This window comes from Zeus faber, assembly GCF_960531495.2.
Source record: "Zeus faber genome assembly, chromosome: 21".
Taxonomy (NCBI): Eukaryota; Metazoa; Chordata; class Actinopteri; order Zeiformes; family Zeidae; genus Zeus; species Zeus faber.
The window spans coordinates 18728115-18800203 of record NC_137208.1 but is presented as its reverse complement, the minus strand read 5'-3'; the positions used below and the strand labels follow the sequence as shown (position 1 = coordinate 18800203).

Genomic DNA, 72089 nt, shown 5'->3' with positions numbered 1-72089 from the left:
GCCTCCCTCGGCAAATGATGTATCCTAGGAAGGAAACGGACGGAACATGAAAGACACATTTCTCGGCCTTGACGAACAGAAGGTTCTCCAGGAACCACTGCAGCTCCAGGCTTACGTGTCTCACGTGGTCAGAGAAGGATTTGGAAAATATCAGGATGTCGTCAAGGTACACAAAGACAAATGAATTGAGCATGTCCCGGAGGACATCGTTAATCAGGGCCTGGAAGACCGCTGGGGCATTTGACAGACCGAAAAGCATTACCAGATATTCAAAGTGTCGAGCGGGATGTTGAAGGCAGTCTTCCATTCGTCCCCGTCGCGGATGCAGACCAGGTGGTAGGCGTTGTGGAGGTCAAGAGGGTAGCCGGGAGCAGAGGACGGGAGAGAGGGTTGGAGCTGGAGCGGCTGGAACGTAACGTAATTATAATACAAATGCCTATTGTCATACTTTTTAGGGGGGATGATAGCTCAGGCGGTAGAGGTGGTCATCTAGTAATTTCTAGATTCAAGATTCAAGATTCAAGATTCAAGATTTTTATTTGTCACATACATATACATACTTCCATACATATATGCAGTGAAATGTAATAAATGTTTAAAGGTCATTTTTTAAAGGTTGCTGGTTTGATCCCAGGCTCCTCCTGCTAGCATGCTGTAGTGTCCTTGAGCAAGACACTTTACCCCTGATGGCTGCGTCCGTCGGTGTTTGAATAATTGTAAGTCGCTTTGGATAAAAGCATCTGCTAAATGTAATGTAAATTTTGAACAAGTTCGATATTTTGGCCAATAATATCCTTATTAGACAGGTACTAATACCATGACTATTGTCTCTTTGTAAAGACCAGTGTGGTGTGGGGATGGTGTGGTTTGAGCAGCAACACCTGTCCTGGGTCTAAGTAACTGAGGCCCAGGATGAGTGTGGCTGCATACCTGTTGCTTGTTGGTTGGTCTAACAGTTGGTTTAACAGGTTAAAGCCCCATTCCCACACACACTCTGCAGAGGAGCCCTTGTCATGACACATGTCAATCTGCTCCGGGGCCTATTCCATCTTGGGTGGAATGCAGTATCTTGGAGAAATAAATTACTTGACTTGCTTTCACTAAGGACTCGACTCGACTTAAAATAACCTTTTAGATTACTAGAAATATAAAATGTTTCCTCCCCATCATTTTTAAACAGTGAAATCCTGACAGCCAGACTAAACATCAAACTTTGTTACACTCCGTCCCTGTTCGTCATTTTTTAAATCGAAAGTGATGACTCCTGGCACAGTCACGGCTGTCATGATGATCTGATCTGATCACACTGTGTGTGTGTGTAACGAGCAGGAGGATAACGAGTGCTTCTCGTTGAAAAAACGTCAGGTAGCGAGGAGCTTGACTGGCAGGGTAGTAATGCAATCATGGCAATGCCCAGTGTGCACACGCATACCACGTAACATTACAATTGTACATGACACTTGTAATGTAAACATTGACAATGTGGAACATTTTGATATTTTATATTATTATTAGGGATGTGCGATATGACGATATATATCATGAGACGAAAACTTGTATCATCTATATATAGCCCGACCGATGCGGCATAGTCAGACTTCTTGTTTTGGTGAGTAACTCAAAAGTAGTGTAAAACAGTGGGTACAGGATACATAATCAATGTTTTGTTGTTTATTATACATCTTTATACTAAATTTGGACATATCGGCTGCATAACTGCCGATCCCGATGTGGTCAAAAAAGTCGAATAAATACAGATATCGGTCGGGCTTTTATACAGCTGCTGTATAAAAGCCAGTCACTATGTCAGCACAGAACTGCTTTACTGCAATATGTGACATAATTCGGAGCCACCGTGCTTTACGTAATTTGCACGTGGGAGCGAATGTAAACAAACGCGGGGGAGTGCAGCGCTTCGCAGACCAATCAGGGTGCACAATGCTTAATATGGAAGACAACTTACAACTTTCTACACACCGACTGGTATTTGATAAGGAAATGTCAAATTGCACATGGAGTACTACAACATTTGGCCGTCTGCTACTGAGCCATGACAACATGAGGTGAGGGGGATTCATTTATTTTCTGTCAAGTCAAGTTGCAGGTCATCGACTTTTGTCCAAGTCACAATGCCTACGGTCCCCATCTCTGGTTAACACACGTTTTATTTAGAAATTTGACAACTTTTCTAACAGTGACAAACACAGGGCTGTAGAGATGGGGACATCATAAAAGGGTTGCAACACTGAGGATGTGGGAACACTGTTATATATATTTTTGTTGGACATTTTTTTTATACATGCCCATAAGCAGCCATACTGGCAACAGCATTCATTGTCTTCAAAAGGGCAACAGGCGACTAATGAGCCGCTATGGCTATTTGGAGGCAAATCCTATTGTATTAAAACAAAACAGACAACAACTGGAATCACACTGGAACAAAAATTGTTCCAGTGTGATTATTATCATCATCATAATTATAAATTATTATAATTATTATTATTATTATTATTGATGATATATTTCATGATGAAGATCCACCATGCTAAGATCCACGCATAACCCCGCGGTTCACAAACCTAGTGAGCCCAGCCATCGCCCGTATACAGCCAGATATGCGGCCCCTTCACGACCGCCAGCGCCCACACTGCATCCCACATCCGTGATGAAAAGCAGCCATCAAGGGGCCGTGGAAAGCATCTGGCACTCTTCGTAGCCCACAGCAGGCCAGAAACCGCCCTCAGGTAGACTAAACCTTTCAAGATCACGAGTGGAACACAGTCTCTCACCTGGATCAAGATTCAACATGTTTATTTGTCACATACATATGCATACTTTCATACATATAACGTAATTTCTTCCTAGCTAACTAACTGAAACTAACTGATTCCTAAAACGTAATGCAGTTAGAGAATAAAATAATATCGTAGCGAGCTAAGGCTTCTTCGAGCGCGAAAGAGGCAGGAGATTTAATTTCACGACCAAGCGCAATGTTATTAATCGGAGCTCTACGTTCATTCACCACACTGCTATCACGGCAGGCAGGTCACTAATGGCACAAATGCTCTCACTCCTGGTGTAACAATCTTAACACATACAAGTAATAGCAATCTATCATAACACATGTAACATGGCTAACTAACACTAACAACAGCATAACAATTAACATTACATAAAACAATCCCCTTCCCCGACAACCCCAAAAAACACAAACAAAGCATGCTGGGAAATCTGAAATCTTCATGATGAAGACTCAAAAAGATAATACAGAGTAGGGGTACAAAATAAAAAGGAATAGAGTTATGTATATGGGGTAGGCAATTTGTAGTTACAGATATGTGCAGTAAAGTGCATGCGAAAAAAGTATGGAGTATGGAGATATACAGTACAGTATACAACAGTACAACACAGCAATACAGTAACACCGAGCAGAACAGCAATACAGCACAGTATGCAGTAACCCAGAACAGTGATACAGTATGCAGTACAGTATGCTACATACAGAACAGAAACATAGTGGGGCCTGTGTGAGAGTCTCAGTGCTTTTTGATCGGACCCCTGGTGAGTTCAGCGTTGACTGTTCTCATGGCTTGCAAAAGGAAAAATCTGTCTCAATCTCTGTTCTTGCTGTGTGACTGTGGAGGCGCTTGCCCGACAGCAGTAGCTGGAACAGTCCATTGTTTCGGTGATGAGGACCCTTCATGATCCTGCGGGCTCTGCTGCTACACCTCCTGGTGTATAAGTCCTGCAGGGAGGGGAGGGTAGTTCCAGTGGTACGTTCGGCTGAATACACCACACTCTGCGGGGCCCGCCTGTCTTGAGCAGTACAGTTCCCAAACCAGGCAGGGATGTTGCCTGTCAAGATGTTCGAGAGTTCTTCCAGACTAGAAGGACTTGAGGATCCTCACCGAGACCCTGAATTTCTCTAGCTGCCTGAGGTGGTAAAGATGCTGCCTCGCCTTTCTCACCAGAGTGTCTGAGTGTATAGTCCTCCCAGGGACTTGAAGCTGCTCACCCTGTTAGGCCCACGGCCTCCCAGCGCCACTAGAGGCCGCCCTTGCCCCATCTGCAGCTCCCTACTCAAGCCCAATTTCACACACCTGGGACCAATTACCTGCACAGTATTTAGCCCCAGCTTCCTAGTCATTCCTTGCCAGACCGTCAACTAGCTGTCCTCGAGTTGTAGTGCCTAGTGCCTAGTGCCTAGTGCCTAGTGCCTAGTTGTCTCGTCTTCCCCTTACCCGCTTGTCTCCTCTCGTCGACCCAGTCTGTCTCTCCAAGTCCAGCCAGCCCGGTTTACCTGCCTGTCTCCGCTCGTCGACCAAGGCTCTCCGTCCATCTCCATCCAGCCTGGTTCCCCGTCTCTCCACCTGGATCCTGCACCCCATCTCCTGGTCATCATCATCCCTGCCCTGCCCTGCTCCATCCCCACCCGACCGGGTCGCCCCGGCCAGCTCCACCGTCCCGGCTAATAAACATCCTTTGCCTGCCTCCCGTCTCCCTGTGTCGTGCGTTTGGGTCCCTCCCAGTTCAGGTCGTGACACACCCTGTCAACAGAAGTCCCATTAATCACCAACAGAGTGTGCGTCCTCGGTTGGAGTCCCATTCTAAAGTCCACAATCAGCTCCTTAGTTTTGCTGACGTTCAGGAGGAGGCTGTTGTCCCGGTCCCAGAGTAACAGGTCAGCCACCTCCTCACAGTAGGCCTTCTCATCGTCGTCGGTGATCAGGCCCACCACGACGGCGTCGTCAGCAAACTTGATGATGGTGTTGGAGCTGGACCTGGCCACACAGTCATGTGTGTACAGGGAGTACAGTAGGGGGCTGAGGACGCAGCCCTGGGGGGGATCCTGTGTTAAGGGCGGGGGTGCTGGACATGTGCCTCCCCACCCTTACCACTGAGAGGAAGTCCAGGATCCATGCACACAGTTAATCCTGGGAAATATATATTGTAAAATCAATCAACATCTGTTTTGACATATTTGGGGAGAATGGGATGTATGAGCTAGTATTGTTATTGTAACTTGGGAACAAAGTAAATTATAATTTTCTGTGAAGAAAGAAAATTTGCTGTTACTACTACATATTATAATGCAAAGCTGAAAAATCACATACTATTTTTTTGTGATCAAATGTTTAGAAACCATTCGCCTGGAATCCTCTCTCCTTCTCATGTATGTGTCCTGACAGAGCGTGTTTAATTTCGACCATTTATTCAATTGCAGTGTATCACCATGAGATGGCGCTAACGTCACAAAAACCCAATCACATTCCTGCGTTATTGTCCTTTGAACCCTGACTAGAGGTCATCTTTCAAAATGCAGTTGTTTTTTGTCATATCAATGAAAACAGGTCTTAATGATTTATTTGAATCTACATGTTGCACAGCTGTTTTATTTAAAAATGGGAGCTGTTTTTTTTTATTTACATTTTTAAAATTACAAAGTTAAATAGCTTTGTAATGAGAGCACTCAAACTAGGTCTATGTTAATGACTATTTATAGTTTCATGTTTATTGTCAAATACTTGATAACAATGCAAGCGTTACCAGTACTGAGATTCTTAGTCTCAGAGTTAACTCAACTTTACATAATACCTAAAATAAGGGCATAGTAGTGATTAAAATAAAACAGTTTTTAAAAACAGAATTTAAAGAGTATTTAAACAGTTAACTTTTAAACTAAATGTAGAAATCGAAAATGGAAAGAAATAGTGTAGGATGAATAATATCAAAGCCTTTACCTAAAAGAAAGACAAAATAAAATGCAGACAATAATGACAGTGATTAAACTTGATAGTGGACATCTTAAATAGTCTTGGGCCAACACAATGCAGTGTCATATGTGAGAGAAAAATGCATATGATCAAATATTTGAATTATGTTTAATATGCTATATATAGGACAAAAGCCTTTTGTATGTTACGTGCTTTGAAAAGATTGCCTCTGGGTTTTAAAGGAGCCCCCCAGAGTTTGTGAAAAGAGACTGTTCTTTCTCTACAATATCAATCGTAGTACTGAAGAACCAGATCACATTTAATCCTCATTCAACCCTGTATGGACATAAGGATAACCCCAGGGGGGCTTGAAAGAGCATTGTAAGGGATAGTAGGATTGTACCTGTGACCGGAGTTTGATTGTACCTGTGAAATCACTGTTTGAGGGTAACACCCGGGGAGACAATTGAGGGGCACAGTCTTGTAAATGACATCTGACCAATGGCACACAACCTCTCTTTGGTATAAAACTCTCTTGGTCTGTAGTTGGGGTAGAATGATCAGAACACTGCTTTGGGGCAGCTCTGAATCTTTCTCTTTATTCTGCAGAATAAATATCTTTAATACTGTCAGTTTTGTTTTCTTGTAGCGGGCAGATTAACCTCACCAACCACGCAGGAGAATTTCTACAACACATACTGAATGGCAAGATAGACACAGTGTTGTAAGACAAACACTGCAATGTACTACTAAGAGGTACGACAAAACAGGTATGCAATACTTGATCAATTAAAGTGAGTAGTTTTAAACTTTTACTAGCCTCTTTTTAAAGTGGCCAAGTGTGTGGATTTATAGCTTCCAGGCTTCGACCTTTTGATTTCAAAATGAGGGTTTTTGAGCTATCAGATTTTTAATTTACTTAAAATAATTGTGAAATACCACAACAAATTTCTGCATTTGAGCCCCTCTGTCGGAGAAACGGTCCCCCATTTGTACAAACCTTAAAGTGACTAAACAATTTGTGGATCTTTCTGAACACTCAAGATTGTTTAGCTGTTGATACAGTTTAAACTCCATGGTTTACTTAACTCAAATATATGAATGACCTTATCTTCTAAACCTTACACTGCTATTATGTACATTATCACCTCAATGCTAACCCTGCTATCTGCGGTTGTTTTAATGTCATTCATTCATTCATTCATTCATTCATTCATTGTCTCAAGCTCACACAGAGGAATGTTTTTCTGAAAGTTTTGTGTTTATTTTATACAAGCACAGTATGGAACCAAATGATAATGGCACACTACTTTATACGTGTGTCTGTGTGTGTGTGTGTGTGTGTGTGTGTGTGTGTGTGTGTGTGTGTGTGTGTGTGTGTGTGTGTGTGTGTGTGTGTGTGTGCATGCTGTATGGGGCTGCGTAGCCACAGACCGGTCGGAGTGCCCATGCGGACCACTGTCCACCCCCAAAAGCACCTACAATGGGCACCTGAACATCAGAACTGGACCATGGAGCAATGGAAGAAGGTGCCTGGTCTGATGAATCACGTTTTCTTCTACATCATGTGGATGTGGGTTAGGGTCCGATCCGATGGAGCATCCGTGGGATGCGCTGGAGCAACAAGTCTGATCCATGGAGGCTCCACCTCACAACCTCCAGGACCTAAATGATCTGCTGCTAACGTCTTGGTGCCAGATACCACAGGACACCTTCAGAGGTCTTGTGGAGGCCATGCCTCCACGCGTCAGAGCTGTTTTGAGTTTTGGAGATACACAATATGAGTGGTTATTAGTGGTGGTTTTTATGTTGTAGCTGATTGGTTTAAACTAATTTATGATGGTTTGCCAATATGTACGCTGTTTCGTAAATCACACATAAGAGCTGTAAATGTATAACAACCGCTGTTTCAAATGTATTTGTAGTCTTCTTGTGTCTCTCCACTGATAAAATATTTGTATTAATGTAAACAAGACTTACAGTTGTAAGGGAGAAGCTGTGATGGTATTCTTTAGTGGAGGTGAGTGGGAGCTGTTTCTTCTCATCAACCAGAGCTTTTCGTAGATTTCTGAGCAAAGTCAATCATGTTGTGCATGTTGTAAAGTTCACCTTGATCTATTTTGTATTTATCCATCGACCTTTATTTCTAATTATTGTACTTGATAACAATGTGGCTGCGTGGCATCCAATGTGAGAGGGCAGGGCCTGTTTGCTATGTGTTATCTTGGCTTGAATACACATGTAGTTGAAGCTCAACAATTATGCACTCAAAGTAACATTGGATTTAACCAGTATAAATCATCTCTCCATGTAACTGGCAAACTCCAATGTTATAACAATGTTCAAATTGTCCACTGATGGAGCTCTGGTATTACTACTCTAACTCTGCTATTAACCATATAGTCTAGAAATGAAATGTAAACAGGAATTAGAATGGGTCATATAATCTTGCTCAACACAACACAGATACATCCAATATTACCAATATGGCCACATGCTCTGACTATCAAAGTTGTATATAATAAAGGGTGGTGCTGTGGTGTGTTAGAAAGTCATTGTTTGCTCAGTTACAATAATGTTTCTGCTGGGCAGAGTGCTTTCAGAATTCACCAAACAGTCAAATTTACTAGTGATCGTTTGTTTGCTTGTTTGATTGACAAGTATATTAGGTTTGGACAAATATTGTTGCTTAGCGAGAGGCTAAATTGTGCCCCTGGTCTTCTAGAGAGCAGGACATCAAATATTTACCTCTACCCCTATTTGGATTGAATACTGACTTGAATAATTACTAGAATAAGTACCACTATTACATTTTTAAAACTAGTAACATTGCAATTGTTAGTAGTTACAATTGAAATAGTTACTAGTATCTAATAAATAAGTACTAGTACCTAATACATTTTTCACAATTTATATATATATATATATATATATATATATATATATATATATATATATATATATATGTTTTTTTTTAACTACAGCCTTTAACATTCATATAATATATAACAACATAAAATTGCTGTATTGACACAAAACAAAGAGAAGAAAAATATAAACAACAACAGACAACAACAAACAAAAACTCAAAACAAGAATGCTTCTGTTTAACAAATGGTAATCTATACAAAATGGAGTAAATTAATTGCAATTTGTGTAAAGTATAGCAAGTATTTACAAGAAAAATTTAAACTGTACAAGCTCGGAAACTGCATAGTCCACAGAAATTTGTGATTGACTTCATCGTCTGCTAAATCGAAATCCTCAACACAGTTAACGAAGGGCCTCAATATTTTCTCAAATACATGCTGTTTAGCCTTTAAAATGTAAGTTATCATTTCTAATGGAAGGCTCGATAACATCCATCTAATCCATTGAGTAGTGTTTGGTCTGTGAGTCTTTTCCATAACAGTGCTATACATGTTTTGCCATAAAGCCAGCTGAGGACTATAAATGTTCATTCATTGCCATATTGGACAATATTGCGATAAGAAATGTGGTTCTTTTAAATATTTTTTTACATCATACCCTATCGTATTCATGTGTTATACAATTGCAATTTTAGTTTGTTTCCATAGTTGTTGTTTTTTTTTTTTACTTTACTGTGTCTGAATATATGCATTGTGTTTGTATTGTGAATATAATATTGTTCAACTGGGAAGTTTGAAGGAACCCCCCCTTTTTTTTAGGTGGCAAGGTGCCAGGTATTAAGGCGATGCGTCCAGATACGCAGATAGCCTTGGCTGTTGAGCAGTCTGGCTTGGGAATGTCACTTGGACTTTATTGGGATGCGTCTGCCGAGGTGATGGAACGAGACTGGACGATAGTCGAACACTGTGACACCTCTGAGTGTATGACAGTTTATTTGCACAATGGATTTAATACCACAGTGTGTACATGATTACAGAACATACAGTATATGTTTGTAAACCATTCCGAGTCTGTTCAAATATTTACAGAAGCTAGCAAATAAAGTATGTTATATATTTGCTCTCTTTGGTTATTTAAGAGTGTTTTGTCAGTTGCCAAAGACCTCTCATGGTTAGGGTGGATGAGAGGCATTATTTTTTCCTGCTAAATGATATGTTGCACATGGTTAAAATATAGCAAAAAATATAGTAAACTTTCTCATTGTTGTCACACTCTTATAACATACTGATATACCTTTCAAGATTGCGAGTGGAACACTGTCTCTCACCTGGATCAGGTATAGTAACAGCGTTACTCACGGGAAATACGGGTTCGATCAACATCTGTTTTTACATGCTTGGCACCAGTTTGCGGTCCGGTGGTTGGGAACCCCTGGAGAAGGTGATCTGTGAGCTAGTATTCTCATTTCAAGTTGGGAACAAAGTAAATTGTAAATTTCTGTAAAGAAACCACATTTTCTGTTGCTTCTACTTATTGAAATGCAGTGCTGAAAAGTAAGATGCATTTTTAATTGTAAGTGAGGTAAAAGTATTTTATTTAAATACAATTTGGGTGTATGAGTACTTTAGGCCTATATTGCAGTTGAAGCCAAAAGTGCTCCTTTGCTGAAGTCTATAAAAACCTGGAAAGCTGATAATAGTGGGCTCACTGTTTAAAAAAGAAGACCTCAAATGTTTTAGCCTTAAAAAACACATTTGGAAATATTTGTAGAATAGAGGACTACCAGATTACTGTCTTTGGGGTTAAGTATTCTTCTGTTATAATGTTCAACTATTAAGCTCGTTTTGATCTCACTGTATCCAAAACACACTTTTAATCTATTTTATTATACATATTATACTGTACACTCCATAGATCACCATCAACTATGGCTGGGACCGTACATCCAATTCTGTCTGTTCTCCCATTACGGGGACTGGTGGATGAGAAATCCAAGGTGTTGGTGGAAAATCTCCCTCCTGGGCTTCCAGTAACTCTGCACTCTCTTCACTGTTCTGAGAGCAATAAATATTGGCAGTCATATGGCCACTATGTCAGTGACAACAGAGGCATAGTGAATGGTAGGTCGAATCGTTCAACTTCTTTGTTACTTTATTAACAACTACTACCAAAACTACTCCATGCACGTGAGGGAATGCTCTGATATCATTGTTACTGCTTGCAGATGGGATGACTGGAAGACATTTAAACTTAACACCGTACTGTAGTATTACTTTTATGTTATTATTTTATTAAATCATATGACTTTATCATAACTATGCCCAACAATAAAACATTTTTTACATACAGGCACAGATACAATGACTCGACACAGGTTCCTGAATTCATCTTGCCAAATCTGATTTTAATAGCATTTCTAACTTTTTTTTTATAAAGAAAATGCAGAGCTAAAGGTCCTATATCGCTTTACACCAAAATGGGTCTGACCATGTGAAGCTGAAGAGCTGCAGGGATTAACTACTCGGTCATCAATATTTTTCAATGAAAGCCATTGAATTTTTCCATACTTCCTTTAGTTTTGAGTGATTCAAGTTATGGAGGAACCTACACAGGAAAAGAACCCATGGGTTTGCTGTGGAGCATGCACAACGAAAGCAACCAAAAGTAATGTGAATTAATGTAATTTCCATTCATTGAGTGCGCTAATAGATGTCTACAGCATTTGCTGTGATGCAGTTTTTTGTGCCAAAGTAACTTACTATATGTATCTCCCTGTCCCTCTCTTCCCTGCATGTTCTTTAACATGACCAGGTTTAACAAGAAGAATGTCCAAACACCCTTGGTGATACACATCTCGGTGTACAGAGGACATGTTGTCAAGGGCTTCAGAGAAAATCCTCCAATGGCCTCTGTGGTTGTAGAGAGATGGTACATGGCACCAGGCGTAAAGAGGATAGAGGTCAAAGAGAGAGGAATCACCGGTACCCTCTTCATACCCCCAGGTACACTAATCTCACTAACTAAACTAACTAACTAAATACCTAAATAATAATAATAACTAAATACATTTCACAGTTTGGTTTGCAGTAAAAACATTTTTAAATAAGAAAACGCTATTAGTCCTTGAGGGGAATTCAGCAGAAGTTGACAGACCAGTGCTGACAGGTGATGAGTGTGGGCGTTTCTGCCCACCGGTACGGGATTGGGAAGGGGAGATAGAGTCTTCCTGGCAGTGGGGTGCCAACATGGTGAGAGTTTAGTAATAAAAGTAAAAACAAAAAGGCTCGCTACCCAAAATAAGAATATAAAATAAAAGATATAACCTGCGTCTGGGTTTCTCCTCGTCGCGGTGTTGTCTGCAGACGTTGTAGCATCCTGCATGACGCGATCCCCACTGAAAGACAAAACAACATATAAGAAAACTCTCCCAGCCGAGTCCAATCAGCACCAATCTGCCTGATCAGCCTAAAGAGGTGGTACAGGAGGCTGTAGCCGGTACAGGAGGCTGTAGCCGGTACAGCTGCGCTGCCACGGGAAGAAGCCAGCACATCCAGACCATGGCTTAACCATGCCCCCTCGTCTGCCACATACCCCCACCTCCTAACTTAGGCCGGGAGCCGCCAGCCCACTCTCCACCCAAATGTGGACTAACCCATCTGGCTTACCTACCAGCATGATGGGACTACACCAGTCACTTGTAGACTCCTCTATCACCCCCATGTCCAGCATGGCCTTCAATTCTGCCTGCACAACGTTGCCTTTATGTTCAGGCAGGCGATACGGCCCGGAGCGTACTTTCAGCCCCCGGGTCATTTCGACGTGGTGGTAAATTACGGATGCATGTCTGATGCATGTCTTATGCATGTCTGATGAAGACATCAGAAAACTGGCGTAACGTGGCCGCGTCCATGCTCTGTGGCCAGACATGTGGACGCTCCCACCTTCCACTGCTTCAGGAGGTTGTGGAGATAAATCGGAGTCGCCCCGCCCCTGTCTGACCGCACGACCTTATAATTAACCTCCCCAACCCGCAATGTAACCACGAAGGGCCCTTGCCGCTTAGCGACTAATTCAGAGCTGGACGTAGGGAGCAACACAACACAACTCAACGGCGTGATTGGTGTAGCCAGATGATTGACTATTTGGCACTCGGGACACACTAGAGCAGGGGTCAGGAACTGTATTTGCAGCCAAATATTTCTAAATGTATTTCCTTGTGAGCCATATAATATTTAATAAAATTGAATGCAACTTAATGCATGCATTTTTTAAGTAAGGCATACATTTTTAACGTATAACACATCTCTGAGTATTGTGGCCTGCATGCCGCATATTGAAATAAACAATTAAACCCTGCCATGTTGGCGCACCACGGCCAGAAAGTCTCCGTCTCCCTCCCTAAACCCTTACCTGTGGGCAGAGACTCCCACAAGTTGCGCCTGAGCAGAGACCCGGGAGGGGCAGGGCGCCGCGTAAAAGGCGCCCCGGAGTCTTTCTGTGGTCCGCAGCCAGTGCTTGACTACGCCCCTTTGTCCGCCACATTTATATTTAAAATTTTATTTTCAAAATTGTAATTTCTCTTACCTGTTTTACTTTCAAATGACACAGAAAAATTATTTATTACTTGTTTGTTGTGATGAAAAACTTGTCAAAATTGTCTGCGAGCCATATACCGTCATCGAAAGAGCCATAATTGGCTCGCGAGCCATAGGTTCCCGCACTAGAGTCTAGTTTTAGGTTATGTTATTGAGTTAAGTTTAGTTAAGTTAGCTCAACCAACTTAACTAAATCCATTTAAAACTAATTAAACAAAGAAAAGGAAAGTAGATACACTAAATAAAATATATAAAAATGTAAAAAGGAAGTAGAACAATTTTGTAAAAACAATACTTTTTCTCCATATCAGGGCCTGGTCCCTTCCCTGGATTACTGGACATATGGGGACTAGTAGAGAAACTGGTGGAGTACCGTGCTTCCCTGCTTGCGTCCCATGGCTTTGTTACCATGGCACTGAGATATTACTCACCGATTGAGATAAAGCCAGAAGATGTAGATGTAAACTTTTTTGAGGTATGACATTCTTTTCATTCCATTTTACATTGAAGTTAGGGTTGTGCCATATGCGATATGGCCAAAATCTTCTATGCGATATGGGTCATCTCATATATCGATAACGATATACAGATACTCCTCACTTAGCGGCCTAGCTGTTTAACGACTATTCAGACTTACGACCAGCTCTCTGACCAGTCTGTATTGTCCGCTGCATAAAATACTGTGGCGTCTGCGCCGTGTGCGCGACGTCTCAGCGTCAAGCATTGCATCGCGCATCACCATTCTGGGTCTCGCAGTCTGTCAGTATTCACGACACTGGCGTTCACATGGCCACGCCCCCTTACCCTGAAATAACACAAGTACTCGCTTATCGACCAATTTGTTTAACGACCTGGTCCTATGAACGGAACTCGGTCGTTAAGTGAGGAGTTCCTGTATATCACGATATAGCATGTTTTCTGTATATTTCATTTGTAAATACTTTTTATAAAAAAATGCATGGTATAGCCTATTTGTGACACGGCGCAGCATGGGAAGGTGCTTGTCAGGCCTCCCAAATTCACAGGAGAGCCGAAATAAGTGGAAAATATTTGACATATAAATCACAATCCAACTTTTTACATATTTGCAAAATTTAAGATGTGAACTTTAATTCAGTGAAACCTTGACTTAAAGGCGATCGGCAAACATAAAGGTACTTTGGTTCGGCTCGGTAGTCCCCCTCACATTTTGTTGTTGTGGCACAGTAGCAGACGGCCAAATTATGTAATAATCCCTGAATGGTGCCATCATGCAATTTAAGATATCCTTATTAAACGCAAGTCGATGTTTAGTGACAAAGGAAACAACCGTTTTCTACATCAACACCCGTTTTAAAAGATGTAAACAAAGGACAGTGTTTGTTTCTCTTCTGTGTTAAGCTCTGTGCACCATGATTGGTCCCCCACTAATTTCCCGAAGCACCATGTTCGTCCATGTTTGTTTCCATTCTCTCCCACACACAGATAACTTAAAGCATTTTTTTTATACCATTTATCTCGCTACTTTACGGCAATATTTTACATCATTTGGAGTCACACTAAATGATGTAAAATATTGCCGTAAAGCAGCGAGATAAATGGTATTAAAAAAATATATAATGTTTTTCTAACGCCTTACGTTATATGTCATCAAACAGAAGCAGCCCTTATTGAAGTTAATCCCAATGAGGAAAAGTGACCATAACCTCTGTTCTGTTTAATCCTTTTATATGCTACTGTCATCTTTGACAACACAGACAGCAATTGAGATAATCCAAGAGCACCCGCTAGTCATGGAGGACAGAGTTGGAGTGATCGGTATTTCCTTTGGTGGCTCAGTTGCCATAAGAATAGCCAGCTCTGCCAAGGGTGTCAATGTAAGTTAAATACAATTTTAACGTAAGGAATTTTTTCTTCTTTGGCTCGACCTGGAAATAATTCTGTTGTGTAACTTTCTAGCCTTGTTGCTGTGTCTCTGTCAGTGGCAACAATTTATATTCATCTACTTTCCCTCGGGCGCTTGAAGAATTTAGACAGTAGGTCTCATACCTTATGGTTTTTGTAATTACAAAGCACAGCATATAACAGTAATTATGTCAATTAATTTTCTCATGAGATAAACCCTTTCTCCCCTTTAGGAACAACTCCAAATACCGGCAAGGTAAGGAGTCTGTTACAACGTCTGCAGGCCCCGAGGGTAAAGTGGATGTAGGTATACACATTCTAACATGAAAACACAAACACACACACTCACTCACAATTTCATCATATGACTCATTACTGTGTTTCTTCGAAAGATGGGAAGGATTAAGTGTCCTCTATTGTATATCATCGGAGAAGATGATCAGCTCATGCCCAGTGCAGCAATTGCAGAAGATGTAAGTACAGAATTGAGCAAATGAACACAGACACATATTGAGACCAACACTAACCATTTATCCCTATTTTAGGATAATGATTTATGATTGATTAGTCGGACTGACCGGAAGCTTTCACCTTTGACCCTCAGATAGCCAAGATGATGCGTGAAGCTGGAAATGACCACCTGTTGACATCATTATCTTATCCTAACGCTGGTCATCTAATTGAGCCTTCATACATACCCCACACCAGAGAAAGCCATTTTACTTTTTCAAACCAGCCGAAAAGTAAGTATTGGCACTTTCTGGAATAATAATGTTATAATAATATCATTTTTTTTCATTTTGTCAACTAGTTTGATTGACGTCAAAAAGTGGACTTAATATATTGTGTGAATTAACATCTGGGTTCGACTTCACCCCAGTGAAAGGTTTGAGTAAACACAGGCATACTTACTTTAATATGCTTCATTCAAGTGTTTACCCAAAGGTGAGGTAAAAATCTGCATCCATATTTGTTTTTTTGGTTACATGTAGATTGGCCAATATTGATCTTGTTAAATTATTCTGGTCCGTGTGTGTATTACAGTGATATCAGTGTGGGGAGGACACCCTAAACCCCATGCAGATGCACAGGAAGACTCTTGGGAGAAGATCTTGGCTTTCCTGAAGCAGCACCTGTACCCCAGTCCTCACACTGTCCTCCAGGCCAAGATGTGAAAACAAAGAGACATACACATCCTCTGACTACTGCTGTATATACACAATGCTGTAGGTATCAGGAGTAGTCACAGCTGTTGGATCATTTTACTGGAGGGGCTGCACAAGCCCATCCATACGAAACAACATTACATTACATTCGATCTTCATCAAATAATGATTATCATAAGCAGTGATTAATGGTTCTTTCATTGTGGCCATTCCTGATCAAAACAAATAAACATTTACCTGTAATGTTCACATTTATTTTCTGTAGCTTGTTCTAAAACTATTAAGTAGGCCAAGGTCTACCTAAATAGTAACGAAAATTGGGCTCCCGTTACGCACGTAGAGACCCAGTTGAGTGTTCCATTATTTTTAAATACCCCTGTCAGGAATTTTTACATTTTCATTAAAAACAAAATCAAAATAGCTACTGTCTGACAATTATTTTAAGTTTTATATTTACAAGACTGATAATTCGTAAAACAGCAAGTGTAACACAGCGCGTAAATGTGTAATGACTTTTGAGAATTGGAGGCTATATAGCAGGGATAGCAGGCGCAATTCATGGTTCTACAAGCGGCCGCAATCAATTCTTTGTGAATTCGCCTCTCTGTGTGTTGATGGTGGAGCTGGTCCACTACTGGTCAAATAAGGAAATACCTTGACTGCTAGATAAGGATATGGTAGAGGGTGTGTTAGAGGTTGCAAAATCAGTGGCTTATATGTCCCGCTGGATGGTGGTGCTGCTGTGATCGTACTAGGTAGTTTCACGACATTAAGCCAGTTTACGGCTTTAATAGGAAGCCTGACTGACATGCGTTAATAGACACGCACATGGGTCACATGGAGTCGGCTGTGGGTCGAGTATTTCTTATCTCTTAGACTTTAAACTCTAAATCCCTGAGACACAGAGAATTGTATTCTCCACACAAGATACTTGATATCGGGGGTGCAGCTGGGCAAAAGGTACTTTATCTTACCCTTCTAGTACTGCTTGTTTCTGGAGAACGTCTCTGTGGCATACAGGTGGTTATATACTGAGACAAATGTAGTTATTGTAATTCGCCTTGTACGAGTGTCTGCTAAATGACGTAATATAATGTAGTTTAGGGTATACGGACGCCTCAGTGCAGTGCCCCAAGGAAGAATGTGGAGGCCAGGGATTCACCACCCTTGTACAAGTAGGCACCGATCAACCATATAATGAAAGGATCCCTCTTGTGGTTGGCACAAATGTCCTCTGGCTGTTGAAACATTCCTGTAATACGAAAGGAACAGCAAATGCTTTCATTGCTTATCTATTCAGGACGGGTGGGGAATGGTGTACTTTACATTTTGTGCAAGACAAAAACTCAAGCAGAGAATGTTAAAGCACGGCATGTACAGGAAAATATAATAAATAAAGCCTGGTGAGGAGTGCATGTTAAAAGGCATTTTGGCTTGTGTCACTCCATACTAACAGGAGGCAAATCTCAAGCACTAATTCAAGCGAGTCTCAAGTCTCACAATAAATTCAGAGTGATTGTGAAAATTGTATCTCAACATGATATTACGCTCCTGCCAAAAACTATAATTTCTCAATGTTTCCCCATCAAGTCCATAAAACTGGCTGCTTCTGATAGGCCACAAATCCAGGCACTGTTGTGTCAAACCGTTTTCACACAAAAATGAAACCCGGGTCAACCTGATAAAAACAGGCATTGATACCTTTCCTATTGCCAGGAAAAATGTTGATTTTTCTGGTGTGTCACATTCGATGTCATGGTCACGCCGGAAATGGCCGTGTCATGGTTCCAGTGTGATTGGTAACAAAACAGTAGGGGAGATAGCAACTTAAATAAACAGCAACATAAAAATGTAAAATATAGGGCCGTTCAAAAGAATCTGATTGTTCGTGAACGACCCAACACTACAGTAGAAGCAGCACACCAGATACTCTACGCTGCCGGTGCTTCAGTGGTGTAATCCCCACACACAACATTTCACCGTCTCCCTTGCGGAAAAAAGTCATTAACTTTTGATTTGGTTTCAAAATGGGATATGAAATAATGGAATTATACACGGATATTTCTATTTATGCACCAGCGTCTTGAATTTCAACACGTGTTGCATCGCGCAGGTAAAGGGGCCAAAATTAGCGGGTCGACCCGGGTGTCCTGTTCACAATAGAGATGATAGGAGGTGGAGCCGATTAAAACAGGGTCTATTGATGGGTCATTTGACTCGGGAATGAGACTCTGGTTTTTCCTTTCCCACTGGTGACAAATGACGATTGTTAGCAGGTGTTACCGGGTTTTTGATGGAGTGGGAAGGGGATATCAGAGTAAACAGCCTAGGGCTGCGCATGTAGAAGGACTTGAGCTAGACTTTAGAGACAGCCCCATCATACTAAACTAACTACTTAGGAATTTGTTTAAAGAGTACATGCTTAAAAGAATCAACACAGAAGTGCCACATGCTTTTGCCTCATGTTCCATGCTTCATCTGCCGAGTTTGAGGATTAATTGAAGAATCCGACAAACCGTAGTGGTAGAACTACACCAGGTGCATTGACGCCGCGTACGGGCATGGCGCAGATTGCCGCAAGTGCACGTTTCTTATTGAATCCATGTCCTTTGTTGGAGCTACACTGGCCACGTCAGTCGTGTGGGGTCCATATGGCATTTCTCGGCTTTTGCACGCAAGGTCTATTTTTGTTTTCAACTGCTCGTGGCTATGTAAGCCTTTTCCATTGAAACACAACATAAAACTACATACAAATGATTTTGGAAAGAGTACAATCAAATAAAATTGAAGTGTTTTATATGAGCCTACATTGTACCAGAGACCTACAGTAGCGCTGCTGTCGGATTTGCTCATTGATCAAAACTCGTTTTAAATACAAAGAACAAACATGTCCCACTGATCAATATCAACAATAACAGTTGTAGTTTAAATTAAAATTATATTAAAAGTTTTTTATGACAGACCACTATGAAAACATTTTTTATACCTATTAACTGGATAACTGCAGACCTGGTTTGACCTAAAGTTCTGCAGGGATCATTGTGAGGATATGTTGGGAGACACTCTAAACAAACTCGACATGCTTTAATGTAAATTTTAAACAAGTAAGAAGCAGAAATTGAAAAGATTGTTTATTTTTTATTTTTCACACAATAACTTTTAAAAGCGTTGGTTGCATTTTAGACAAAACATATCAAAATGTTTGTTAAAAAGATTTAAAAGCGCTGTTGTTTTCAATATTCCTTCTCTCTCTATAACAACATCGACGCAACTGGGACGCTTCACTGAAAAATCCATGCTCCGTACCCGTTCACTGCACCAATGTGCTTGGTGTAGTTCGGGCATAAATCTCCCCAAAAGTGCTTGTACACAAAATGAATGGTCAACTAACAATGATTGTCGATTAAGGTAGGCTGAGCAGCCTGACCAAAAAGGATGCGTATCCTTTACCTGTTTTGTATCTAATATCAGAAAAGTTGCTTTTCAAGTTTAAATTTGTGTCAAGTACTGTGTAACATGCATTGAGAAAAACCGAACATGTATGTAAAATACAATACAAATACTTGAACAATGCAGTGGAACAAACCATAACTGCAGCAGTTTCGCCTACCAGACGCCTCGCAAGTGGCGTTGTCAGGGACATCTAGCACAAAGACACAGACGACGGGGTTGAAGACATTCGTTTATTGTAGAGTGGGCTAGGTGGAATAAGCCCAGGAGCAGATGGAAATGTATCATGACAAGGTGTCCTCTCCCGAGTGAGTGTGGCGATGGACGTTTGTGTATGTGACCCTGGGCCCCCAATTACCTCGTGCCAGGTCAGGTGTGGCTGCTCAAACCACACCATCCCCACACCACACGCCAAACTGAGGTCAAGGAGAATACCTGGCCGAAGCCTACTCCCCCCACACCACCAGGCAGAGAAGAGAAAAGAAAAGAAAAAGCCTAAATTACAGACTCCGAAACAGGGTTGCTATACCTGAAAAGGACAGAGTCTGACACAGGCTTCCTATACCTTAAATAATGAAAAACAAAACCCATTTCGAACATTTTGTGTTGGGTGATATGTGCTCTGTGCAAATTCTTATATTGGAAGAGTTGCATGTTGGAATCGCTGGTCATGGAAAAGGTGCAAATAAGATTCCACCGGTTGATATCGGTGGAAACAGCAAGGTCTCCTTCCCATTCAGTGGTAGGTAAAGGAAAAGTGTCATCTGTTTTTGATAAAAGTTTGTATATTCTGGAAAAGGGATTTCTTTAATAACCTGTATGAGTAAGATGTTCGATCATCGGAGGTGGTTGTAGGATGCTGTTCGTAAATTTGATTTTAACTTTGAGAGACTGCTGTAGTTGAAGGAATTGCCGTAGACTGTGGCCACCAATATTATACCTGTAGGTTAAAGTTGGGAAGAATATAAGTAAATTGTTTTCAAAAAATGTGTTCCAGATGAGAAATCCCTTGTGTCTCCTAAGACCTGAAGATAAATGGTCTGTTTTTAACCAGAAAATCTGGGTTGTGCCAGATTGGAGTGAATTTATTTGGAGATAGAGTATGTCTACTGAGTTTGAGGAATCTCCACCAGGCTGTCAGAGTCGTTGCACTGAATGGGTTTTCAAAGCAATTATGTTTCCTCATTGATTGAGTAAGGAATGGGAGATCAGATATTGATCAACCCTGACATTCTGTTTGTCTAATTTCATCCATGGCCCAATTGTTGTTCTGGTTGTAACCATTTAATTATTAATTTAAGACGGTTTGCTAAATAGTAGCAAATTATGTTTGGGGCTGCTAGGCCTCCACGGTTTTTGTTTTTCTCTATTGTTTGTTTAATTTGTGGTTTCTTGAATTTCCAACATAATTTATTGATTAATGATTCTAGAGTACTAAATCCATTTACTGTTGGTTGGACTGGGGGCACTGGCGTCTTTTTAAAATATATAGTTTATTTTTGGTAGTATATTATTTTCACTGCTGCTATCCCACCAATTAGTGAGATGGGTAGGTTATTCCATCAAGTGAAGTCTTCTTCAATGGATTTGAGCAATGGAATAAAGTTAAGTGTAAACAAATCTGACAGATTGGTGGAGATATTGAGGTGTCTTGGAATGTGTGGCGTCCCAAGACAGCGCCATCGTCTAAGATAATTACTAAGAGACGGGGCCAAGGGTCCCGAGAGAGGGAGAGCACATCACCAGGGGTCCCGGTGATAAGGGAGGGGGAATGTGACCTGTGACCTATGTAGGGGAATCAAATGGTCAACGTTGTCTTTGGGCAAGAATAAAAGACTCGCCCGAGTTTCATTCGACAGAGAATCCCTCCGGCTCGGTTCTTTCCTAGACATCCATGGCAAGTCTAGTCTGATGCTGTTCTTTTGTAATAAACCTATTATTTTACTCAAGTCAGTGTCAGTGGTCACTCCTTCTTCATCAACACATCAAATTCAAAACTACAATATCAGTACAAAGGTATCTGATGTTGCCCTATGTGATGGTTAAGGGAAGTTTCTGGGTTACTGCATTCCAGTCTTCCCCATTGAGTGTTAAGACTGTGGTTTTAGTCCAGTTTATTGAATAGTCTGAGATAGTTGAAAATGTATATATAAGACTGAACACTCCTAGTAGGGATGATATTGGATTCTGTAAATACAAAAAAAATATCATCTGCATACAACTGATTTTGTGAACAGAATTCGGCACAGTGGCGCAGTGCATTGCACTGCTGCCTCACAGCAAGAAGGTCCTGGGGTCGATTCCCGCCTGGGGCGCTGTTGGCACCGTGCTCCGATGGGTTATCTCCCAAATAGGAGCCTTTCTGTGTGGAGTTTGCATGTTCTCCCCGGGCTCACATGGGGTTTCCTCCACCCCACGTCAGTAAGGAACCCCACCAAAAACATGCATCCATCATCGTCTGACCAGCGATGGTCCCCGGGCGCGTCCACGTATGCTGGCCACTGCTCCTGGCTGTGCCCCCAGAGGAAGGACAAGCCAGGATGGGTCAAATGCAGAGGAACCATTTCACCGGCCACCATCAAAGCGTGTGTGTGTGCAAGCATGTGTTGTAGTGTGGTGTGTTGCGTGACAAATAAAGACTCTTTCTTCTTCCTGTTTGTATGCCAATGATATTACTGTTTTGACGGATGGCCACCACGATGGGCTCAATAAAAACGGCGAATAGCAAAGGGGAGTCCGGACATCCTTGTCTTGTGCCACATTGTAGAGTGAAACGTTGGGAAGTGTGCTGATGACAGAAACAGATGGTGAGTTGTACAGAATTCTGATCCATTGAATGAGTGACTTTCCAAAGCCAAATTTGGTGAGGTTGGAAAAGAGATATGTCCAAATAACTCTGTCAAATTATTTTTCGGCATCAAAAGAAGCAATAACAGTTGATCCTTTGAGATATACCGATCAGACTGAGTAAGTGGGGCATTTTGACCCCTGGCAATGTGCTCTCTCTCTCAGGACCCCTGGCACTGTCTGTTAGTAATTATATTATACAATGGGGGCTGTCTTGGGACGCCACACATTCCAAGACACCTGTCTTTTGATGAATGATATTAGGAAGTTGTGATGTAATTGTTCGGATCTCATTTTGGATTTGCTCAGTGGGTGAGTGGGCTTTTTGGGAGTGCAATCGTTGTAGTTTATTTTGCCATTCTTATCTTATCCTATCTTTTTCGTGTGAATGGAGAATAAAATAATACTCTCTCTCAGAACTGCCTTTGCTATTTCGTAATTTCAGTGCCAGTCCAGTTCAGTAAGAATGGTGATATTTCTGGAGAGTTATTCAGTTCAATGAAGGAAGTCCATTCTCTGGAAAATAAATGGTTAAATTATTTATCTTTCAAAAGTGAGGTGTTAAAGTTTGTTTCATTTATGAGTTTGAAACTAATCGGCCCATGATCAGAGAGTATAATAGGGTGGATTTCAGGATTAGTGATTTTGGACTTTAGAGTTACTTGTCAAAAAAAAGTCAAATCTAGAGAAGCTTTCATGGGGTGGTGAATAATGTATATTCTCTATAATGTGGATTATTTGATGAACACCAGGACTTATCTCTGGTTTGTGAACTGTCTAAACTTGGATCAAGTACTGTTTGAGTCCCCAGTACAATAATTCGTAATGCAGATAATTCTAGTCAGATAATTCAGATAATTCTAAAAGTCAGATAATTCTAAAAGTTTGCGAAAATATATTGTGAAAGAAATTTGTGTCGTCCTCATTGGGGCCATAAATATTAGCTATGGGTAATTTGAATTTTCCTTAAATTCCGTTAATCATTATTTTTCACACTTCTGTCTGATATGGTTCTGCTTTTATTGATCAATATAGAAACACCACTGTGGCAGCCTCGCCTGCCACACGCCACCCACAGTGGCATTTTCAGGTTCCACTGGCACCGAGTCACAGACAATGGAGAAGAGAGGGGGCTAGGTGGAACAAGCCCAGGAGGTAAACAACTTGGCGTGTGTTTGTGTGGGGATGGGGGTTTAACCTGTTGCTCATTAGACCAATCAATGAGCAATAGGTTTACAACCACACTGATGCTGGGCCGTAGTTACCTAGACCCAGAACAGGTGTACCTGCTCAAACCACACCATCCCCACACCACAACCCATTTTTCTTTGCATTATATAATGGAGAAAACTTCTGATTCAATAGCTCAGATGCAGTGAGATTAGTTTCTTGCAGTAGAGAGAAGCAGGGGTTCATGCTAGTGAGGTGACTTAGGACTTAGCTATGCTGACCTGTGCCCCTCACATTTCAAATAACAAACTGAATGGATGTCATTGAGTGTAGTTAGGGCGTGATGCATGTGGATTTGTAGTTTTCCCATGCAGCAGCGCTGTGTATCCAAGGCAATAGCTATACTACCGTGCCCATGTTTTCCCATAGATAAGTCTGTGCTTTGCTCCTTAACATTTGGGTGGCACGGTGGCACAGTGCATCGACGCCTCACAGCAAGAAGGTCCCGGGTTTGATTCGAACACTGCCCACTGCTCCTGGCTGCCCCCCCGAGGAAGTACAAGCCAGGATGGGTGAAATGCAGAAGAACCATTTCACTGGCCACCACCCCAAAAAAAGCATGTGTTTGTGTATATATGCATGTGTCGTAGTGTGGCGTGTCATGTGACAAATAAAGATTATTCTTCTTTTTTTGCTGTCTTAGTATTGCAGGAAGTTTGTATGGATACGTATCTACACAAAAAAATGACATATAGAGATAAAAAGATAATCATCGAACATTGCAGAGTCAGACATACTGTACATATAGTCTGAGAGTGAATAGAGAGAGAGTGATGAGCGAAGTAGGGAGGGAGGGATTAGAAGGGTAAGATGATGAAAGATTCTGAGTTGATAGAGTTGTTCAACAAATAAAGGTGGAATTGGTATAGGAAGAAACTGATGGACAGAATACATATACGCATAGGCAGGGTGCAGGGGATAAATCCCCCTCAATATCTAGAACACATTTTGCACCCCCCCCCCCCCCTCAAAAAAAACATGAAAGATTTCTAATTTTTCACCATAAATTGATACTGAAATGGCACAAATTGGTGCATAAAAATTCACGAGAATACAGGAAATGAAGTGTGTCGTGAAACGACCTAGCCCGATCACAGCAGCACCACCATGTCTTATGTGACACTACATTATGAAATGGCATGTGGGTTACATGTTAATTAAATGGACAAAGACCCCTATTAAATGCTCTAATGTGATTGATGTGTAATCAAAACATGCACCGGACAGTGAGCAGAATTATTGTATACCATGAAGTACTGCGATTAAAATCAAGTGTCAACAAGATACTATGATACTGCTTTGCTAAACTGATAGGTCAGTAAAACATTGGAGCAAATGCTACTATGATTAAGCATATTGTCCCATGACTTAGATTGTTTCAGCTCCACGCCCATCCTTGAGTGGTTATGAGGTGATCTATATTTATTTAGACTTTAAACCAGTCATCTCCAGGGTAAAAAAACACAATTATAACCATTAATAAAGAGCCACAAATTAATCAGATGGCGGTGAATATCAGCCATTGGTTTTGCTCAGACACTACCTCTACCTAGTACTACCTCTAGAAACAGAAGAAGAAGAAACAGTCTTTATTCGCCACGCAACACACCACACTACAACACATGCTTGCACACACACACACACACGCACATGCTTTTGATGGTGGCCGGTGAAATGGATCCTCTGCATTTGACCCATCCTGGCTTGTCCTTCCTCCGGGGGCACAGCCAGGAGCAGTGGGCAGCATACGTGGACGCGCCCGGGGACCAGTGTCCATGGCGGGTCAGACGATGATGGGTGCATGTTTTTGGTGGGGGTCCTTACTCACGTGAGGTGGAGGAAACCCCATGTGAGCACGGCGAGAACATGCAAACTCCACACAGAAAGGCTTATCCACGAAACTGTAGTAAAATGTGTGAAAGTGTTGCCTTTTTTCATTTCCATCCAGCTTAATTCAAGAGTTAATCAATGCTGAGAAAAAATGTTTGTTAACCTGTTGCATATTAACTTTTCTAATTAACATTTTCTACATTCTTTAGTTGAGCCAAATCTTGAGTCCCTTTTTCATTACTATTTAGGTAGACCTACTGAATAGTTTTAGACAGGCCACAGAAAATAAATGTAAGTGCTACAGGAAAATGTTTATTTGTTTTGATCAGGAATGAGCAAAATGACGAAACCATGAATCACTGTTTATGATAATCTATATTTTATGACAATTGAATGTAATGTAGCAATTACAAAACAGGCTGATGAGGAACCAATACTGCAGGTTCTAATGATTGTGACAGCCCTTGTATGGGCTTCTTTCGTATAGATGGGCTTGTGCAGCCCTTCCAGCAAAAACACCAAACAGCTGTGACTACTCCTGATACCTACAGCATTGTGTATATACAGCAGTAGTCAGAGGATGTGTATGTCTCTTTGTTTTCACATCTTGGCCTGGAGGACAGTGTGAGGACTGGGGTACAGGTGCTGCTTCAGGAAAGCCAAGATCTTCTCCCAAGAGTCTTCCTGTGCATCTGCATGGGGTTTAGGGTGTCCTCCCCACACTACGTTCACTGTCACACACACACACACACACACACACACACACACACACACACACACACACACACACACACACACACACACACACACACACACACACACACACACACACACAGGACCAGTTACATTCTACATGTAATCATAAAACCTAATATGGATGTATTTACTTGACCTGTTGGTGCACATTTCAATTAAGTTAGCCTTCTGGATATTGGTACTGCCACTATGGGAGAAATTTACTATAACATTCAATGGTAATATGTAAGAATTATCTTGCCTACACACTATATGAATCAAATAAGTGTGGGGAAATATTGAGTAAAGATACCACTATCCCCCAGTGCTGGTACAATATGCCACCAATCGATGTTAAAGGGTGTATGAGTGCAGTGGCTCTGTGGAATGAGTAGAGTTAACATGTTCCATATGTTGTAACAGGCCAGGAGGAGAACAGGGCTCCAGTGGACACATTTCCATATAAGGAGTGAAACTATGCTATGGTATGATGACGTATGGATGATAGATGTGTAGAATGGACCATATAGGCCAGCCTAGGGAGACGCTCCAGCGTTCTTTGTAAACCAACTCAGGCTTATGTTTTACTTGTTCACAAGTGATAATAAAAGTCCTTATCTTTCAAACTTCGGCTTCCTCGATCTCTTATTTTGTTAAAGTGTTAGAGTAAAGTTTATCTACAACACCACAATCTTATTTAAGCAGCCAAACTTACCTTGCCCTACCTGCCTCGCACATTGCTGCTTGCAACACTAAAATCATCTCCCCTGCATCCATCTACCCTTTCGATCAGTGCAGCATTCAAACTCATCCATCCCATATTTCAAAGGTTCCTAATGCCAAGCTCAGAATATGTGATTCTAGCCTAATTTTCCACTCCCCAACAGGTTTTTGGAGATCGCCGAGCAAAGCTCCAGAACGGAGGAAAATCATAGCACACTCCAGTGAGTGACGAGCGTGTGGTGTGAACTGCTCATAATGCAATCCCACTGCTCGCCAATGGCTGGTAGACGTCAGCGAGGTATCAAGAAGGTTTAATATCTGGTCGTTCCGGGCTAGACTCGGGATTGATGCAATGAGCTACAGCCAATGAGAGCAGATACGGAGTGATGGGGGGAGGAGAGGTGGCGACAAGGAGTGATGGGAGTGCGCCAGAGCAGCAGCCAGACACCAACCAGCCAACATACCTATTTTAATTTTCTTCTCTAGGTTATTAATATATTTCTTATTTAAATTCCACTTTAATTATTTTTAATTTACAGTGATCAAGAACCCAATAAAAAATAAATGATCCTGTCCCACACATCGTATCGTGTCATTTCTGGTATCACTTCTCACATCTGTTTTATGACAAAACCTAGGTTGGAGACCTGATGGACTCCTCTGAGACTCCTCCTGGTAAAAGATCTTGTAGTGTGTGACTCCCTGTCACCAATCAGTCATGTTTGCAAACCACAAGTCTACAAGAGTCCAACACAAGACAGACACTTGTCCAGTGTGAACAGTACAGAGATCTGATGAAACAAAGTTTTGTAAGGTGTCCAGGGCATAAGCATGCTCTGTTTCCCCAAACCTTTCACAGAAATGTTGAGAAATAGAACCCTTAAGTTTTCTCTCCAACGTATACTTATTGGACAGGTGTCAATATTTACCTGTCTGTGATTTCTGACCACTCCCATCAGTGGGGTTGAAGCTGCTTACTCGGATGTGAGTGTGGTATGCAGAATCAATAATATGACCAGCATTGGGGTAAATTATTGTTGTCAACAGGTGATCATTCCCAGCTTTACGCATCATCTTGGCCATCTGAGGGTCAAAACAATTCCATCACTAGTCATCAAATGATAAAAATAATGTGTCAGTGTCTGAATGTTTATCTATCAGAGGTATAATGGTTCACAAAATACAGTTTGGTACAATAACATTTGGCGTGTCAGGTACAGTATATTTGGAATTAGGCAAGAAAAAAAATCCTCCTTAACCTCTTTAATTTTTTTATTCATCACCAAAGTCGGATGATAAATGTAGGATCTATTTAGATTTAGATCTAATTTAACTACAATAGAGACCTGGACCATCTTCTGGGGTGACTATAGCAGCACTAGGTTTGCCAACACTCCCAGATAGGCCGGGAATTTGCCTCAGTCCTCAAAATTCTCCAAATTCCCAGACATTTGACAGGCTGCATAATACGCAAAGATAGAAAACATTTATTTTCTCTGTTGTAGATTGGCATTGGGCATTTTGCAATGCATGATTATGTATGTTAATAATTGTACTCACATCCTCAGCAGACGCCACACTTTCAAAGGACTGATCATCATCTCCACAGATCAACAATAAAGGACACTTAATCCTTCCCACCTATCAAAGAATCTCAGTAATGAATGATAAAATGATGAACTATTGTTCATGTCTCTTTTTTCGTGCATGTGTGTCATGATACAGTTTGTATACCTACATCCACTTTATCTTTGGGGTCTGCAGAAATGGGTAGAAACATGTCACGATATTTTAAACCCTCGCCCACTTGCTGCAATTTTGACCTGTTCCTATTGGGCAGAAATAATTTCTCATTAGTGAAATAATTGACATAATTAGTGTTTTATGTTTTGCGTCATTACAAAACCATGACCTACCGTGTCATGTCTTCAAGCACCCCATCAAGGGTCTTGGTGAATGAATAGACATGGGTGCCATTGACAGAGACACAGCAACGAGGCTAGAAAGTTACACAACAGTTATTTCCAAGTCGGGCTGAAGAAGAAAGTCTTTCAATCGTAACTTACACTGACAATCTCGGAGTGGCTTGCAATTGTTAGGGCAAATGAGCCACCTAAGGAAGAACCAAACAATCCAACTCTGTCCTCTATAACCAGAGGGTGCTCCTGGATAATCTGAAATGCTGTCTGTATTGTCAAAGACAGTAAAATAAAAGCGGGAGAAACAGAAAGGCATCAGAGGTTAAAGTCATTTATCCTCAATGGTTAAACAGTTGTCACACTTAAAACTTGAAATGAAATAACGAATATATTACGGGCTAATGCAAAAAAAAGCGGTTAAAAGAGTCCGCTTTAAAGTGAAATGTAAAGAACAAAATGTCATACCTCCAAAAAGTTTACATCTACATCTTTGGGCTTAATAATTTTAGGTGCGTAATAATTTAGTGCCAGAGAAACAAAACCATGAGATGCGAACAAGGCAGCACGGGACTCCAACAGCATCTCTACACCGCCCCATAGGTCCAGCAATCCAGGGAAGGGACCAGGCCCTGAAATGGAGATAGTGTTTTTTTACAAAAATATTTCACAATTCAAACCAAACTCTTATTGTGTCAGTTTAGTGTACCTGGGGGTATGAAGAGGGTACCGGAGATCCCTCTCTCTCTGACCTCTACCCTTTTTACGCCTGGTGCCATGTACCATCTCTCTACAACCACAGAGGCCATTGGAGGACTGTCTCTGAAGCCCTTGTCAACATGTCCTCTGTACACCGAGATGTGTATCACCATGGGTGTTTGGACATTCTTCTTCGTTATACTTGTCATGTTAGTGAACATGCAGGCAGAAGAGAGACAGGGAGATATATTCAAGTTATTTTGGTAAGAAAACTCCAACATGGCATTTACTACAGAAATCTATGAGCACATTACAATATGATATCTTTCTCTTCTTGCTGCATGCTCCACAGCAAACCCATGGGTTCTTTTCCTGTGTATGTTCCTCCGTGACTTGAATCGCTCGAAACTGTAAAACCAACAGCAGTTATAAACATTGGCTATGGTAAAATTCGTAATGGTATAATTAACTATACCATAACTATTCCAATATGTGCATGGAGTAGTTCTGATAGAATGTGGTTGTTAATAAAGTAATAATGAATTTAATAAACTAAACTGACCATTTACTGTGCCTCTGTTGTCACTGACATAATGACCGTACGCCTGCCAATGTAGGTTGTTCTCAGTGCGGTGACGAGAGTGCAGAGTTACTGGAAGCCCAGGAGACAGATTTTCCACCAACACACTGAACTTCTCATCCATAAGTCCCCGTGCCGGGAGAACAGACAGAATTGGATGTACAGTCCCAGCCATAGTTGGTGATCTATGGACGCAACCAAATTGGACATTGGAAATGTGTACCATGTTCTGAGTTTAACCACTCATTCAAAAAAGATTCAGACCTGTTTTGCCGCAAGATATTTTAGAACCAAACCAATGCATCCCAGAGGGGAGAAAGAATCAGTTCCACATGAGGTCCAATATTTCTGGATCACCCAATTATTACAATTGCTCTTAAAATGTTGTTTTTCTAGCCTGTTAATGTGAGATTAAATGGAATATGTGCTTATTATTGGTGTGCCAACACCAGGAATGTTGTTTGTCTACGTCATCGTTTGTTGAAACCAGCAATTGGACTTGTGGATGACGTCTATGTATTGACTTGACTTGTTTTCTGGCTCTAGCTATAACTTACAACTGTGTGAATTTGAGATGGTTGGGCAAAGAGGCTGCATAACGTCAATTGAAAATATATCGTTTTACACCATAGCCTATAGCCTACATTGCTCTCTCCTCTGTTATAATGTATTGCCTCCTAGTTTCCAGTCACCACTGTTACACATTACTGTACAACAGTGGTGGTGGAAAAAGAAAAAAAAAAGACACTGATATGCAATCCATAAGCAGATACTCAAAGTGCTCAGGGACAGACTGTCATTCAGTCATTGGGCAGCGGTCTTATATTTTTGGGAAATAAACCCTTTATTTTAAAACTCTACCTACATCCCTTGTGCCTAACTTTTTGTCCCTGACCTGCATTTAAGGACAGCACTGAAAAGCTGCAGCAGACCCGTGATTTTCTCAAAATGAAAGCTTTGAGCGATGTTGTGCTTTGAACATTTCTAAATGTTTATCATAAGGCTTGGGTTGAAAAATAGTAAATCTTAACTCTAATGTGTAAACCTTCATTGATTTTGCCCAAAATGTTAATTGTGCTCTTTCGGTGAGCCTCATAGTTGCCTCTTGTCAACAGCCTCAGACTTTAAAAGATTAAAATAGTTTAACTTTAAGAAGAAGAAGAATCTTCAATCGTCACACAGCACACCACTATATTAACCTTTATTAATTTTGCAGTCCTGGAGTAAATGCATTGGTCTAACGTACTTATACACCCAAATTGTATTTAAGTAAAATACTTTCACAACTGGAAAAGTAAGTGACTTTTCAGCTCTCCATTAAAATACATAGTAACAACAAATTCTCTTTCTTCGCAAAATGACAATTTACTTTATTCGCAAATTGCAATGAGAATATTCTCAGACACCGCCTTCTCCCGAAATATGTCAAAGCAGATGGTGATTGACTTCACAACATGCATTTCCCGGTAGTAATGGTGTTACTATACCTGATCCAGACGAGACAGCGTTCCACTGCAATCTTTTAAAGGTTTGGTCTACACTTTGTAATTAATCCTTAAAGGTAATGTGCCATATAACAAGTGTGACTACCCTGACAAAGTTAACTTTTTGCTTTATTTGTACCATGTGCTACATAAAGACCTTTAAAATAAAGAATGATGTCGTCACTCGGAATTTAGCAGAAGAATGATGTCGTCACTCAGTAACCATCAGTGATCTTTGGAAACTTGACTGATGAAACACCCTTATAAACAAAAGGGATGTATAAGACATTCAAATATTTAAACACACTAGTAGCTGTTTGCAAATATGTACGTTAGGTAACCCCGCAAAATACACAGTCTGTTGTTTAACATATACACATAGGCCAACAAGTTCACACCTGTCCATACATAAGAGCTGGACATGCAAATTCACCACCACATTCAAGATTCATGTGTGTTGTGACAGTTACTACATATTATAAACATAAATATTTAATTGAATGAAAATAACAATTAAAAATAAAAGGGCTTCCTTTGCCAGTGGAAACTGGGTGATCATGTATTGATCAGTCTCAGTAAACAGACCATTGATCATTCTCAGAAAACAAATTCTGGCAACTCTAAGATGCACATCAGCAGCATTCATATGCGATTGTCATAAAGATAAATATGTGATTGCCATACCTGCCTGGAGAGGAATATGGAACCTTAATATCCTGCATGTGCAAAATTATGTTCAGGGGGATGGTCAAGATGAGGAACCCAAACGCGAGACACTTTCGGAAGTATGTACCGGGGTTTATTGCGAAGACACAGGGAATCGGGAACAGAAGGCGGGGTCAGGACCGGCAGGGACTCGCGACGGGGAAGGCAGGGACTCACGACCAACCCGGGAATCCAGAAGCGAGAAGCCGGTGGAGAATCAGGAGCGAAGAGTTCAGGGCATACACCTAGGTAACCGTGTAGGGCCATGGAACAGGTGAAAGGACATGCAGCAACATAAACGGCCCAATACTGACAGAGTAAATGGGACCGGGTTGAATACCAAAGGGGTGAGGAGGAAAGTGGAGACAGGTGGTGCGATTACCAACTAGGGACTGGTGTGCAGTGAGAGGGATGTGATGTGAACCCAGAGGAACTTAGAGGCAGACAGGAAGGATCAAGGCAGGGGAAGCATCATGACATTTTTACCAATTTTCAATTCAGCAATATCCTTTTCAGGGTCTGTTTTTATGATTCATGCATATGATTGGTTCGAGGCAGTTCAAAGTTGTAAGAAAAGTAAGAACAAAGTCAAATAAGAACATTGGTAGATCCCAAAGTTCATCAAGTGGCACCTTCATAAGTCTCCAAAAACCCAGATCTACAAACCCTGCGCCAAGGTACAAAAACCACCACCAGGCAGTGTGAGTATTTCATTGAGGTTATCAAATAGGCACCACCTTTCACCAATGTTTCTTTGAAAGCTACCTCAGCACATGAAATTTATAATTTTGAGACAAAAATAATTTATTACCCCATACAAATTATGATCACAGTAGGCCAGGAAAGATAATGTAATGTGTCTTCGTCTAACAAAGAACTGGACTGAATTTAAATTAACGGTTAATATTTTCTTCTCTGTGTAGACTACTGTACCTTCTGTAAATTTGGATCATTCATCATGGTATACTGTAAGTGCCTGGATTATTCTGCTAAAAACAAGTATTTATCAGTCTATACGCAAACATTATGAAAAACTCTCATCTTGTATTGCGCCCAATTTTGATGAAACATCACCTGACCTCCAAGTGAATAATATTAGATAAAATGTAGAACAATAAAAAACAAACTTTAAACATGAGCTTAACAATAGAAAGGGGTATAACAACAACATACTGTTAGACAATAAGTGTAAGTAAGTCTAAAGAATTAACAATGAACTGTTGAATAAGCCAAGAAATCAAGAAGTTAGAATAAATTGCAAAATACACAAACTGAGAATTAATTTGGAAATAAAGAAAGACCAATCGCTTACTACTCTGCAAGATAAGGTACAATAGCGAGAGCACCCAGGTAGCAGATGCATCCTTTATCATTTTGAGTAAGCAGTTAGTAAAGGAAGGGATTTTCTAACAGTATGAGGCAGGAGCTACTGTAGATGGGACAAGGGTTGCACAACAAACAAAGTTTAACTTTGCAGCTCTTTGTTTTATGAATGGTGTAAGGATGACAAGACAGACACCTGACTGTGATGGGAGTGAAACAAGCAACTTTTTAATTGCTTGCTTATGAGGACTAGATGTCCAATGCGCTCTCTCCATTAAGCTACAGAGACAGAGAAACTTTCTGAGTGCCTTTGACAGGTATAATAAAGACACACTGTAGGATTGAAAGCCATGACGCCCTCATAAATGTTTTATCACCAGGTACGATGAGGATGGGACTCGAACCCACGCGTGCAGAGCACAATGGATTAGCAGTCCATCGCCTTAACCACTCGGCCACCTCATCCGAAAAGGCTTGGCACGTCCTCAACAACAACCGTGCATACCATCCTTCATCATTTTGAGTAATTCCAGGGAAGGGCAATTTAAAGTACAGAGTTCTTTCTACACTCTGACTACCTTGCCAAGGACTTACACACTACATGTTTTGGTCTTGTACCGACTCAACTGATATATAATAAGGAACTGCTCCAGCCAGCCAGGACAGCACTGAAAAGCTGCAGCAGACCCGTGATTTTCTCAAAATGAAAGCTTTGAGCGATGTTGTGCTTTGAACATTTCTAAATGTTTATCATAAGGCTTGGGTTGAAAAATAGTAAATCTTAACTCTAATGTGTAAACCTTCATTGATTTTGCCCAAAATGTTAATTGTGCTCTTTCGGTGAGCCTCATAGTTGCCTCTTGTCAACAGCCTCAGACTTTAAAAGATTAAAATAGTTTAACTTTAAGAAGAAGAAGAATCTTCAATCGTCACACAGCACACCACTATATTAACCTTTATTAATTTTGCAGTCCTGGAGTAAATGCATTGGTAACGTACTTATACACCCAAATTGTATTAAAGGAAAATACTTTCACAACTGGAAAAGTAAGTGACTTTTCAGCTCTCCATTAAAATACATAGTAACAACAAATTCTCTTTCTTCGCAAAATGACAATTTACTTTATTCCCAAATTGCAATGAGAATATTCTCAGACACCGCCTTCTCCCGAAATATGTCAAAGCAGATGGTGATTGACTTCACAACATGCATTTCCCGGTAGTAATGGTGTTACTATACCTGATCCAGACGAGACAGCGTTCCACTCGCAATCTTTTAAAGGTTTGGTCTACACTTTGTAATTAATCCTTAAAGGTAATGTGCCATATAACAAGTGTGACTACCCTGACAAAGTTAACTTTTTGCTTTATTTGTACCATGTGCTACATAAAGACCTTTAAAATAAAGAATGATGTGGTCACTCGGAATTTAGCAGAAGAATGATGTCGTCACTCGGTAACCATCAGTGATCTTTGGAAACTTGACTGATGAAACACCCTTATAAACAAAAGGGATATATAAGACATTCAAATATTTAAACACACTAGTAGCTGTTTGCAAATATGTACGTTAGGTAATCCCGCAAAATACACAGTCTGTTGTTTAACATATACACATAGGCCAACAAGTTCACACCTGTCCATACATTAGAGCTGGACATGCAAATTCACCACCACATTCAAGATTCATGTGTGTTGTGACAGTTACTACATATTATAAACATAAATATTTAATTGAATGAAAATAACAATTAAAAATAAAAGGGCTTTGCCAGTGGAAACTGGGTGATCATGTATTGATCAGTCTCAGTAAACAGACCATTGATCATTCTCAGAAAACAAATTCTGGCAACTCTAAGATGCACATCAGCAGCATTCATATGCGATTGTCATAAAGATAAATATGTGATTGCCATACCTGCCTGGAGAGGAATATGGAACCTTAATATCCTGCATGTGCAAAATTATGTTCAGGGGGATGGTCAAGATGAGGAACCCAAACGCGAGACACTTTCGGAAGTATGTACCGGGGTTTATTGCGAAGACACAGGGAATCGGGAACAGAAGGCGGGGTCAGGACCGGCAGGGACTCGCGACGGGGAAGGCAGGGACTCACGACCAACCCGGGAATCCAGAAGCGAGAAGCCGGTGGAGAATCAGGAGCGAAGAGTTCAGGGCATACACCTAGGTAACCGTGTAGGGCCATGGAACAGGTGAAAGGACATGCAGCAACATAAACGGCCCAATACTGACAGAGTAAATGGGACCGGGTTGAATACCAAAGGGGTGAGGAGGAAAGTGGAGACAGGTGGTGCGATTACCAACTAGGGACTGGTGTGCAGTGAGAGGGATGTGATGTGAACCCAGAGGAACTTAGAGGCAGACAGGAAGGATCAAGGCAGGGGAAGCATCATGACATTTTTACCAATTTTCAATTCAGCAATATCCTTTTCAGGGTCTGTTTTTATGATTCATGCATATGATTGGTTCGAGGCAGTTCAAAGTTGTAAGAAAAGTAAGAACAAAGTCAAATAAGAACATTGGTAGATCCCAAAGTTCATCAAGTGGCACCTTCATAAGTCTCCAAAAACCCAGATCTACAAACCCTGCGCCAAGGTACAAAAACCACCACCAGGCAGTGTGAGTATTTCATTGAGGTTATCAAATAGGCACCACCTTTCACCAATGTTTCTTTGAAAGCTACCTCAGCACATGAAATTTATAATTTTGAGACAAAAATAATTTATTACCCCGTACAAATTATGATCACAGTAGGCCAGGAAAGATAATGTAATGTGTCTTCGTCTAACAAAGAACTGGACTGAATTTAAATTAACGGTTAATATTTTCTTCTCTGTGTAGACTACTGTACCTTCTGTAAATTTGGATCATTCATCATGGTATACTGTAAGTGCCTGGATTATTCTGCTAAAAACAAGTATTTATCAGTCTATACGCAAACATTATGAAAAACTCTCATCTTGTATTGCGCCCAATTTTGATGAAACATCACCTGACCTCCAAGTGAATAATATTAGATAAAATGTAGAACAATAAAAAACAAACTTTAAACATGAGCTTAACAATAGAAAGGGGTATAACAACAACATACTGTTAGACAATAAGTGTAAGTAAGTCTAAAGAATTAACAATGAACTGTTGAATAAGCCAAGAAATCAAGAAGTTAGAATAAATTGCAAAATACACAAACTGAGAATTAATTTGGAAATAAAGAAAGACCAATCGCTTACTACTCTGCAAGATAAGGTACAATAGCGAGAGCACTACCACCGTGCCTACAAGCTGCAGCCCTCGCGATCCAACAATCAGCACCAATAGTGTTAGACAGCCCCCGAAAATGAAAAGACACAGTGGAAAAACAAGGGAGGGAAACAAACAGATAATGACATTTGGAAATGACCAAATGGTAAACCTATCCTTCCTAAATCTCTTTTTAGCTTTGCAACTATTTTAAGCCATGGGTATACCCATGTTTCAACAGGAGGGAAGGTCAATATAGTTGAATGTCAGTTCACAACATACGGATTTCATAATTACTATAAAATATGTTGTGCATCATGTCTGATTTGCTCCAAACAAAACACACAGGGGAGATTAAGACCAAAGAGAGGCACATTTCCATCAGCTACCTCTCCATTTCAAACAATATGCATGGATTTTATAGAATTAAATAAAGTGTAAGGTAGGAAGAACTGTTGTTGTTTGGTCGAGGTCCATGAATGTAAAATAGGGTACGTGGAATAATTCTGTAATTTCCCCAACAGTTATGTTGAATAACCGACTACAGACTCCACACAAAAGTTTATGTATGCACCCTAGTGTATTATCACAATGTCTTATATGTAGGAGACAATGTCCATAGAATCTCGATTAGGCTACAAAACAACCGACAGTGTGTAAATTACGCTTATCAAATTAACGCTTTTCAAATTTTCCTAGAACGCATTTCTCGAATGTTGTCTGAACATAATCCCATTGACACAATCCATTAATAAAGTAAATCTAACAATGATAAATACTAAACTGGACAATGTGATCACTACTGGTTTACGTGATGTATTTCATATGTGGCTTTTGTCGACAGCAGACATACTTAACCGGTCTCCTGGTCAGAAATTCATGCGGGGATAGTCGTGTCGCACCATGTGATCGTCCTCGCATTCCCGTCATCACTAATGACAGGAATAAAAACTCAGTAGAGATTACCTTTACTGGGATTCCATTCTGAAAAACATGTCAATTATCACCAAAATATTTTAATCATGACAAAGCGTCAGCTTGATAAGTCCATCATGAGGTTCCTGCATTGTTCTAAGCGCAATCATTGTGTTTACTTAATTCTCTAACTATATCCCTCCTTTTTGACAAATGGTACCTACCATATGTCAAACAAGTAAAACAATGAAAAAAACTTGTGGGAAAGATACAGCTCAGTACATACTGTACCAAGCGGCTCTGCCACTCCAATAATTTAGTGCAGGATGCCTTTGAGTAAAGGAAAAAACCAAGTTAGTGAGCCTGTGTCCTCATCTGTGGAGGAGACAACCATCATTAGACAGAGCATAAATTGGGTACTGCGGCTTTGTTGGCTGCATTGGCTCCAACATTCCCTATAGAGATGGGGTCAAGTACATTTATGTTAACAACACAAATAGGAAGATCAAAATGGGGGGGTTATGACATCACAACATTAAACAGATGTTCTGTATGTCTCATCAAACAGGTACGCCGCACCATATCTCACTTGCCTGTACATATTCATGCAATCAAAAATAAAAACAAAAAAATAAAGTTCACCACAGAACTGAATTGGACTGAACGCGGTACAGCTTTTGGTTCCAAAGAGGTGAGCCTGTGTGAAGATGCATTCATGAGAATTAGTACAGGGTTCTTGTATTGTAACAGCAGATATAATAGCCAGGACTTCTACTCTGTGAGGTAAGTGCTGGAGGTGAGCAAGTACAGGTAGGTTTCATTATGAGGATTTAAATGTATATTTAATACAACACAGTCAATTAATTCTATTATATAATTATAGAACCCAGAATCACGATTGTGGCGCCTCCCCTTGCGGCTGCCTGCGCGAGCACCTTGTGTCGATTACGCACATTTTGGTATTTTTTAGTATTTTTAGAGCTTATAGAGCTTATTGTGCGTAATCACCGGGTGTCATGACATTTCACTGCATATATGTATGACCGTATGTATATGTACGTGACAAATAATCTCTTGAACTTGAACTAGAGTGTCTCCCCCAACAGAACCAGTGATACAAGTTGAGACCCCGGTGAGACCAGGCGATTGGGTGTTCATCAAGGTCCTGAAGAAGTGTTGGTCTACACCCCGGTGGGAAGGGCCATTCCAGGTCCTGCTGTCCAGCCCCACTGCAACCCGCATCGCTGAGGGAAAAACCAGGGTCCACATCACACACTACAAAAAGACCTGCATCACGCCAACGGATTCTGATAAGTAGACACCATGGCTGAAAGGCTGTGGCACCCCTTTAGAAGGATGGGATGTGGGCTTAGGGAAACCATTTGTATATTAACGCCCCTTAAATCCTTATAATGATCCACAAGGTTTTAAGTGCTTTTTGCAATTACATGCCTCTACCACCATCCCTGAAAATTGTGTTACAGTGGCTCACCTGTTTACCCCCGTGTCCCCTAAGGTTAGACCCCCATGGTTCACACCGTACGATGGTAACTTTACCTGTCTGCAGAGAGGCGGATCCGGACCGAGTTCTTACAATGACACCAAAGTTTAATTAGATAACAAGTTTTAGGCATTATGAAGAGTTTATAGAAAATGAACATGTATGAATGTCCATGTACATGTCCATGTTCATGTATGAACATGGACTGTTCATACAGACACTCTGGTGAGAAAGGCGAGGCAGCGTCTCTACCACCTCAGGCAGCTGAGGAAATTCCGGGTCTCGGTGAGGATCCTCAAGTCCTTCTACTCTGGAGCAGTGGAGAGCATCCTGACAGGCAACATCACTGCCTGGTTTGGGAACTGTACTGCTCAGGACAGGCGGGCCCTGCAGAGGGTGGTGCGTTCAGCTGAACGTACCACTGGAACTACCCTCCCCCCCTTGCAGGAGTTATACACCAGGAGGTGTAGTAGCAGAGCCCGTAGGATCATGAAGGATCCTCATCACCCCAACAACGGACTGTTTCAGCTGCTGCGGTCAGGCAAGCGCCTCCGCAGCGAGAACAGAGAGACTGAGACGGAGTTTCTTCCCTCAAGCTATAAGAACTGTCAACGCTGACCTCACCAGGGGTCCTCACTGAGCCACACACGTAGGCTCCACTACCTACTGTACTGTATGTAGCATACTGTACCGCATACTGTGTCACTGTTCAGGGTTGTTCGTGATGCCGTATTGCTGCGCCGTACTGTTGTATACTGTGCTGTATTATCCCAAACACTACCTCACACTATTCACATTCACATGCCACTTTAATTCACATGCCACTTTAAATGCACATATCTGTATATACATAGCCATATTCCTTCAACCTATTCCATTTTATTTCAATTTATTTTTTATTGTATTTTATTCTATATATTTTTTATCTTATTCTATAAGTATTCCACTTACTGTATTACGTTTTAGGAGTCAGTTAGTCGGTCTATTAGAAAGGAATTTTCTACTTTTTATTTTATTTTATTTTTTGTACTTTTCTAGGACTTATTGTGTGCTATCACCGGGCGCGTTGCATTACATTTCACTGCATATATGTATGGAAGTATGTATATGTATGTGACAAATAAAAATCTTGAATCTTGAAATCTCCAAACAAATTTACAAGTCTCTGATGGCATAATGTATGCAGCCAATTAAGATCATTTATCTCAACCATGAACATACAGTTATCGCGCTAGGAAAAGTCTTTGTCAAGACCAGAACTGGGAGGGACTCAAACGCACGACACAGGGAGACGGAAGGCAGGCAAAGGATGTTTATTAGCCAGGACGGTGGAGCTGGCCGGGGGGACCCGGTCGGGTGGGGATGGAGCAGGGCAGGGCAGGGATGATGATGACCAGGAGATGGGGTCCAGGATCCGGGTGGAGAGACGGGGAACCAGGCTGGATGGAGATGGACGGGCAGCCTTGGTCGACGAGCGGAGACAGGCAGGTAAACCGGGTTGGCTGGATTTGGAGAGACAGACTGGGTCGACGAGAGGAGACAAGCAGGTAAGGGGAAGACGAGACAATGAGACATAAACTAGGAACTTGGAAGGGAGCGACTAGCGCTACAACTCGGGGAAAGCTAGTTGACGGTCTGGCAAGGAGTGACTAGGAAGCTGAGGCTAAATACCGTGCAGGTAATTGATCCCAGGTGTGTGCAATCGGGCTTGAGTAGGGAGCTGCAGATGGGGCAAGGGCGGCCTCTAGTGGCGCTGGGAGGCCGTGGGCCTAACACACACAGGCGTGTCCAATATTTTCCTTTTGATTTTTTATTTTGTACCTTCTTCCCTCTTATTACACAGAGATTTAGAATTGTATCATCAATGTTCTAAAAGAGTTGTTTCAATTTTACACTGATGACTGCTTTTTGTATACCCCCATTAGGATATGGAGTACCGTCGGGTGGTCGCCTAGGCAGAGGGACTGTGAGAGCGTTTCCCTGTCTGAATGGATATTGGGTTCAGAATACTGTATCTGTACTGCCCGGCAGGGTTTTCGTCCTCACACTCCATATAAAAATATAAAATGTGATGCTTGGAATAAGCATAAACAGGAGGAATGTTATAAGAATGTTATATGTCTATGTTTTGCTGTACTTTTCACATGAACTTTTGTACAAGGTTTGTGTACTATGCTTTTCTTCTAAAGGCAAAATAGAGTTCATGTCTTAGAGAAGACATGAACTCGTCACTATCTGTGCCTTAATGTAAAGAGGAGAAAGGCAGCATGTCTCAACCATCAGATAAGGGAACCTCAACAGATGATCTGTCTCTAAGAAACTGCACCATCAGCGATGGTGTCTCATCAGCATGACCCTTGCGCAGGCGTCACGACATCTGCTGACCGACTCAACGACTCATCACTTTCAGCACTCCAAGAAGACTGTATAAAATCTCAGCTCTCCAGTGAGAAATGAGCACTTCCTCTGTGGCACTCTGTTGTGTTGTTACACTGAAACCGCTCCTCTTGTAGGAGATTAAATACTTTATTAACCTAAAGTATTTGTCTCCGATTTCCTCTGTAACGATTGGTCCGTTCACGAACAATGTTTATAACAATTTAACTTCAACAACCACACTGAATACTTTTATAAGCAGGTTAAAAACCTTGCTGTTCACTACAGATTATGAGTGACTTCTGTGTGTGTGTGTGTGTGTGGTCCAAGAGAGAGGGATCACTGGTACCCTCTTCATACCCTGGGTACACGTAACTGACACAATGAGAGCTTAGTATAAACTATGAAATGTTTTTATATTATATTATAGGTATTATTTATAATCACTATCCCTCCATTTCAGGGCCTGGTCACTTCCCTGGATTGCTGGACCGGGGGGGCGGCAGAGGGAATTGTAGAGAACCGAGCTTCCATGTTTGCATCCCATGGTTATGTTGCTTTGGCACTAAAGTATTACTCACTTAATGAGATAAAACCAGAACATGTAGATGTAAAGTTTTTTGAGGAATGACATTTTGTTCTTTACATTTCACTTTGAAGTGTACTCTTTAGACCAGTCAGTGTAAGTTGAATAAATAACACTGGAAAGTTTTTCTCTTCCTTGGCCTTGAGGTGTCTTGGAGGGTGGTTCTCTCCTGAACTTCCTAGGTAAAGTCTGGTCTGATGCTGTTCTTTTGTAATACATCTATTATTTTGCTCAAGTCAGCGTCAGCGGTCTCTGCTGCTTCATCAACAAATCAAATTTATCAAGAAACTACAGCCTGACCTGGAAATAACTGTTATTGAACTTTCTAGTCTTGTTGCTGCGTCTGTGTCAGTGGCACCCATGTCTTTTCATTCACAAAGTCCCCCTCTGGGGTGATTGAAGAGATAACATGGTAGGTAGCACAGCTCATGGTTTTGTAATGCCAGCAAAGCAAAGCATATAGCAGTTATGTCAATTCATTAACCCTTTCTGCCCTTTAGGAGGGACGGCAAATGTCGGCAAAAGGAGGAGGGTTTCCTTCTTATTTTTTATTTTTTTAACCTGTGTTGTCAACATGCTAGGCATATAACAAAGAGTATTTGTATGCCATTGCATCTAAGACAGAATTAATCTGCAAGTGGATTTCAAGTTCTCAACCTGCAAAGCAACTCTTTATGAATTCTGAAATTATCAAGAACTGCTGCAGTAACTCTGTCCTTAGGAGTTTTTGGTGATAGAGAACCACCACCGTGTGTGTGTGTGTGTGTGTGTGTGTGTGCGTGTATGTGTGTGTGTGTGTGTGTGTGTGTGTGTGTGTGTGTGTGTGTGTGTGTGTGTTCTGCAGACGCAAAGGATAAAGTGGATGTAAGTAATCATAATTTATATAGCACCTTTAAAAACACATTTTACAAAGTGCTTTGACAGATGAAATAAAAGCAGAGTGTTCAGTGATCATGAATTTAAAATGCAAAGGAACAATAATAAACAGGAATTAAATTAATTCATTAAATTGTAAAAGTGGATCGAGACAAAAATTTTATAAATAGATACAATATGATGATATGAAAGAGAAATAAAAGGAAAAAATTAAAATAAACAAGTATAAAAAATAAAATTGATAAAGAAAGGGGGTGACTGCATAAAAGTACATCTTTAAAAAGAGGTTTTGAGAAGTGATTTAAAAGAAGGCACTGACTCTGCTAGCCGTATCTCCTCAGGCAGGTCGTTCCAAAGTCGAGTGGCCCTGACAGAAAAGGCAACGTCACCGTTAGTTTTAAGTCTGGACTTCGGATCAGCCAGGAGGGCCCCACCTGAAGATCTAATGCTGCGCACTGGCTCATATGGGGTCAACATATCTGTTATGTAGCTTCGAGTCAGACCAAGACATGCTTTAAGAGGGATCGGTACAAACTGTAACATCAATCCTGAACCGAACAGGGAGCCAATGGAGAGAAGCCAGGATTGGGGTGATGTGACTTTTGGGAGCGGTAAGAAGCCTTGCTGCTGCGTTCTGAACTAGTTGGAGGTGAGAGAGTGACATTTGGTTGATACTAGAAAGGAGGGAGTTGTCCAGTAGTCCAGTCATGAGAAAATTAGGGTGTGGATTATTTTTTTCAAGGTCACTTTGTGATAGTATTGTTTTGAGTCTTCAAATGGTTCTGAGTTGAAGGAAGCAGAACTGGACGTTTTTTTATTTATTTGTTGTTCAAAGTTTAGGTCAGAGTCAAACAGTACTCCCAAGTTTCTGGAAATAGACTTCACATTTGTAGACAGAGTGCCAAGGCCACTCTCAATGTAACTGGTAGAATTTAAAGGAGTGAAGTGAAGTTTATGGTCCACCGCAAGCAGACACTGACACACCACCATACGACCTGTATGATGTATTGTGCAGACTTAAAACAAACATCCCAACATGGCTGTGGTGGTGGCACGGGAATTTAACAGGGTGAACCCCTCAAAAAGTTCTGCCTAATTTCCATCGCCACATCACGTGTGCCACCAGGGGAGATAGAACTTTGTACCACTGCTACACACTGTAGAAGACCGGATACAAGACCATCTCGCTCCCTGCTTTCTGGAAATTGGACCACGCCGCCATCTGGTTACTTCCTGTTTACAAGTCGTGCATCCTGCATGGAACGGTAGTGGGTAGTGACGAGGGACATAAAGCACTGGTCGGACAAATCAGAGGCCACGCTTCAGGATGCTCTGACTAACGTCAACTGGGACATGTTCCAATCAAGTTCCAGTGACGTCAGCAAGTTTATGGAAGTAGCTACAAGCTTCATAGCTACATTAGCGGACATTATCGTTCCCACCGTGAAAATTTGGATCGTGCCGAACCAGAAACCGCGGGTCGATAAATCCATCCATGGCGCTCTGAATGCTTGCATAGCCGCATTTAACGATGGTCTTGCATCCGGCAACATAGACAACTACAAAGTGGTGTCATACAAACTGCGGAGGGCGGTGAAGTACGCTAAACAGAGGTACTGTGTCTGAGTATGACGTCAGGTGGGCTCTGATGCATGTGAACACCAGGAAAGCTTGGGCCCAGAAGGCATATGGGACCCAACACCCAAAGAAAGCTGACGTCACTTCCGTAAACAGATAGTTAAAGCGCAGCATGAGGATTCTTCGGTTTCCCTTGTCTGTGAAAACTTTCATCTCCATGTTGTTATGGATTACGAGAAGTGGCTGGCGGAAGCTCTAAATCATATCTCTGACCTTGATGTACCAGAACGATAGATCCATGTCAGTGTAAGCAGCTTGTTCTAGACTAGATCTTCCATGATGATAGTCAGTTCTCCGACAACAACGTGGAGAACGACAGCGATGCTGAATCGGCGTTATCCTGGACTTGGAGAACATTTCAAACAGCGGAGTTCAACCTGAATGTGATGATGAAACTGAATATTTTCAAGAGTCACCGGAGGACGCCGACGATACGCCCGTTGTTGTTACAATGGAAGAAGTTTATGACGTGAAGAAGTCCGTTGAGGTTGGTGATGCAGATTATGACCGTATTGTTAGTAGAAAGTTACAAGTAGTGTTACAGAAATTAAAGGGTCTCTTTAATCTGCAGTTTGTCAGTTGGTGGTTTTAAAAAGCAGTGCATCAAGTTATAGCCATGCTGATTTGATTGTGAACAAAACAGAAACACATAATCTCAAATAAAAAATTATTCTCCTATACCATTGCACTCAGCTAGTAGCTAAGACAACCAGGCATGTTTAAATGAAATGCTATATTAAAACATGAAAAACAATTAAATAAAAAAATGTAATTAATAACTGCAATTTCCCGAAGGACCCCTCAGAACTGTGGACCTCAGATTGGAAACCCCTTGAAAATAGAACAGGGTCAACATGAAGTCTTTCATATTCAATCAAAGAGTTAATGCACTTTGAAAATGGCACGCCTGTGCACCATTAGCTCTCATTACTGCGAGAGGGTCCTCACTGCAGAACATGGAATGGGGCGGGGTCAGATAAAAGTTGTAAAAAGGTGATGAAAGGGGATGGATGCCCGAGGGAAGGATCGTGCTACTGGCAAGCTATCAATGTCAGTTACTCATGCATTTTCATAGTACCACAGGTTAGAAGGTTTGATTTGTTTTTCATTCTCTTCATAGCCTATGTATGTAAAAGCAAATAGTTGCAACTACGCTTGCAGTTTGGTAACCCATTTACATTTTGTGCAACCATGATGACTTAATAGTTGTCCCCATTAGAATCAGATAGATAGCCGCAGGAAGTAAATCCTCTGCTGGGCTTTCTTGATGAAGGAGCTGATGTTCAGCTCCCACTGGAGGTCCTGGGAGATGATGGTTCCTGGTAAGTGGCAGGACTCCACAGAGTCAACTGAGAAGTCACACAGGGTGATGGGGGCGAGTGGGGCTGTGTCCTTCCTGAATTCCACAACCATCTCCACTGTCTTCACAGCGTTGAGTTCCAGGTTGTTCTGGCTGCTCACCAGGTGGTCAAGTGCCCACCTGTAGGCGGACTGGCTGTAATTATATCCCCCACGATGACATAATCTTTGCGGCTGCGCCTGGGAACGCCCCCAGGCTGCATTTGTGGAAAAGTAGTTACAATGCTTTACCTGTCTGTTGGGGAGCAGTGGTTCAAAACAAAAAGCAACTCCCATATACGGGATATTCCTGCATTCATTTAATTAAAAATATACATGTTTTGGAACAGAACATATGTTCTGTACATCTAATACAATTTCTGATTTTAAAGAACGAATGGTTTGAAAGAATGAATGAATCCGTGTGTTTCTTTTTGTTTTGTAGATGTTTTTAATTCAATAAAACAAATGAAAACACTGTGCGTAACCGTGTGTAACAGGTGTTACAATTTACCTAGAATAAATGTGAAATATTGCAAAAAATTTGATCGCAATACTTCATGTATCGCAAAACGTGCAATATCATGCACTCCTGAAGGAACGATCGTAGTTCTTAGAACTCCGTTTTGAGCAACTCATTCAGGTCCTGCTCCAGGACAGAGACTGAACCTTCAGTGATGGATCCACCGGTGATGGGACATATAACAAGATAAAAATAGTATTTTTATTGTTGATGAATTGATTTAATTTCACAAAGTGAATTGAATGAAACAGAAAATCGCAGAGCAAGCGCGTGCTTTGCGAAAGTTGAAATGATATCTTGTAAATCAGATATGAGTGAAGATTCAGCAACTACAGTGATTATTTCTCGCCTCAAATTTGTTCAGAAACAAATTTTAGTGTACTGGGAAGATGAAATAAGTGAAAGTTACGGTGAAAACGTAACAAGGAACTCGCACAGAAACCCTGCTTGATGCCGTATCATCCACGTCACTAGTGCCAGGTTCTCGGGGAGCTCCCCCAGGCCCTAGTGCCCCTCGGGGAGTACGCTCGTGCGAAAACACATCGAGTCATATGGTGATTTATATATATCCAGTATACACAAACACACAGACACACACACACACACACAAAGTAGTGTGCCATTCTCATCTTGATCCATACTGTGCTTTTGTAAAATAACCACAAAACTTTCAGAATAATTTTTCCTCTGCTTTCTCTGTGATGATTGAATTAGCTTGAGAATGAATGACAAAACAACAACAAATAGCAGGGTTAACATTGAGAGGTAATGTATATAATAGCAGTGTCTGATTTAGAAGATAAGGTAATTCATATGTCTATAAAATATATGAATTTTATATATATTTCCTCAAATATAAACAGTTACTCAAATAAAATCCGGAACTCTAATAAATGCGAGGGGTGTGGTCAACACAAACAAATAAAGGCCTAAGCCCTCCCTGAGATTAAGACCAGGGTTAGGGGAAAATCGAAGGATGAACTTTCCATTGGTTTACTGTAAATTGATAAATTCATGAATGCAATCATGCTATCTCAAACACGTTGTCTTCTACTCATTGTGTGAGAGGTATTCCTAACTCTGAGAATAGGAGCGGATATTTTTTTGTCCTACAGTGTGTCGTGTGCGCACCTTATAAGTTAATACTTATTGCTACTTCTCTATGGAAACACTAATTTGAAGTATATTAATAGCATCTATCGATCCCTGTAATGACACCTAATGCACACACACAAGTGTAATTGACCATCCGTGCATTATGACTATTGTTGTATGAGATAATATTTATCTGTATTGCTGCATCAGTCTTTATCACGTTTCTGGCGTTTTACATAATGCTTATTCCTTTATTTATTTTATAATCATTTGTATCAGCCTTCCAGTCTACAACTTTTACACAAGGATACAGTACTTGTCTCTAATTACTGCAGCACACACTTTTGGGTGACTACGAAGCAGACCACAGACAAGGCCTTGGCCATCTCTTTGATTATACTTAATGGCTGATCATTGTGTCACCCAACAGGTCCGTAAGGCCTCACACCTAATCCTTAATCTCCACACTCCAATGGCACCATCCACCCCTTTCTCATTGAGAGGTGAAAATTAATCTCTGTAGAGCTGGTATCAAATATTCAGTTTACTATCATATGGTGATTACACAGTATATACCATTTCTCTTACAGAGGCTCAAATGCAGAAATTTGTTGTGATATTTCACAATTATTTTAAGTAAAATATCAATAAGATAGGACAAAAACCCTTATTTTGAAATCAAAAGGCCGAAGACTCAAAACTAAAATTCCCCACACTTGGCCACTTTTAAAATAGGCTAGTAAAATTTAAAAATGAGTCACTTTAATTTATCAAGTATTGCATACCTGTTTTGTCTTACCTCTTAGTAGTATACTGTAGTGTTTGTCTTACAACACTGTGTCTATCTTACCATTCAGTATGACACTGCATTTTTGTGGCCCACAGCCATTTAACCTGTTGCATATTAACTTTTGAAATAAAAAGATTTAGTTGAACCAAATTGTGAGCCCCTTTTTCATTACTATTTAGGTAGACCTTGGCCTACTGAATAGTTTTAGAACAATACACAGAAGTTAATGTGAGTGTTACAGGTAAATGTTTATTTGTTTTGATCAGGCATGAGCAAAATGACGAAACCATCAATCACTGTTTATGATAATCGATATTTTATGACAATAAAATGTAATCTAAAATGTCATGATTGTGACAGCCATTTTATGGGCTTCATTTGTATGGATGGGCTTGTGCAGCCCCTCCAGTAAATTCACCCAACAGCTGTGACTACTCCTGATATTTAAAGCAGTAGTCAAAGGATGTGTATGTCTGTTTTCACATCTTGGCCTGGAGGACAGTGTGAGGACTGGGGTACAGGTGCTGCTTCAGGAAAGCCAAGATTTTCTCCCAAGAGTCTTCCTGTGCATCTGCATGGGGTTTAGTGTGTCCTCCCCACACCATGTCCGCTGCAACACACACAGACACACACAATGGATGTATTTACCTGACCTATTGGTGCACACTTTCAAATGAGTTAGTGAGGTGTCTTGGAATGTGTGGCGTCCCAAGACAGCCCCATTGTATAAGATAATTACTAAGAGACGGTGCCAGGGGTCCCGAGAAAGAGCACATCACCAGGGGTCCCGGTGATAAGGGAAGTGAAATGTTACCTGTGACCTATGTAAGGGAACCAAATGGTCAACATCGTCTTTGTAGGGGAACTAAATGGGTTTTGGGCAAGCATAAAAGGCTTGCCTGAGTTTCATTCGACAGAAACTCCATCTGGCCCGGTTCTCTCCCGGACGTCCGAGGCAAGTCTGGTCTGATGTTGTTCTTTTGTAATAAATCTATTATTTTACTCAAGCCAGCGTCCACTCCTTCATCAACACATCAAATTCATCAAGAAACTACAAAGTGGCATCACAAACTAGGATCTGCTGGGCCTCACCTGCCAATGCTGCCTGCTCCAGCAAATTACCACTCTCAGGGTGAGTGTTACCTCACAAAATTGAGCTGTGTGTGGTTCTTGAAGCGGTAGTATTTTGTGCAAATAGGCTGCACTGACAAGAGCATATTGTGGGGAGATGATGTGTTCAGTGAGTTTCCATCTGAATTGGGGTTTAAGTTGTAAAAGATGTAAATGAGGGGAATAAGAGAATAATAAACTTAGAAAAAGAGAATTAAGTTGAAGGAGAATAGAGAAGAGAGAAATAAAAGATGAAGTTAAAAGTAAAAGATAAAGTCTTAAAAGATGTGGAGAAAGAAGTAAAAAGCAATTAGAATGCAGTAGTAGCAGTAGAATGGCAGAACTAGTAGCCAAAAGTTATTTAAATAACCATGCAAGATTAATGGAGACAGGGCCCGTATCTCCTTAAAAGGTAAGACATGTGTACATTAAATGCTGCGTGAAAGTTGGCTGAATGAAAATATAATAGTCAAATATAGATAGGAAAAGCAAAGAGGAAATAACCCTGGCCAGGGGAATTGACTCAAAATAAAATTATATGAAGATGAAAAAGATGAAGTGAAAAAGAGATAAGTTAAAAGCCTAAAGTCAGATGAAAAGTGAAGCAAAAAGAGTTACAAGTTAAAGGCTTAAAAGATGAAAAATAAAGTTTGAGAAAAAAACGGGAAAAGCAGGGCTGAACCCTGCCTAAGAATGAGTGCACATCGAACATGCATGCTAAAGGAATCTGATAAGGATAATTTGTTCAAAGTTCAGCCAAAGTGAAAATTTAAAAGTCTGGCCAAAGTGAAAATCTTGATGAAATTAGAAAAGTATACATGAGTTTACGTTAAAGTATAAAGTTAAGCGCTGTTGAAGTTTTTGGAGAATCAAATGTGCTGTGGACAGACATGTCTTCTTCCTTTTGGTGTGTGAGTGTGCTGCAGCTAAAGAGGTGTGAATAGATTTGTGTATTGTTTGTGTATGTGTAAATGATATAGAATACATGCGTTATTAAATAGGTATACATATGTGGTGAGCAGTAAATACATAAAAGAAACATTTCTTGCCCCTTTAGTGATAATATATGAGCCTGTTTATGGACTTTGTAAAGCTGATAAGGATTGAGCCTTTCTTAAAGGACGTTTGATAAATATATATGAGCCTTTTTCTTCAAAGGACGCTTAACATATGAGCCTTTAAGGACGTTTTTATAAATATATGAGCCTTTCTTCAAAGTACGTTTTTATAAATATATGAGCCTTTCTTTAAAGGATGTTTTGATAAAAATATGAGCCTTTATTCAAAGGACGTTTTAATAAATATATATGAGCCTTTCTTTCAAGGACGTTTTATACAGTTGATAAAGAATGTGAACCTTCACAGAACTTTATATATTTTATAACAAAATGAGCCTTCTTGAGAGAAGGACTAGAATCACCAGAAACAGTCTGCCAACACACGCATGTACACATGAAATAGAAGGAAAAGCTGGGTTTTTGATGCAGAAGAGGTTTGTGTTTCGGCTGCTGCGTGAAAGGAACCAGCTTTGATTTACACTGACACTGCGTGGCTGAATTAGGTTGCGCTGTTCCGGCGGGGAGCTAAAACAGGATGTTCGCTCGCTGACGACCAGAGCAAACTGGAAGCTGTGCCATAATTTAAGAGGCGGCGCAAGGGGTGGTGCTTCATACAGAGTGGAACTTAGTCGACTCCCCCTGACAAGAGTGCGGAGAATAAGTATGATAGAAGAAAATAAATAAATATTAAAAGAATACATTTACTTAGATGATTGGCTAATATGCCTTTTAGATTCAAATGTGTCGTACAAATAAAAATTGCTTTATTTTAAATGCCCGAGAAATAAAGCTGATAATGTACAGTGGGGCAAAAAAGTATTTAGTCAGCCACCAATTGTACAAGTTCTCCCACTTAAAAAGATGAGAGAGGCCTGTAATTGTCATCATAGGTACACTTCGACTATGAGAGATAGAATGGGGGGAAAGAATCCAGGAAATCACATTGTAGGATTTTTAATGAATTAATTGGTAAATTCCTCGGTAAAATAAGTATTTGGTCACCTACAAACAAGCAAGATTTCTGGCTTTCACAGACCTGTAACTTTTTCTTTAAGAGGCTCCTCTGTCCTAAACTCGTTACCTGTATTAATGACACCTGTTTGAACTCGTTATCAGTATAAAAGACACCTGTCCACAACCTCAAACAGTCACACTCCAAACTCCACTATGGCCAAGACCAAAGAGCTGTCAAAGGACACCAGAAACAAAATTGTAGACCTGCACCAGGCTGGGAAGACTGAATCTGCAACAGGTAAGCAGCTTGTTGTGAAGAAATCAACTGTGGGAGCAATTATTAGAAAATGGAAGACAAACAAGACCACTGATAATCTCCCTCGATCTGGGGCTCCAAGCAAGATCTCACCGCGTGGGGTCAAAATGATCACAAGAAGGGTGAGCAAACATCCCAGAACCACACGGGGCGACCTAGTGAATGACCTGCAGAGAGCTGGGACCAAAGTAACAAAGGCTACCATCAGTAACACACTACGCCGCCAGGGACTCAAATCCTGCAGTGCCAGACGTGTCCCCCTGCTTAAGCCAGTACATGTCCAGGCCCATCTGAAGTTTGCTAGAGAGCATTTGGATGATCCAGAAGAGGATTGGGAGAATGTCATATGGTCAGATGAAACCAAAATAGAACTTTTTGGTAAAAACTCAACTGGTCGTGTTTGGAGGAGAAAGAAAACTGAATGGCATCCAAAGGACACCATACCTACTGTGAAGCATTGGGGTGGAAACATCATGCTTTGGGGCTGTTTTTCTGCAAAGGGACCAGGACGACTGATCCGTGTAAAGGAAAGAATGAATGGGGCCATGTATCGTGAGATTTTGAGTGAAAACCTCCTTCCATCAGCAAGGGCATTGAAGATGAAATGTGGCTGGGTCTTTCAGCATGACAATGATCCCAAACACACCGCCCGGGCAACGAAGGAGTGGCTTCGTAAGAAGCATTTCAAGGTCCTGGAGTGGCCTAGCCAGTCTCCAGATCTCAACCCCATAGAAAATCTTTGGAGGGAGTTGAAAGTCCGTGTTGCCCAGTGACAGCCCCAAAACATCACTGCTCTAGAGGAGATCTGCATGGAGGAATGGGCCAAAATACCAGCAACAGTGTGTGAAAACCTTGTGAAGACTTACAGAAAACGTTTGACCTCTGTCATTGCAAACAAAGGGTATATAACAAAGTATTGAGATGAACTTTTGTTATTGACCAAATACTTATTTTCCACCATCATTGGCAAATAAATTATTTAAAAATCAGACAATGTGATTTTCTGGATTTTTTTTCCCATTTTGTCTCTCATAGTTGACGTATACCTATGATGAAAATTACAGGCCTCTCTCATCTTTTTAAGTGGGAGAACTTGCACAATTGGTGGCTGACTAAATACTTTTTTGCCCCACTGTATGTCTCATTGAATTGTAATATGTATAAGAATTTAGAATGGTCTTAAGACACTGAACTCTTGTGTTCTTTTTGTTTTTTCCTCTCTTTTACTTTGCTGAGTGAAAGCTGGGAGAAAGATAGAAGATGGAATGTGTCTGAATTGGATCATCCAAGGGGAAGATGACAAGACATCTGGCAGTTCTTCACAGACACCAGGAGCTTGCAGATGACAACGCATAAAAATTCTGAATCTCGTGGATCAGGCCAGTACGGATTATCCACAAACTGTTTTCAATAGACACCTGCATTTAACTATATGTGTGTACATCAAGTTATAACCTACATGATTGCTTGTTCTCACATATAGGATTGCATATGTTGCGTTAGTAAGAGACTTGACAACAGACTGACTAAACAAGGCATTTGCCTAATTAATGGAGCATTATTGATTTGATTGATCACATGCGGAAAAACTGATTTGATTTAAAAACGGTTGAGTGCTGTAAATATTGGTTTCATTATCTGAGTATGGTTTACCTTGACTGAGGCTGTTTTGAGAGTGAACATTGATGGACATTTTGATAATTTAAGATAAATGAGATCAGATGTATCAGATCATGAACAAATTAAGTTGCTTTCATAAGTGGGAATCTATTGGTCTCCTTTGGAGGTTGGTAAATTCAGTTGTTTTTGGTCGAGTGTGATTACACGGTGCTTTATAAATAATTTTTAAATACATTTGATTTACAATCAAAGAAATGGATACCAAATTTACAAAAGTAATCACTCCTATTGATGTTGTGCAAAAGAATAATCCTCTTAAAGATATTGCAAAAATATCAGGAAAATGGAGCAAGCAGTAGCCTGACATTTAACAACCATGGCCAGCTGAAGGAACTCTTATCCGGGATGTGATTAAAAACAATGCAGGTGCATGTGTCCACATATATAGTAAATCAAAAGAAAGGAAAAAGAGTAAAGAGACGCACGGAGAAAAGACAGACAGAACTTGGCATTCTGCAGCTGTTCGTAAAGGAGGGACAGACATGGTTTGAAGCTGCAAAAGAAAAAAAGAGAACAAAGTAGACAAGAAATTAAGAAAAATGAAAATGAAGCAGAAAAATTGATGAAGATTACCGCACCCTTCTCACATACAGCATCTGTAAAGAAGCCCCCCACCTTATGAGAACCAGGTGAAGTTCACTGATGTTTATCCCCAGCTCCCAGGGATGACAGAGGGCAACTATCTCTTTAAAGATGACAAATAATAGAGATGGGCAGGGCTAAAACAACCATCAAGATGTATCCGAGCTCCAACAGTACCAAGAGAAGGAACCGTCTGGGAGGCAGACAACGAGTCAGAAGTCTGGAAAAGAGAGTGAGTGACTCGGACGAAGCTATTGGAGGATACGACCCAGCAGTCAGACGGATGTTGGCTAAAGGGGAGAAAAAAGTGAGATCGACCAGTGAGCAAAATGGCTCCGGGAACAGACGACACGGATGAGTAAACAGGCTGAAAGTGATGAAGAATCGGAGAAAGAAGGTCCTTCCTGTTTTCAACTGTTAGCAGCCAGTAGAGGGGTAGGAGATGACATGACATACGACCAGTAGGAGGTAAAAGATACATATTTGTCGACGTGGATAGATTTTCCACGGGGGACTGAAGCATGTCTAACAAAGCGTAAATATGCTCAGTCATTTGCCAAGCCAAGTTCTTGTGTCGTGAGGTCATAAGCAGGTGGGGACTTCCAGATCACATATCTTCAGATAATGGGAAACAGTAACATTAATTCTGCAAAAAATGGGAAATAAACAATGTCCAGGAGCTGTTCATCATCCGCAAAACCAAGGTGTTTGTGAAAAATTGAATGGTGTGCTGAAAAATTGCATTGTTAAAATCTGTCAGCATACAGGTCTGAATTGGGTAGAGGTGTGTAGTTAGTAGCACTAGTAGAGAAATATCCATTCTAAATAGTTGATTCGTCATAGACTCAATACTATTTTTAACTAAGAGAATGCATGGACAAAGGGGGAAAAGGAAAATGTTAATCATATTGGAATAATGTTATAGTGTAATGCAAAAGCAAAATTATTATACTGTATTTGATGTGTGTGCAAGATACTGGCTGATGAATTTTTCCCTTTCAGGACCAGTCTGAGGTTGGCTGTGTCCAGGGATCCTAATAGCCTAATGGAATTGAACACTCAAACATGGACATTAAAAAATGGACGACACCCTGAATCAGGACATCATGATCAGGAGTGTCGAGTGAAATATCATTAAAAGTTGATGGTGTTAAAAAAGCAACAGTTCAATACATACGTGTCCTGAACGCTTTTATAATATTGGAGTTTGTTTATTACAATGTAACCTGTATTATGGATGAAAAGTCTGTACTCTACAGTACAAATTTTTAGCAGGACATATTTCTTTTATTTAGTATTGTTTTCTTTGAAGTTTTTCTGTAACAGGGTGAAAGGGATATGTTGGGACCTCAGGTGTTTTATTGTTTTGTGGGGTTTTAAGGACATTGATAGGCAGGGACAGGTTCATTGGAGGGTCCGATGGGTCGACCAGCCTGACTTTGGACAACATTTTTGATTTATTTCTGAGGTTCTGAATGTATGCATTTACATGTAACATCCTGTACAGTTTTCTAAACCCTTCTTTGAGGTTAATTGATTTGGAGTGCAATAGGTGGTTGCCTGGGACAGAGGAACCGTGAGAGAATTTTCCTGTCTTGATTGTTGTTGAAAGAACTAAGAAAGGAAGCTGCCAGATGGGTTTTTCCACTCACACAGCCCCATCGTATAAGATAATTACTAAGAGACTGTGCCAGGGGTCCCGAGAATGAGCACATCACCAGGGGTCCCGGTGATAAGGGAAGTGAAATGTGACCTATGTAGGGGAACCAAATGGTCTTTTGGCAAGCATAAAAGGCTCGCTTGAGTTTCATTTGACAGAGAATCCATCCGGCTTGGTTCTCTCCCGGACGTCCTAGGCAAGGCTGGTCTGATGCTGTTCTTTTGTAATAAATCTATTATTTTACTCAAGTCAGCGGTTACTCATTCATAAATATCAAACTCATCAAAAAACTACATTAGCCTTCTGGATACTGGTGCTGCCACAAGCTTATTTAAGCAGCTAAACTTACCTTGCCCCACCTGCCTCACACATTGTTGCTTGCTACACTCCCATCATCTCCCCTGCATCCATCTACCCTTCGTTCATTGCATCATTCAAACTTATCACTCCCATATTTCAAAGGTCCCTAATGCCAAGTTCAGAATATGTGATTCTAGACTGATTTTCTAATCGCCGACAGGTTTTTGGAGACTGCCGAGCAAAGCTCCAGAACAGAGGAAAATCATAGCACGCTCCTGTGAGTGACGAAGGTCTGGTGTGAACAGTTCACAACGCAATCCGACTGCTCGCAGATGTCAGCGAGGTATCAAGAAGGTTTAATATCCGGTCGTGCCTGGCTAGACTTGGGAGTGATGCAACGAGCTGATGTCACTCCTCGTGTGTTCTCATGACAAAATGTAGGTTTGAGACCGTACAGACTCTGCAGGGATACCTCGTGGTAAAAGATATTTTGGTCTGCAAGCGTCCCGATCACAAGCAGAAAGTTGTGCAGTGTGAACAGTACAGCGATCTGTTCACACTGAAAGTCGTGACTGTGTCCATGGCATAAGCATGCGCCGTTTGCTTAAACCCTTCACAGAAATGAGAAATGGAATCTAAATATCTTAAGTTTTCCTTAACGTAAACCTTTTGGACAGGTGTCAATATTTACCTTTCCATCCTCTCTGACCTCTCTCATCAGTGGGTATGAAGCTGCTAACTCTGATGTGAGTGATGTATGCAGAATCAATCCCATGACCAGCATTGGGATAAATTATTGTTGTCAACAGGTGATCATTCCCAGCTTCACACATCATTTTGGCCATCTGAGGGGCAAAGATAATCCATCACAAGTCATCAAATTACAGTAATATGTTGTCAGTATTTGTCTATCTGAGACAATGTAATGGTTCACAAAATAGTTGGTACAATAACAGACAGACTTATCAGGTATATTTGAAATACTGCAAAAAAAAACAAAAAACAAAAAACACTTTTATGGAGCTCTTATTTTTGGCTTTATAGCAGCACTAGGGTTGCCAACCCTCCCAGATTGCCCGGGAATTTGACTCGGTCCTCAAAATTCTCCAAATCCCAGACATTTGACTGCATAATAGGCTGCATAATACGCAAAGATAGAAAACATTTATTTTCTTTGTTGTAGGTTGGCATTGGGCAATGCATGATTATGTATGTTAATATTTGGACTCACATCCTCAGCAGACGCCACGCTTCCAATGTTCTGATCATCATCTCCACAGATCAACAATAAAGGACACTTAATCCTTCCCACCTATTGAAGAATCTCAATGAGTGATATGACCTATTGTGCATGTTGCTTTGTGCATGTATGTGTGTCATGGTACTATATATATATACATACATACATCCACTTTATCTTTGGGGTCTGCAGGGATCGGTAGTAAACTGTCACGTAGTATTACACCCTCCTCCACTAGCTTCCCTTTTGAGCTGTTCCTATTCGTCAGAAATCATTTCTCCCATTAGTGAATTACGTTAGTTAATGTTTTGCTTTGTCATCACAAAACCATGATGTGTAAGACCTACCGTATCATGTCTTCAAGCACCCCATTGAGGGTCTTGGTGAATGAATAGACATGGGTGCCACTGACAGAGACACAGCAACGAGGCTAGAAAGTTACACAACAGTTATTTGCAAGTCGGGCCAAAAAAGAAAAGTCTTTCCATCGTAATTTATTCAACTTACACTGATATTCTTGGCATGGCTTGCAATTGTTAGGGCAACTGAGCCACCTAAGGAAGAACCAAACACTCCAACTCTGTCTTCTATTACCAGAGGGTGCTCCTGGATAATCTGAAATGCTGTCTGTATTGTCAAAGAGAGTAAAAAAAGGGGAAGAAACAGAAAGGCATCAGAGGTTATTGTTATTTATCCTCATTGGGTTTAATGGTTGTCACTTAAAACTTGAAATGGAATAACCAATAAATTTTGGGCTAATGCAAAAAAAGAGCAGTGTAAGGAGTTTGCTTTAAAGTGAAATATGAAGATCAAAATGTCATACCTCCAAAAAGTTTACATCTACTTCTTCTGGCTTAATAATATTAGGTGCGTAATAATTTAGTGCCAGAGAAACAAAACCATGAGAAGCCATCAAGGCAGCACGGGACTCGACCAGCATCTGTACCCCGCCCCATAGGTCCAGCAATCCAGGGAAGGGACCAGGCCCTGAAATGGACATAGTGTTTAACAAAAATATTTCATAATTCAAACCAAACTCTTATTGTGTCAGTTTCGTGTACCTGGGGGTATGAAGAGGGTACCGGGGACCCCTCTCTCTTGGACCTCTATTCTCTTTACGCCTGGTGCCATGTACCACCTCTCTACAACCACAGAGGCCATTGGAGGATTGTCTCTGAAGCCCTTGACAACATGTCCTCTGTACACCGAGATGTGTATCACCATGGGTGTTCGGACATTCTTCTTTGTTATACTTGTCATGTTAATGAACATGCAGGCAGAAGAGACAGGGAGATGTATTCAAGTTATTTAGGTAAGAAAACTCCAAAATGGCATATACTACAGAAATCTATGAGCACATTACTATATGATATCTTTCTCTTCTTGCTGCATGCTCCACAGCAAACCCATGGGTTCTTTTCCTGTGTATGTTCCTCCGTGACTTGAATCGCTCAAAACTGTAAAACCAGCAGCAGTTATAAACATTAGCTATGGTAAAACTAGTAAAGGTATAATTAACTATACCATAACTATTCCAATATGTGCATTGAGTAGTTCTGATAGAATGTGGTTGTTAAAGAAATAATGAATTTAATAAACTAAACTGACCATTTACTGTGCCTCTGTTGTCACTGACATAATGGCCATACGCCTGCCAATGTAGGTTTTTCTCAGTGCGGTGACGAGAGTGCAGAGTTACTGGAAGCCCAGGAGACAGATTCTCCACCAACACACTGAACTTCTCATCCACAAGTCCCCGTGCGGGGAGAACAGACAGAATTGGATGTACGGTCCCAGCCATAGTTGGTGATCTATGGAGGCAACCCAATTGGACATTGTAAATGTGTACCAAGTTCTGCTTTTAACCGCTCATTCAAAAAAGATCCAGACCTGTTTTGCCTCAAGATATTTTAGAACCAAGCTATTGCATCCCAGACGGGAGGAAGAATCAGTTCCAAGTCAGGTCAGATATTTCTCAATCACCCAATTATTACAATCGCTCTTAAAATATTTTTCTAGCCTGTTAATGTGAGATGAAATTAAATTTGCTTACATATAACCAGCAATGTTGTTTGTCTGCATCATGGTGTGTTGACACCAATTTGACTTGTGGATGCCGTCTATGCATTGACGTGACTCGTTTGCTGGCTCTAACTATAACCGACCACTTTTGTAAATTTGGGATGGTTGGACAAAGATGCTGAATAACATCTATTGATAATATATAGTTTTACACCCTAGCCTACAGCCTACGTTGCTCGCTCCTCTGTTATAACGTATTGCTTCCTGGTTTCCAGTCACTGTTACACATTACTGTACAACAGTGGTGGAAAAAAACCCACTGATATCCAATCCATAAGAATTTACTGAAAGTGCTTAGGGACAGAGTGTTCATAAACCTTCTCCCTAAATATGTCAAAACAGATGGTGATTGTCACTACATGCATTTCCCGGGAGTAATGGAGTTACTATACCTGATCCAGATGAGACAGCGTTTCACTCGCAATCTTGTAAAGGTTTGGTCTACACTTTATAATTAATCCTTAAAGTTGATGTGCCATATAACAAGGGTGAATACCTTGACAAAGTTAACTTATTTCTATATTTGTACCATGTGCTACATATCATTTAGCAGAAGAATGATGTCATCACTCGGTAACCATCAGTGATCTTTGGCAACATGACTGACGAAAAACACTTTTATAAACAGGGAAACATAAGAAGACATTCAAATATTTAAACACACTAGTTTGCAAATATGTACTGTCTTTGGTAACCAGGCAAAATACACAGAGTCTGTTGTTTAACACATACACAAGCCAACAAGCTCACACCTGTCCCTACAGTAGAGCTGGATATGCAAATTCACCACCACAGCCAACATTCATGTGTGTCGTGACAGTTAGTTACTAATATATATATATATATATATATATATATATATATATATATATATATATATATATATATATATATATATATATATAATAGAATGAAAATACCAATAATTAAAAATAAAAGGGCTTCCTTTACCAGTGGAAACTGGGTGATCAGGTATTGATTAGTCTTAGTAAACAAACCATTGATCATTCTCAGAAAACAAATTCTGGCAACTCTAAAGATGCACATCAGCAATATTCATTTGCAATTGTCATAAAGATAAATGTGACTCCCATACCTGCCTGGAGATGAATATGGATCCTTAATATCCTGTCTGTGCAAAATTATGTGAAGGGGGATGGTCAAGATAAGGAACCCAAAAACAAGACATAGTTTCAGGAGTATGTACAGGGGTTTATTGTGAAGACACAGGGAATCGGGAACAGGGAACAGTAGGGGGGTCAGGACCGGCAGGGACTCACGACCATCCAGGGAATACAGAAGCAGATGAGCCGGCGGAGAATCAGGAGCCAAGAGTTCAGGGCATACACCTAGCGAACCGTGTAAGGCCATGGAGCGGGTGAAACGACATGCAGCAACATAGACGGCCCAATACTGACAGAGTAAATGGGACCGGTTTGAATACCAAAGGTGTAACGAGGCAACTAGGGACTGGTGTGCAGTGAGAGGGATGTGACGTGAACCAAGACACAGACAGAGGGAGCCAGAAAGGGACAGAGGAACCTCGAGGCAGACAGGAAGAATCAAGACAGGGGAAGGATCATGACAAATGAACTATCTGCACATACAACAGTGTTCATTTAAAGATCCTAGAACTATAAATACACATGAAAACAGATTTTAAAAATTGCAAAAAATAAAAATAATAGATGCTGGATTATCAGTAGTTAATATTTTAGATTTAGATACACATGAAAACAGATTTTAAAAATTGCAAAAAATAAAAATAATAGATGCTGGATTATCAGTAGTTAATATTTTAGATTTGATATTGTATAATAGTGAATATTTATATATTTATATATACATTTTTTTTTACCAATTTTCAATTCAGAAATATCCTTTTCCAGGACTCTGATGGTTTTGTGATTCATGCATATTACTGGTTTGAGGCAGTTTAAAGTTGTAAGAAAAGTAAGAACATTGGTAGATCCTAAAGTTCATCAAGTGGCACCTTCATAAGTCTCCAAAAACCCAGCTCAACAAACCCTGCGCCAAGGTGCAAAAACCACCACCAGGCAGTGTGAGTATTTCATTGAGGTTATCAGATAGGCACCACCTTTCACCAATGTTTCGTTGAAAGCTACCTCAGCACATGAAATTTACAATTTTGAGACAAAAAGAAAATCTATTACCCCGTACAAATTATGATCACAGTAGGCCAGGAAAGATAATGTAACGTGGCTAAGTCTAACAAAGAACTGCACTGAATTTAAATTAACGGTTAATATTTTCTTCTCTGTGTAGACTACTGTACCTTCTGTAATTACCTGCCTGGATTATTCTGCTAAAAACAAGTATTTATGAGTCTATACGCAAACATTATGAAAAACTCTCATCTTGTATTGCGCTCAATTTGGTGAAACATCACCTGACCTCCAAGTGAATATAATATAGTAGATCAAATGTAGAATAACAATAAAATAAAAAAAATTTAAATATGAGATATCAATAAAAAAGGGGTATAACAACAACATACTGTTAGACAATAAGTGTAGGTCTAAAGAATTAACAATCAACTGTTGAATAAGCCAAGAAAGCATCAAGAAGTTAGAATAAATTGCAAAGTACACTAACTGAGAATTAATTTGGAAATAAAGAAAGACCCATCGCTAACTACTCGGCAAGATAAAATACAATAGCGAGAGCACTACCACCGTGCCGACAAGCTGTGCAAGCAGCAGCCCTCGTGATCCAACAATCAGCACCAATAGTGTTAGCGCCGCACACACCAACAGAACAAAATCCCGTTTCCCAAGGCAATCGCTTCGCTGACGAGGGTGCGAACCTCACGGCCATCCGAACACAAACGAACACAGAAACATACACAGCTGAAGCTGCAGTGACGCATATACTGTATGTGGTATCTTGGTATTTTGCCGTCAGGTAACAGAGACCAACTCCTGGTTTGTTCACCTTTTATTAACAGTCTTCAGCAACATGTGGCGCGGCCATAACATGCCAGGCTGGCTACCAGTACAACAACTGACAGAGAGAGCGAAGGAGCATTTACTTAAGATAGAGTCCCTCTACTGGCGAAGTCATGTAACTGCACTCTATCACATCCCTCCCTTCTTAGCTCTTGCTTTTCTGTCCTTTAGTTAACCAACAGAAATAATAATACACCACAGCATTTTCTTTCCCGTCTAGCCAGTAACATATAAACAGCCACAAGTGTGAGTGGGTTATGCAGATATGTGAACGGTTAAAGGAATAATCCCTCCTTGCAAGGTGTTACCTGCATCTGTATTATTCTTCATGCTTGTATATCTTTCTTAAACACATACAATAGAAACTGGTCATGTCAGCATTCTCCCAGGTTAATGTATATACCTTTAAACAGGTGGAGGGAAAGAGAGCAGAGGAGATAAAATAGGTGGTGTTTGGGGTCTGTTTGAGGGGAAACGGAGCGAGGGAGACAGATGTACTAGGTGGAGGGACACCACAGGCCGGTGCCATTTGTTCAGACCGGAGGTAAGCGTGATTAACCACCCAGGAGGCTGTTGATACGATTCATAATTTTCCCTTTGTAGTTTACAACCTTTTTTTTGAACGGCAATGCATTGCCTTTTTGTTATAGTTTTGCATTTTGAAAGGGGGATTCACAAGTCATACCTCTGCATTTATTCTGGATTCCTATAAAAGGACACTGACAGAACACTTCATTTTCAGATGGACATTGATGGCAGCAATATGAACTCAGAATTTTTCCAGTTGATTTGTTAAATAAAAAGAGTCATTCATCGTAAGTTTGCGCTCAGTTTTGTTCCTTTAGCATCCAACTAAGTAATTTACTGAGAAGTAATTCTGCCGTCTTGGGATGGACTGTTCCTCTATGTCTGTACTGCATTCTGTCTTTTATGAGTGACCATATACTTACAGGCTCCAATGCACTAAGAGATATTAAACAAACTCTGCTTAACATTAATATGAGCTGATGAAACTCACTGACCTTATATTATTAATTTGCCAGATAACTGACATGTAACCACGAGTAGAAACAAGTGCCAATAGTTACACATCTGTTCTTGATGGAGCAATACAAAATTCCTTGCTTTGATGTGGGGTGAGTATGGGAGCTCAAAAAGATGTCCAGCATTAGGATAAGTGAGTGTCATCAACAGGTGGTCATTGCCAGCCGCATGCATCAGATTGTCTATCTGATGGTCAAAGGTGAATGCTTCAGGTCAGTCACAGTCAACACCTTTTTTGGAGTTTCCAAATCTTTCTTTGTAAGCATCCCCACCCAAAAACAATACATTTCGTAGTGCTGTCATATCATGTACATCATCATTTGAAAACTCACATCTTGAGGTGACTTCACACATGCTGTAATCATAGGGTAGCCCAAGGCAAATGCCCTCTTGAGTTAATTGGAAATCAAACTCACAGCACACTGGGGGCACCTCAGTAGCTCACCAGGTAGCACACACAACATACCATGCTCAGTCCTTACCACAGCAGCCTAGGTTCACTTTGAATACATGGCAATTTGCTGCATGTCAATCCTTTCTCTTGCTGTCCCCTTTCTTCCCACACTATCACTGTCAAATAAAGCATGAAATTGGCAAAAAATATCTTGGAAAAAAACTCACACCACACTCAAAAGACTTACAGGCATATTGTACATTTACTCAAATGATTTCCTTAAATTAGGAGGAGAGTAAAAGAGTTTACTTCACATAATTCTCAATTTGAATCTATTCATCACCCTAGACACTAGCATGGTACAGTACCTTACAACATATTATACAGCCAAATCACTTTCGTAACCACAGAGACACTTGAGGACATCTTTTTTGCATGTAGGAATCCTAAATGAAAAGGGAGGGCCCCCATTAGGGAAGGGGTATGATGATTTCTCAACTCAAAGGGGAGCTCAAAAGGGCACCACATCATGTTTTTTTTTCCCACTGAAAGGGCACTCTATAGGGCACCACATGACATTTTGTCCACTGGAAGGGCACTCTATAGGGCTCCACATCATGCACTTTCAACTGGAAGGGCACTACATAGGGCACCACATTGTTTGTTTTCCACTGGAAGGTCACTCTATAGGGCACCACATCATGTTTTTCCCGATGGAAAGGGCACTCTATAGGGCACTTCACCGCCTTTTTTCCACTGGAAGGGCACTTTATAGGACACATCATGTTTTTTCCCATGTAGGGGCACCATAGAGGGCACTTTTGCAACCACAGAGACACACTTGAGGACAAACCTTTTTTGTATGTAGGGATCCTACATGAAAATGGAGGGCACCCGTTAGGGCACCAGATTATGTTTTTGCCAACTGAAGGGAACTCCATAGGGCACAACATCAAGTGTTTCCCACTGGAAGGGCACTTTATAGGGCACCACATCACCGTTGTTCCACTGGAAAGGCACTCTGTAGGGCTTTACATCACATTTTATCTTTTTTAAGATTCAGTGACTCTAAGAAGATTTGTTCAATTTTCCGCACTCATTGTTTGATCCAGTTAGTGTAAATTGCTCATGTGTGACTAACGACTCAAGGATCGTCTTTCGTGATCTGGTTCAGAAGCTCCCAACTCTAAACAAGAGGCGGAAGTTGTCACTCCCGACTCTTTCTCGACCCCGTTCAGGAGTCATTGTCTCTACTTGAGGCGCATGCGTGATTTGTGACTCACGGCTCTCGTTCGCGTGTCATTACCTCTGCTTGGGGTGCATGCATGACTCAGGGCTCTAGGGTCTTTTCGTTTAAGATTCAAGTCTCAGTTCACTGTTCTGCCGGAGCGATACGTGACTCCAGAGTCTTTCAAAAGATGTTAGCTACCAACGAATCGTACGTGAGTCTTGCATCACTAGTACCTACAAAACATTTCAGACCAATAAAATAACAAATATTCTATGGGCAACAACTCACAGTTACATCACTCTTTAGCTGGTCCATGAAGTCCAGCCTACTTCCCCTCGTGACAGAGCCCTGCTTGAGCTCCCACAGTACAGTCAGGCAGGCAGCAAGCTCTGGGTGTCGGACACATTGGCCAGCAAGCTTCAGACAATGGTCCTTGATCTTCTCAGTCACTCTCGGCATGCCGTTGTAGAGGTTGATGCGTAGCCTGCACATAGAACAGCAGTCCAGTGACTTCTCGGCCTTGGTTGCGAGCGTCCATGTCTCCAAGCCGTAGAGTAGAGAGTAGAGTAGACTCAATCGTGGAGAGGAACTGTGACCTTTTGAGTCTTGTGCTGAGGGTCGACGTCCATACTTTCTTCATGTTGTGGAGCGCCAACCACGCCAATCCTTATCTGGTCCTGAGGTCCTTCTCACTAGAGTCTACGTAGGCACCAAGATATTTAAAGTTGGTCATGGTTTTCAGCAGCTTGCCATCTATGGTGTGGACAGTAGCATTGGTGGTGTTATGTGCAAGCACCTTGGTTTTCCCAGTGTTGAGATGCAGTCCTATCCTCAGACACTCCTCCACTTACAATAGGAGGGTGTGGGCCTTTTCCACTGTATTGAGACGAGAGCTATGTCATCAGCGAAGTCCAGATCAATGATATTCACTGGAGTCACTCGCTGACTCTTGCGTGGAACCAGGGTGAAACCTAGCGCCTCCTCTCTCCCACCAATGGCGCTCCTCAGCACATAATCGAGCACAATGATAAAGATGATAGATGTGGGGCGATAGTATCCCCCTGCAGTACTCCTGGCAGGATGTCGAACAGCTTGGTGGTACCATCGGGAATGGTGACCCTGGCCCGGGTGCGTGCATAGGACACTGACACTGTTTTTACAAGCTTCCCCAGTATCCCATAGGCCCTCAGTATGTCCAGCATCTTTCCCCTGTGTATAAAGTTGAATCCCTTGTGGAAGTCATTGAAGGTTATTATGGCAGGAAGGTCCTTGTTTTGACTGCCTCTTTGATTCTACATAATGTGATGGTTTGCCTGCAGCAGTCCTCTTCTAACGAAACCCATTCTGCATTTTTCTCAGGAGGGGTTCAAGAACTGGACGTATCTGGTTTAGCACCGTTTTGGGGTTTGGGAACTGGGACAATATTAAGGGTGTTCCATTTTTCCTGAAGTTCCCCCTTCTCGTACACATTGTTTATGAGGTCAAGCACAAGGTCATCAATGGGGATGTATTTCAGGATCTCTGGAACAACACGGTCTTCTCCACAGCTCTTTCCACCCTTCAGTTAGCTCATCTCCTTGTCATACTCATCCTGTGTGAAGCGCCCATCCTCAACGTCCTCGACCTCGAACACTCTCTCCTCCTTCGACTGCTTGTCCAATACCACCGGCTCGGCACAAGAAGGTTCTTGAAGTGGTTGTACTGTGCCCCGACTCACTCCTCATCAGTCTCTCCTTTGATTCAATAGTGTTTTGAGGAACCTCTACCAGCGATCTCATTAATCAGCTTCCATGCTCACAGCTCATGCTGTGCTTCTGGTTCAGATGGTCTTCCTCCACTTCTCTGATCTTGCTGGCAGGCTCCATTGATGACATATTAGGTCTAGTCCAGGATCTTCTTGTTGTTGTACTTGTACTCCTTGTACTTAAGTATCAAATACCTCAATTGTCATTTCCACATACTGTATTAATCCTGTGCTAACTCAACAAACCATACAAACCGAGGTAGAAACTATTAAAGAGGGTTGATTTACTCCCTGCCTTGTAGGCTACACTATTTACTGATAGAAAACTAAAAGCTGTGCAATTCATGAACAATTTCAACAAACCAAACTTATGAACTGAAGTGACTGACATTATTACAGTAAATCACACACTGTTCATTTTCTTTACATTTCCACAGAAGACAATCATTTTCACAGAACTATATCAGGGTGCAGTATCTCATGCAGCATTTTAAGCGGGGTTACCCATTATTTCATTCCTGAAACCTGGCATCTTTTAGCTTTCACAAGTGCATCAATATCAGGCGTCACATCCTGAATGGTAGCCAATTTCAGGATGTTATTCAAGTGCTTGTTTGTGAGCCTTGAGCGCAGCCTTGTTTTATTGATGCTCATTACAGAGAAAACCTTCTCACAAAGATATGTCTTCCAAACATGCACAACACTTTTGCAGCAAGGGCTGTCAAGTTGGGGTAACGTGGCAAGAGATACTGATAAAATGTGTCCAAGCCAGCTGCGGCAAACTTGCCCTTCAAATCTGAGTCACACTGCAAGTCTATTATTTCAAGTTGGATGTTGACGGACAGATCAGAAGCATTTGCGGTAAATGGCGAGCAAAAAACTTTGAAGTCTTTCTCCAGTTCACCAAAAATCTGAAACCGTGTCTCAAACTCCCGCAATAGCCTCGTTATTTTATCTTTGAACCGCTTCATGTCTGTGGCATGTTGGGTCGCGCACACATCTTTCAGACAAGGAAAGTGAGCTGCATCACCACCGGCGAGTTGCATCTCCCACAATGACAGCTTTAACGTGAACTCACATATGCTCATGTCATATGTGCTATGTCATAATACTGTGTGACAACTTTGTTGCGCCCTTGCAGCATTTTGTTCAAGTTATTCAAATGCTCTGTAACATTCACCATAAATGCAAGGTGTATTTCTTGTCAGGCTGATATTTGCAAAAGCCTGGCGCTTTTCAGGGCACACAATCTCCGCAGCCTTCAGCATGTATGTTTTTACAAATTCCCCCTCAATAAATGGCTTTGAAGCCACTGCAATTTCATTAGCTATAATGTAGCTGGCTTTCACTTCAGTATCACTGATTTCTCGGCTATGAGTAAACACAGACTGCTGTTTCTTCAGAACCGCCAATAACTCATTCACCTTCTCTCTTCTCTGTTGTCCTTGAAAGTTGTTGTATTTGTCGGCATGAAGAGTCTCATAGTGGTTAGTGGCATAGTGGTGGCTCATAGTGGAAGGTTATATTCTTTCAGCACTGAAACATGCTGTGAACACACCAAACACACAGCTTTCCCATCCACTTCCGTGAATAAATAGGAGGGTGACCATTTTTCTTGGAAAACTCTGCACTCTGCGTCCACTTTTCTCTTTTTTGACAGACATTTTGGGGCAATGAGGGTGCCAAAGCACGTAATGTTCAAATTGGTCAGGCAGAATGACAAGCTAGCTCTGGACTGGCTGTAGCCTACTTCTTCAGCCCCAGTATAAACAGTTTGCTTGCTTAACAGAATTGCTATTGCGACACCCACTGGACACATTTAGAACAGCAGTTTCATTCATTGAAAAATTGCAGCTCAATTTTATGCTTTGCAAAATCATCTCACATTAAACCTGTTCGCGGGCCGGATCAGGCCCGCGGGCCGTATGTTTGACACCCCTGCAATGTAGAGATCTAAGAACCGGTGTGATATGTTCAAACTTTTTTGTCCCAGTGAGAATGCTTGCAGCCGCATTTTGGATTGACTGTAGCAGCTGCACAGCTGATTTCAGGAGGCCGGTGAATAGGCCATTACAGTAGTCCAATCTACTCGCTACGAATGCATGGATTAAGTTTTCGGAGTCTGCTTTTGACAGGAAGCCTCTTAATTTTGAAATGTTTTTTAGATGGTAGAAGGCTGATTTTGTGATTTGATTTATATGGCTCTTAAAATTTAGATCGACGTCTTTGATTACACACAGATTTTTGGCTTCATTCTTTCTCTCCAGGGACAGAGAACTAAGATGAGGTGCAATTTTCTGTCTTTGAGACTTTGCACCAAAAATGAGTATTTCTGTTTTGTCTTTGTTCAGTTGTAAAAAGTTATTTGACATCCGTGCATTAATATCATTAATACACTGAGTGAGGGAGTGTATGGGGAGTAGGTCATCAGGAGATAGGGATATGTACAGTTGTGAATCATCTGCATAATTATGGTAATTTATTTTGTGTTTCTTACAATATGTGCCAGTGGAAGCATATAGAGGTTAAACAATAATGGTCCCAGAATCGAACCTTGGGGCACAGTATCCACTTTGTTTGACACAAAATCTCCAATGGACACGAAGAACTGCTTGTCCTGTAGGTAGGTTTTGAACCAATTTAGAACCGGGCCGGATAGGCCAAGCCATTTTTGTAATCTTGCTAATAAAATCTGATGGTCAGCAGTGTCGAAGGCAGCACTGAGATCCAGGAGCAGAAGAACAGATTGTTTTTTTGCATCATTGTTGATGTGTAAATCGTTCAGAGCTTTAATAAGTGCTGTTTCTGTGCTATGGTGAGGATGACAACCCGATTGATAGGTGTCTAAAAGGCTGTTTGAGGTTAGATGGTTGTTAAGCTGAAGGTAAACTGTTTTTTCAAGTATTTTGCTGAGGAATGGCAGGTTGGAAATGGGCCTGTAGTTGGCAATAATTGTTGCATCGAGATTGCGCTTCTTCGGGAGTGGTTTAATGACAGCTGTTTTAAATTCTGCAGGGAATATACCTGATTGAAGAGAGCCGTTTAAAATTTGTAATACCTAATTTGCTAGGCAGTTAAAAACTGTTTTGAAAAATGTGGTAGGGAGGGGGTCCAGGCCGCAGGTGGAGGACCTGAGCTGACCAACAATATCGTCCAGTCTTTTTATGTCTAAGGGGACAAAATGAGCAGCAGTGATATTACTGGGGAACTGAAGGGTAGGTTCATTTCTGGATGTTGAGACACTAATATTCTGTCTGATAGCTATAATTTTGTTACTGAAGAATGTGGCAAACTCCTCATATTTTTCAGTGGAAAGCACCTCTGACGGGGTTGAAGATAGTGGATTAATAAGTCGATCAACAGTGAAAAAGAGCACTTTACTATTGTTGAGGCTTTCATTAATGATTTTAGAGAAGAAAGACTGTCTGGCCTGTTTAATTTCTATATTGTATCGATTGAGTCTACCCTTGTAAATTTCATGATGAACCTGAAGATTTGTCTCCATTTTCGTTCTGCCTGGCGACACTCTCTCTTAAGCTACCTAATGACTGCTCCATTTCTCCAGGGGCTTTTTGTTTTTCTATGTTTTTAGTTTTAACAGGTGCAATCTTTTCAATGATATTTTGTATTTTGGAGTTGAAGTTGTTCACAGGATCCTCAGTTGATGATGCCTTGAACAGCGGTAACTCATTTGCAATTCTCTTAAAGGTTTCAATGGTATTATTGTTAATGATACGTTTTTTAATTGTTCAGGTACCCCTCTGTTGTACAGGAAGAGCAGACATGTCAAAGAAAATGCAACAATGATCTGAAATAGCAAGTCCAGAGTATGCCCCTTATTGTGGGTTGGTCCAGAAACATGCAGAGTGAGGTCAAATGCCTCTAATAGGCTAATGAAGTGTTGAGCATCTGGGTCTGTTTGATTGTCAACATGAATATTAAAATCACTATTAAAACGCTAGCCAAGCGCTAGCAAAGCCAGAGTCCACGTTCCAAAATCCGAAAAGACAGTTCAGGCGAGGTTCAAAGCCAGGAAAGAGTAGGGATATCACAGTGCAAATAATCCTAAATCCGTAATCCAAAATCAGGTAGTTTGGGACAAAACCATACAAATGGTCTTTTTTTCAAGATCTGGGTACAAAAAGGATCAAATGCAGGTATTGTTTGACTGGAGAAGTTTTGATACTACTTGTTATTGCGTTATTTAAATTGATACCTTAAAGGTATTGAGTCCCAATACCCAGCCCTAGTTGTGACTGACCTGAAACTTTAACCCTCAGATAGCCAAGATGATGTGTGCAGCTGGCAAATCATCTGTTGATGACACTCACTTATTGTAATGCTGGACATCTTATTGAGCCTTCATACACACCCCACATCAAAGCAAGCAATTTTATGTGCAGATGTAAGTACATATAGTTTGAACACACACACACACACACACACACACACACACACACACACACACACACACACACACACACACACACACACACACACACACACACACACGGACACACACGTTCATCTGGAAATCATTCATAACTGGCCTTCCTTGATAGGTGGGAAGGATAAAGTGTCCTTTATTGTTGGTCAACGGGGATGATGATCAGAACTGGGCCAGCGTGGAGGCTGCTGAGGATGTGAGTTTTCAAATGACCTGAAATTTTAAGCCTCAGCCTTACCCTAACCGTTCTGATAGAGTTCAACCTTTAAATTGTATTACTTTTACACACACATGGAGACATCGTTGTGGAAGGGAGGTGTCACTGACGTCACTTCCGTAAACAAGACAAGGATCCAGTTTCACTTGTCTATGAAAACTCTGTGTTGTGATGGATTACGAGAAGCGGGTGGAGGAAGATCTAAAGCATATCACGGACCTTAATCTAACTAGTGCCATAGATCCAAGTCAGTTTAAGCAGCGCGTACTGGACTTCATTTTCCACGATGATAGTCAGTTCTCCGACAGCGATGCTGAATCTGATATTATCGTGGACTGTTGTCCTGGCACCAGAGTGACAGGTCAGCCACCTCCTCACAGTAGGCCTTCTCATCGCCGTCGGTGATCAGG

At 41.0% G+C, this 72089-nt stretch overlaps 3 protein-coding genes across 3 annotated transcripts; 1 reads left to right on the top strand and 2 right to left on the bottom strand.

The window, feature by feature from the left end:
• Positions 1-11388: 11388 nt before the first annotated feature.
• LOC307246671 (bile acid-CoA:amino acid N-acyltransferase-like) lies at positions 11389-16239 on the top strand (the record flags this gene model as incomplete). The annotated part of the gene is made up of 6 exons (XM_080022657.1): positions 11389-11587; positions 13492-13640; positions 14917-15036; positions 15457-15537; positions 15669-15807; positions 16109-16239. The coding sequence occupies 6 exons, from the start codon at positions 11389-11391 to the stop codon at positions 16237-16239; spliced, it is 819 nt and encodes a 272-aa protein (XP_079878783.1).
• Positions 16240-26187: 9948 nt separating this feature from the next.
• LOC307246670 (acyl-coenzyme A thioesterase 3-like) lies at positions 26188-30415 on the bottom strand (the record flags this gene model as incomplete). The annotated part of the gene is made up of 9 exons (XM_080022656.1): positions 26188-26309; positions 27993-28128; positions 28606-28686; positions 28784-28874; positions 28962-28993; positions 29430-29593; positions 29671-29861; positions 29975-30068; positions 30223-30415. The coding sequence occupies 9 exons, from the start codon at positions 30413-30415 to the stop codon at positions 26188-26190; spliced, it is 1104 nt and encodes a 367-aa protein (XP_079878782.1).
• An 18715-nt stretch (positions 30416-49130) lies between these two features.
• LOC307246669 (peroxisomal succinyl-coenzyme A thioesterase-like) lies at positions 49131-59352 on the bottom strand (the record flags this gene model as incomplete). The annotated part of the gene is made up of 6 exons (XM_080022655.1): positions 49131-49261; positions 57949-57958; positions 58059-58178; positions 58438-58538; positions 58613-58803; positions 59201-59352. 6 exons carry the CDS (start codon positions 59350-59352, stop codon positions 49131-49133), a joined length of 705 nt encoding a protein of 234 aa, XP_079878781.1.
• Between the last annotated feature and the right edge of the window lie 12737 nt (positions 59353-72089).